We start from the raw sequence: 72,089 nt of genomic DNA, 5'->3' as shown, positions 1-72,089 counted from the left end.
CCATTCAAGAACAAAACAGGCTACTTAGACAATCACAAAGTTCTGAGTAAAAAATCAAAGGCTAGGGCAAGGTTGCATAAGATTCATCTCTTACTCAAAGCATTCCTTTAGGACTGAGAGAGAAAGCTATTTTGCCTAACACATAAAAACAAACAGAGTCAAGCAAAATGAGGAGCCAGAAAAATGTGCTTCAAATGAAAGAACAGAATAAAACCTCAGAAAAAGAACTTAATGAAATGGAGGTAAGTAATCTACCTGATGAAGAATTCAAAGTAATGGTCATAAAGTTGCTCACTGAACTTGAGAGGAGAATGAATGAACATGTGAGAATTTCAACACTGAGAAACAATAGAGAGCTGAATAATACAATAACTGAACTGAAAAAAAAATACTAGACAGTTTCAACAGCAGACTAGATGAAATAGAAGAATGGATCAGTGACCTGGAAGACAGGGCAGTGGAACTGACCCAATCAGTATAGCAAATAAACAAATGAAAGAATTTTTCTAAAAAGGTGGTGCTAGCTTGAGAGACCTGTGAGACATTAAGCAGAATAACATTTGCACCATAGGCCTCCCATAAGGAGACAGAAAAAGGTAGAACTTATTTGAAAAAATAATGGCTGGAATTTTCCCTAACCTGGGTAGAGAAACAGATGTCCAGCTCTGGATATACAGAGATTTCTAAATAAGATGAACCCAAATAAGATGGAACCAAAGATATCCACGCTAAGACTTATTATAATTAAAATATCAAAAGTTAAAGATAGAAACTGTTAAAAACAGCAAGGTAAAAACAACATATTGCATACAAGGGAACCCCCATAAGACTGTCAGCTGACTTTTCAACAGAAACCTTATAGGCAGGAAGAGAATGGCATGATATATTCAAAGTGATGAAAGCAGAAAACCAAGTATACTCTTGGTGAGGTTATTATTCAGAATTGATGGAGAAATAAAGAGTTTTCCAGACCAAAAAAAAAAAAAAAAAAACTAAAGGAGTTTTTCACCACTAACCCAGCCTTATAAGAAATATTAAAGGGATTTTGTAAAGAAGAGAAAAGAAAAGAAAAGAAAAATACTAACTAGTATTTTTAAAACTAGTGAAACAAATAAAAACAACTGAAAGTAAAAATCTCACTGGTAAATGCAACTATATAGTAAAATAGTGGATTAATCACTTATAAAACCAAAGTGAAATTTAAACCCAAAATATTCAGCATAATACCCTCCAGTTCCATCCACGTTGAAGCAAATGGTGGGTATTTGTCATTTCTAATAGCTGAGTAATATTCCATTGTATACATAAACCACATCTTCTTTATCCATTCATCTTTCGTTGGACACCGAGGCTCCTTCCACAGTTTGGCTATCGTGGCCATTGCTGCTAGAAACATCGGGGTGCAGGTGTCCCGGCGTTTCATTGCATTTGTATCTTTGGGGTAAATCCCCAACAGTGCAATTGCTGGGTCGTAGGGCAGGTCTATTTTTAACTGTTTGAGGAACCTCCACACAGTTTTCCAGAGTGGCTGCACCAGTTCACATTCCCACCAACAGTGTAAGAGGGTTCCCTTTTCTCCGCATCCTCTCCAACATTTGTTGTTTCCTGCCTTGTTAATTTTCCCCATTCTCACTGGTGTGAGGTGGTATCTCATTGTGGTTTTGATTTGTATTTCCCTGATGGCAAGTGATGCAGAACATTTTCTCATATGCATGTTGGCTGGGTGACGGGCACTGGGTGTTATTCTGTATGTTAGTAAATTGAACACCAATTAAAAAAAAATAAAAATAAAAAAAGAAAAAAAGGAAAAAAAATAAAATAAAAATAAAAATAAAAATAAAAATGAAAAAAAAAAAAAAAAAAAAAAAAAAAATAAACCCAAAATATTAAAACTAACTATAACTATAATAATCAGTTAAGAGATACAGAAAATGAAAACATGTAAAATAGTACATCAAAAACAGAACATGGGATGGGGATTAAAATGTAGAGATTTTATTTTATTTTATTATTTTTTTAAATGTAGAGATTTTAGAATGCATTATAGGTTAAGATGCTGTCAACCTAAAATAGACTGTTTTATATATATACATAGGATGTTGCACATGAACCACATGGTAACCACAAAGAAAAAGTCTATAGTAATCACACAAAAGACAATGAGAAAGGAATTTAAATATAACACTAAAGAAAATAACAAAACCACAAAAAAGGAAAGAGAAGAAGAAAGAGTATTACAAAAACAGCCAGGAAATAATAACAAAATGACAATAAGCACATGCTTATCAATAATAACTTTAAATGTAAATGAGCCAAATTCTCCAACCAAAAAACACAGAGTAGCTGAATGTATTAAAAAAACAAGACCCATTAATATTTTCCCTACAAAAGACTCATTTTAGATCTGAGGACACATACAGACTAAAAGTGAAGAGATGGAAAAAAGATATTTTGTGCAAATGGGAGCCAAAAGAAATCTTGTGTAGCAATACTTCTATCAGTATCAGTCAAACAGACTTTAAAAGAAACTGCAATAAAAGACAAACAAGGGCGTTACATAATGGTACAGGGGGTCAATCCAACAAAAGGATAAAACATTTGTAAGTGCTTATGCACCCAACATAGGAACTACTAAATATGTAAACCAAATGTTAACAGACCAACCTACAGGAAGAAACTGACAGCAATATAATAATAGTAGTAGATTTTAATAGCCCACTTACATCAATGGATAGATTATCCAGACAGGAAAAACAGTAAGAAAACTCCAGACTTAACACATTAGACCAGATGGACTTAATATATATATATATAGAACATTCCATCCAAAGCAGCAGAATAAAAATTCTTGCCTAGTGCACATGGAACATTCTCCAGAATATATCATATGTTAGGCCACAAGTCTCCATAAATGTAAGAAGACTGATCAAGTATCTTTCTGACTACATTGTATGAAATTATGGGAAGAAAACTGAAAAATCACAAATATATGGAGAATAAACAACATTAACAACCAATAGGCCAACAAAGAAATCAAAGAAGAAATAAAAAATACCGGGAGACAAATGGAAATATAAGTACAACAGTGCCAAATCTATGCGATAAAGCAAAAGTGGTTTTAAGAGGAAAGTATATAGCAATATATACTTACCACAAGAAAAAAGAAAAATATCAAATACTCTAACTTGACAAAGGAGTTAGAAAAACAATAAATGAAGCCCAAAGTTAGAAGTAAGGAAATAATAAAGATCAGAGTAGAAATAAATGAATAGAGACTAAAAAATCAATAGAAAAAATTAATTAAGAACTGGTTCTTTGAAAAAATAAACTAAATTGACAAATGTTTAGCAGACTGACTCATTAAGAAAAAAAGAGAAGACTCAAATAAAGAAGTTACAACTGATATCACAAAAATACAAAGGATCATAAGAGACTACTGCAAACAATTACAGGCCAGCAAATTGTACAACCTAAAAAAAATGGATAAATTCCTAGAAACGTACTGTCTTCCAAGACTGAATCAAGAAGAAACAGAAAATCTGAAAAGGCTGATTACTAGCAAGAATATTGACTCAGTAATCAAAAACCTCCCCCCAAAAACAAAGTCCAGGACCAGACAGCTTCACTAGTGAATTCTACAAAACATTCAAAGAGTATTTAATACTTATTCTTCTCAAATTCTTTCAAAACAATTGAAGAGGAAGGAATGCTTCCAAATTCATTTTCCTAGGCCAGCATAACCTGATATCAAAACCAGACAAGACCACACAAAAAAAGAAAATTACATGCCAATATTCTTAATAAACATAAATGCAAAAATCCTCAGCAAAATATTAGCAAACTGAATTCAATAGTACATTGAAAAGATCTTATATCACGAACAAGTGGGATTTGTTCCAGAGATGCAAAAATGGTTCAACATCTGCAAATCAATGTGATACACTACTTTAACAAAATGAAAGATCAAAATCATATGATCATCTCAATAAATGCAGAAAAAGCATTTGACAAAACTCAACACTCATTTATGATAAGAATTCCCAACAAACTGACTATAGAAGGAACACACCTCAGCATAATAAAGACCGGATATGACAAACCCACAGCTAACATCATACTCAATGGTGAAAACAATAAATGTATTCAATAAAGTTGCAGGATAAAAATTAATACATAAATCTGTTGCATTTATATACACTAATGATGAGCTATCAAAAAGAAATTAAGAAAACAATCCACTTGCATCAAAAAGAATAAAACACCTATGAATAAATTTAACCTTGGGGGTAAATTCGAATGTTCGTACTATCCAAAGCAATCTACAGATTCAGTGCAATCCTTATCAAAATCCCACTAGCATTTTTAACTGCAAACAATTATGGTACTAGAACAAATAATTATAAAATTTGGATGGAACCACGCACACACACAAAAAAACCCAATAGCCAAAGTGATCTTAAGAAAGAAGAACAAAGCTAGAGGTATCATGCTCCCTGATTTCAAACTATAGTGCAAAGCTATAGTAATCAAAACATTATAGTATTGGAATAAAAACAGACACATAGATCAATGGACTAGAAAAGGGAGTCCAGAAATAAACCCACACATATTTGGTTAGTTGATTTATGACAAAGGAGAATATACAATAGGGAAAGGATAGTCTCTTCAATAAATGATGCTGGGAAACTGGGTAGCTGCATGCAAAAGAATTGAAACTGGACCACTGTCTTACACTCTATACAAAAATTAACTCAAAATGTTTTATAGACTTGCATGTAATAACTGAAACCATTAAACTCCTAAAAGAAAACAGAGGTGATAAGCTCCTTGACATTCTTATTGATTTTGGAGGGATCTGACTCGAAAGGCAAGGGAAATAAAAATAAACAAATTAGAGTATATCAAACTAAAAAGCTTCTGCACAGAAAAAAAAATCAACAAAATGAAAAGGCAACCTGTAAGAGGATATTTGCAAACCATATATCTGGTAAATGGTTAATATCCAAAATACATAAGGAACTCATACAACTTAACAATAACAAAAACACCCAACTAAAAAGAAGGCAGAGGATCTGAATAAACAATTTTCAAAAAAAGACATACAAATGACCAACAGGCACATGAAAAGATGTTAAACATCATTAATTATCAGGGAAATGCAAATCAAAACCATCGTGAGGTATCACCTCATACCTGTTAGAATGGCTATTATCAAAAAGACCGGAAATAGTAAGTATTGGAGAGGACATGGAAAAAAGACAACCCTTGCACGCTGCTACTAGGTATGTAACTTGGTGCAGCCATTATGGAAAACAACGTGGAGATTCCTCAATAAATTAACCATAGAACTACCCTATGATCCATCTACTCCACTTCTGGATATTTATGTATAGAATACACACAAAAGCTGTAATTCAAAAAGATATGTGCGCCCCTATGTTCTTTGTAGCATGTTTACAATAGTCAAGATATGAAATCAAAGTAAATGCCCAGCAATAGATAAATGGAAAAGAAGATGTGGTATATTATATATAATATAGTGGAATATTACTCAGCCATAAAAAAGAAAGAAATCTTGCCATTTGCAATAACATGGATGGAACTTGAGGTAATTATGGTGAGTGAAAGAAGTCAGACCCAGAAAAGCAAATACCACATGATTTCATTGGTATGTATAATATAAAAAGCCATAAAAACAAAACAAAACAATAGTAAACTTGCAGGTATAGAAAACAGATTGGTGGGTTATCAGAGGGGAGGGGGGGTTAGGAAGTGGATGAAATCAGCGAGTGGCTCGAGTGCATGGTAGTGGGCAATAACTAGACTTACAGTGGTGACCATTTTGTAATAAATGACCACTTTTCAATGTAACACATATATTGAATTATAATGTTATGCACCTAAAACTTATATAATGTATATATACCATTTTTACCTCCATTAAAAAAAAAGACACAGAAACAAGTTTGGCAGAAACCATACTTGTTCCTACCTTGTTCTAAGGCAGCCCTAGGAATCTGGGGGAGACTTTGGCTGTTCCCACCCAGCATTCAGTTCCTTTCTTATGATTACAGAGCTTTTGTCCTATTAAGAGACTCACTCCTCCTACACTCCTCTGCATGTGGTCCCAAAAGCTGAGATGGACTCCTCCCTAGGATCTAGGGTGGAGCTTGGACAGTAAGCTAAGCTAACCAGTGCATTCCATCTCTCAGTCACTGGGGTGGGCTCAGGGATGGCCCATCACCTAAAGTAGGAGGACCAAGATGATGAATTTCACAATGATTATTTGAGTAGTTGGGAAAGTGGATTCCATATTTCTAGTTGGACCTGAAACCCAAAAAGATATAAAGAGTGAATCTACTGCCACCATCTTATTAGCAGGTGTACCCAGTGTCCAAATTCAACATGGAGGAAGATAAAGTTGTAAAATGAAGGGAAGGAGAAAAAGTAAATCATAATGACATTGTGTGGGTCTTGAATCTAGATGAATCTGAAGTCCTAAGGTCTACTGTTAGATTTTCTCACTATGTGGATCAGTAAATCCCTTTTTCATCTAAGTTGGATTGGTTTAGATCTTCTATCTTTTGTAACCAGATGGGTCATTTGCCTGATATGGGATTTCACAGAGTCTGTCTCATTATCAAATTTTCTATCCATGTACTGCTTTTGAAAGAGCGTATTTCAGGCTCCATAAGAATGTTGTAGTTGTACTTTTTTTTTTTCTCAAGTAAGTACATGAAGGTCATGCTTTCTGGTTAAGAGTCACAGGTAAACACAGGACTAGGTTGATGGTATGAACATGAGAATGATACAGGAAGCCCTTAAAAGCCAGACACCTTCGAAGGTGCCTGGGTAGCCCAGTAGGTTAAGCGTCGGACTCTTTGATTTTAGCTCAGGTTGTATTCTCTTGGTCTGGAGATCCAGCCCTGTGTCCAGCTGTGTACTCAGTGCAGAGTCTGCTTGAGGTTCTCTCTCTCCTTCTCTCTCTGCCCCCACTCACACACATACTCTGTCTCTCAAATAAATAAATATTAAGATAAAAAACCAGACACCCTTTATTAATCATGACACATTTTATTATTTTTTTTAAAGATTTTATTTGTTTATTCATGAGGGACACAGAGAGGAAGAGAAAGAGAGAGAGAGGCAGAAACACAGGAGAGGGAGAAGCAGGCTCCATGCAGGGAGCCTGACATGGGACTCGATCCCGGGTCTTCAGGATCACACCCTGGGCTGAAGATGGTGCTAAATCGCTGAGCCACCCGGGCTGCCCGGAAGTTTTTAAATTAAGATTGTCTAAGAGATGCTTCCAGGTGGACAGTTTTGGTATGGGTGCCCTCAGTAGTCCTGAAGAATGGCTCAGCATTCAAACTTGGAGTTAAGATCATCAAGCAATGGTGTATTCCTAGACACAGGATTCCAAGGACTATGAAAAAAAAAGGTGGAGAGGGTTGATTAAAGCTCTTGAAGGAGCTGCCAACCAATCAATGAGAACATTGATTTCTAGTGGTCGCTGAAAACATCTAGGACTCTTGTGTCCTAAGCATCCTTCAGTCTAGTGCCAGTACCACCATATGGTTCAATTTTTACTCCTAAGATGTGTGTGTGTGTGTGTGTGTGGGGGGGGTTAATGAAGTACCCCTGAATGAAGTCCTCTGGACTTTCCAGATTATCTCATAACCTCAGTCTGTAGTGTTTTCTGACCTGTTTTTTTTCCTGCTGTCGCTGATTCAGAGCACATAAGGATGTGGCCTACTGGCAGCCCTGCCCAGTTAGCTGGCTTATATGAAAGTTCATTCTGTACGGAGGAAAGACATGTCTTGTCCACAAGCTCCATGAAAACTTCAGCTTGAGCTAGGAAATGAGCTGAACATTGCTATGTCCTATTGCATTTGACTCAGGCACTCGCAGAAAGGAAAGAGGCTGGGATTCTAAAGTTCCAGCACGATGGTTCTGGAAGCTCTGTTCATGGGTTAGCAGGTGATGGACCTGGTTTGTATCCATGGTCTTCTCTCTTGTATCATGGACAATGTAGGAACTACCATCCCTCTGTGAAGGGCTGGGATAAAGGCGATGTTTCAGCTGTGGTGTCAGACGGCTGAGTCACAGTGGACTGGACCCGACATAAAGCGGTCTTCTGGAGTGACAGTGCACATGTTTATTGGCAGAAATGGAATAATGGCTTGGTGTCAGATCCCCTGTCAGGATATGGACCGGGCTCTATACACAGGATTCAAGGCCAAGGAGCAGATAGCACAGACCAGGCTTGGTCAAAGAGGGAGGCCAGGGTTGGAAAAGCAATAGAAACAAAAACATAATCAGAAACAGAACTGGGGACCAGTCACTGACTTGTTGCTTTGCCAGGACACCATGGACTTTTATTTTCCCTGATCCCCCACCTAGAATTGTTCTACACCGTAGCGTGTCTCAGGCCCTACCTTTCTGAATTTTTTTCTTCTCTCAAGAATCTTGTGTGCAGTTCAGTATTCTCTAGGTGGATGGCTACAGGGCTAACATGGGACATTTGGCTCTTCTGAATGCTGAAGAAGGATCTGGGGCTGATTCTTCCAAGACCTGAAATTTCTAGTAGATTATTCCCATCAACCCCACTTCATATTGCAAGGTGAGTTCCTGAAATCCTGGTGGTTGTTTGAGTTTCAGCTGTTCCTTTCAGAGAAGTCGCTTTTAGAGCTTTGTCTTCTGGGCTAATAGGACTTCCTCAAAAATACAAAATCTAAAAAAAAAAAAAAAAAAAAAAAATTCAAAATCTCTCAAAGTCCATAGCTATTTGGCAATTTTAAGCAATAAAAGAATGTATACAATGCTACCATTTTTTTTTAGGATTTATGACCTTACAAATAGGGTTTGGGGTGATTTGAAATTGAAAAAGAAAATTATGAACTTTGTAGAAGGAGAAAACCAAATGAATTACTTATCTGATACATCTAAATAAACCAGTTCCTTTGGAGATACAATCTTTTTCCTGGTAGTAAAAGGGACATATTGTATGTGTATATGTCCTAACACAAGGAACACAGAACCCTAATTACCGGATAATATCTTCAACAGCAGTTAGGAGACAATCAAATAGTGTTCATGAGCACAAACTCTGATGTCAGGTTGCATAGGCTCAAATCCCAGTTCTGCCGATTTCTACTTGTGTGACCTTGAGCGAGCTTAATCTCTCTAGGTCTTAGTTATCTTACTCATATAATGTGGACAATAATAGACCCATTTTCATTTCATGGTTGTAAAGATTAAATTAGTTGATACATAAGAAATTAGAATAGTATCTGGCACAAGGTGAGTATTAATCAGTAAATCTTCTTGTCATTTCTTACATTAATCCTAAACAGAGACTAAGATCCAACAAAGCACTAGTTCAACAGTGGCCCAAGGGCCTGTACAGATGATTTTAGAAACTCTAGGCTAATTCTGTTTTATTTATTTATTTATTTAGTCCATATTCCTGTTCATCCTCCAACTTTTGGGGGCACTTACTTTCAAATCCCTGTCTTCCCTTTTGCACAGCCAAGTCCCCAGCACCCTATACCCTCGCTACCCCCTTCCTGGCCTTGGATTCCCCTCCCCTGCTGTGTTTGACTTATGGTTGTCAAGAAGTCCTGTCCTGTTGTTCTTTTCTCTCTTCTCCTCCTTTATGCTTTGTCAAAACTAGCCTCTTCCAAGCACCGACCTCCCAGGATGCCGATGAATACAGTGAACTAATTCAAGTCAAGGTATTTGTGATGGTTGATTTTGTGTGTCAACTTGGCTAGACTATGTAGCCCAATAGTTTCACGAAATACTAGCCTAGATGTTTCTGTGAAAGTATTTTTAAAATGTGACTAACATTTAAATCAGTAGACTCTGAGTAAGGCAGATTTCTCTCCGTAATGTGAGTGGGCCTCATCCAATCAGTCAAAGACCTTAAGGAAACAAGACTTTTCCCAAAGAAGAAGGAATTCGACCTCCAGATTACTTTTGGACTCAAGACTATAACATTGACCCCCGTCAGAATTTCCAGCCTGCTGGCCTGCCCTGCAAATTTCAGACCTGCCATTCCCCTATAATTACCTTAGCCAATTCCTTAAAATAAAGCCCCCTCCCTAAATACATACATTCTATTAGTTCTGTATCTCTGAAGAACCCCAATTAATACAGAATTTATAAGTATAATGGCCAAATATTTTAGCTTCCTCACTATGTTAAATGTTCCTCAATTAATATTTGCATTTCAACAAGAACTCAACTGTTAAAAGTGAGCAATGTGAACACTTTTAAATACCATCAGAAATCCAGTTGAGGGTAGATAGTTATTTCCTAGAGACTTTGAAATCACTTCAACAGGCAGCTGCCTATTCATGAGAAGGGCCCTGGGCTTATACGTATTTGGATTTATTTCCTTCTCCCCTGAAGCCATACAAGGTACGCGTGGAAATGCCTTTAGCTACTGGCCCATACCACACACATTTCTTTTAGTCTGGGTTAACATTTGGAAATCACATATAAATAAAAAACGTCTTTATATCACTCTGTGCACCTGCTGTGAATGTCAAATGTTGGTGTAAGTCACCTATTCATCATAATCATCAGAACAGCAAGGTAAACATGAATCATTGTTTCCTTAAGAATCTGTAAGGCAACAAAATAAAATATTTCTCTGAAACTTCCTGGAGGAAAGGCAATCTTCTACCTATTACATTAGGGCAGAAAAATCAATCAGTCCCAAATCAAAGACTTTTTCTTTTTTAGCTTTTCATGCAGAAGTCTGTCATCAATAAATCTTCCAGAGTCATCATGGTTCTTTTTTTTTTTTTTTTATTGGTGTTCAATTTACTAACATACAGAATAACCCCCAGTGCCCGTCACCCATTCACTCCCACCTCCCACCCTCCTCCCCTTCTACCACCCCTAGTTCGTTTCCCAGAGTTAGCAGTCTTTACGTTCTGTCTCCTTTTCTGATATTTCCCACACATTTCTTCTCCCTTCCCTTATATTCCCTTTCGCTATTATTTATATTCCCCAAATGAATGAGAACATATAATGTTTGTCCTTCTCCGACTGACTTACTTCACTCAGCATAAGTCATATCACATCCTTTCAGAAATTGTAGAACAATGATAATGTAGGATCAAGGTGGACTTGGGAAGAGAAATGAACCCTACCTGGGATGTGATAAAATATCAAACAGTTTTGGTTTCTACAAAGCAGACTATTGTTATGATAATGTGTTTTCTCTGCATGAAAATGTGGAAAATTTGTATTCACTGATAGAACATAGTTACTACATTTCTTTTTTATTGTTAGTGTTTTGACAATCAGTTATCTTCATTCATTCTTGCTTGTTCACCTGCTCTTTTCTCCAGTTTTTGTTCTGTCTTGTGAGATCCTGTATATTGTATGCTGCAAGAAGCAGAGGTTGTAATTCCACACCTTGAAGCAGACACAGGTGAGCCAGGCAATCCACTCTGTGAGAGTGAGGAAGGAAGTCTATACAAGAGGAAGAACAGGCAGAGAAATTTTAAGAAAGGTTTACCGCTTGGGACCATGACTCACCTTTTGGGAGAAGGCTTAACCAACCCTCTATGAGAGCTGTTTGGGGAGTTAACTTTTCTGGGAGCTGAGAGAAGGTACGTGTTGGCTGATGGACAGGTGGAAGGGGAGCAAAAGGGAGGCAGGCCAAAGAACCAGAATTTGGGGTCTGGTCCTCAGCCTGATTTTTTTAAAGATTTATTTATTTATTTATTTATGATAGACAGAGAGAGAGAGAGAGAGAGGCAGAGACACAGGCAGAGAGAGAAGCAGGCTCCATGCCGGGAGCCTGACGTGGGAGTCGATCCTGGGACTCCAGGATCGCGCCCTGGGCCAAAGGCAGGCGCTAAACCACTGAGCCACCCAGGGATCCCCCCTCAGCCTGATTTTAAAGATTAGTGTAAGCTTTGCCAAGTTATTTACTTGCCAGTAAAAAAAGATGGACTACTTATTAGGAGCAATATATTGGGATAATTATGCAAAATACTAATTAGTAAGTTTTTCATTACTCTGAGCTTCAGAAATCCCTTTGCTGATATTCTGAAGGCCCCCTTTTCCCCAAGTTTGAAGGTATCTGACTGTGGCCCCAGAAACAAAGGCAATTGACAAACACTGGACAGGGTCTAATTGAGACACAAACTTCTGGAAGCAGAGTAGGCAAGTCTTCCTAGCTCTCATAAACTTTGGGACAGATATATAGAACTAGCAAGGGGAGGAGGGGAGAGAGGATAGTTCAGAATGCCCCCATCTGTAACCAGGAGCTTCCCTTGCCCAAACTGGGAGCTCAGTGGGTGCCAGGTAGCCACTGAGTGATCCTTCTTGCTGCTTTCCTGTGGATAATGCCCACCTATGAGTTGGTTTACTCATCTTGGTGACATGAGGATGAGGATCTGTCTACTTTCAGTGGAGTTGACAAGAAACAAGGTGGATCTAGACCAGAGTTTTGAAACTTTGGCACTATTGGTATTTTGGATTCCATAATCCTTGCTATAGGATAAGTGCTTTGTAGGATGTTTAGCCGCATCCTTGGACCCTACTTGCTAAATGTCAGTAGCACCACCTTCTTCCCCTGGTTGTAATACCCCAAGTATTTCCAGATATTATCCAGTGTTCCCTGGGCAGTTGGGGGTGGGGTGGGGTTGCAATTGCTAGTCTAAACTGAATCTGTTTGAAATCTCCCACTGAGCCGGTACTTCTCACTCTTCTCCCCACCCCGACTTCCCAAATCTGTTCTCTCCTCTCAACTTCCAATACTTTAGTCTAAGTCATAGGCTTATCTAGCCTGCAAAACTGCTGTGGCTTCTATCTTAGCTATTCTCATATATCCTCTTTTATACCCCAAAGTCACTTCTCCACCCTGAAGCCACAGTGAACTTTTAAAGAAATGTCTATCCTATGTTTAAAATCCCTTGGTCCTTCCCATTTCTTTAGGATGAAGACAAAATCTTTTGCCATCTAGCCTGCCCCTGTGTGCTCAAGCTGCTCTGTAGATTACTCCACTCACTCCCTTGTCCCCTGGGTTCTGACCACCCTGTTCTTTCATTCACAGGTGGGCTGTGATTCATCCAGCCACATGGCCTTTGCACATGCTGTTCCTCTGCCTGAGACACTCTCCCCTATTCTCCTGGTTAAAGCACCTGATCAGTGCAAGCATCACTTTCTCAGGCAAGACTTCTCCAACTGCTCAGAATGAATCAGGCTCCTGCTGCCAAATGCGGTAATACCAGTATGGAGGATGCCTTTGTAGCACTTATTACTCGTGGTTTTATACTAGTGGGTTATTGATTAATGCCGATCTCCTTTCTCCCTCCCTGCCTCTCTTCTCTCCTTCTCTCTTCCTTGCTCTCCCTTCACTTTTTGTGGACATAGGTCCACATGAATCTGCGGAGCCTAGTCTCCCTACCCCCAGCTCGGGATCTCTAGACTACATCTTATCTTCCAGTTATTTATCTTCCAACTCATCTCCCTTTCTAGCAACCTACCATTAACCCTTCCACCCTTTCTGTGGGTTCTCAAAAGAATACCAAGATGCTGAAAAGATATCACCCAAAGCTCTCTTTGTGGGACCCCTCCAAGATGATGAAAATATCCCAGTCTTTTGTTCAAACCAAAGGAGTTCTGAGCTTTCCAATCACATCTCAGCCACAGGGTCACCCAGGGCTCTAGCCTGTGTAGCTGATGATAATTTTTTTTTTTTATTTAAAAGTCAAACAATAACAAAAAAGAAAATCTAACTCATTGTAGGAGTTTTCAGGCAAACTCCACTTTAGCAGGGCTTTTGGCAGTAAGCAAGAGAAAGTGTAGTTAATGATAAGGGCTGATAGCCCTATGACTGATGGGTCGTGAACTTGTCTGACTCCTCTGTTTCTGGTTTGTGGTTCTATCCCAAGTCTGTAATGACATATAAAATAATAGACCGCTTATCCTGGTCCTTCCTTCTCATTGCAAATCACATTTCTTAAGACAATCCATGGAATTTGCAGGATGTGAACATGTCAGTAAACCTGTGCATCACTCAATAGATTGCTCCTGATGCGAGACCTCACACCTCACGTTTAACTTAAACCTCCCTCTCCACATGGTTCCATTTTAAGTTTGTGTTTCCATTTTGTTTTTTTCCATTTTAGTCCCTAGGCTGTTGAAATTACCCATTTATGTACAGACGAGAGCTACAGAAGGTGTGCTATGTCAAAGAATAATGAAGTCATGAACTCTTCCAGTCTTGACAAAACTGTGCTAGGGATATAGATAATTATCATAAAGTAGGGATAGCAATGGGAATTGCAACAGATTTTGATTGGTTATAGGCACTTTTTAGATCCATAATTGCATCACAGTGACACTTGCAGGATGCTACGAGAAAGCTCTAGGCCCCAGGCAGAGAATAGACACGTTCTTCTCCACTGGAAATTCCATTTCACTAAGACTTCTATTGTAAACATCAGGGGCCACATTCTTGTTTGCTTTACAAACTCAAGGAGAAATGCTCACTGAGAAGATTCACAGAGGAGCTAGATGAGGGAATTAGGTTGCTGTCCTGGCAATTGGTTTAAGCTGCACAGTTGCAAAGACTGTGTCTATTTTCTTCAGCACCTTATCCCTAGAGCCCAGCACAGCGCTTAACATTGGATGTTCCCAGTGAATATCTGTTGATCTGTGCGTGTGGCAAATAGCATAATACGGAAATGGGTGGAAAGCCTCCTCCACAGATGGGAAATAAGTAGGAGAAAATGCAAAAAATGAAGAAAAGTGGCAACAAATGAATGTACATTATTTTCTTTTAAAATAGTTCTTATTCAATGATACTGACCTTCTTAGGCTGGCATTAAGATGTCTTCTTAAATTGTTACTGTTATTTTGAGTAGCAAGAGAAAGAACACGAAGCATGGATTCCCTTGGGTCATATAGTGAATCTATTTATCCTTTCTCCCTTTTAAAACACATTTGTTTCCTTTTCGATCTTAAATAGATTTGTGTCCAGGGCACCTGGGTGGCTCAGTGGTTGAGTGTCTGCCTTCAGCTTAGGTAGTGATCCTGGGGTCCTGGGATCCAGTTCCGTATCAGGCTCCCTATGGGAGCCCCTGTCTATGCCTATGTCTCTGCCTCTCTCTGTGTGTCTCTGATGAATAAATTAATACAACCTTAAAAAAATAGATTTGTGTCTGTCTTACATTGGTAGAGATTTAAGAAGGATCAAGAGTCACTCATTTAAAAGAAGCAGCAATACGTACAGGACTGGTCATTTTTCAATTTCTGTGAACAAATTAAAATTTTTTCTTTGAACTTCCATGATGCTGGATTCCTTAGTTCTGCTGGGATAATTTTTCTGGAGCTTAGGGATGAAAATTTATCCATCTTCCTTTTCCTTCTCCACCAGCATATGGTAGACAGCATAACAGGAATATGTTATAAAGTTTTTCTTAAGAGATGTTAAGCACTAATAGATGTCCAGCTCTTCAGGATGTAAGGAATGGAAAATGGGTGGTCCCTTTCATGGAGTTGAATTCTGGGTATGAAGCTAACAATCTAGTTGGCTAGATTTTGCATAATATTTTGCATAATAAAGAGGTGGGAGTCTGTCTCTGCTTTAAAGTATTTGCATATATTTTGCATAATAAAGTATTTTGCATAATAAAGAGGTGGGAGTCTGTCTCTGCTTTAAAGCTTCCCAGCCTCAACAACTGTCTCCCCTGCCCAGGTTGCTTATACCTCAGACTTCCTGCTCATATCGCTTCAGCTTCCTTCTCTTTTACAATCCCCAGGCTATGTTGTGGCGCTCCAGATACAAACTCATGCATACCCAACACACGCACACACACACACACACACACACACACACACGCACAGGAGCAACTCAATGGTTACTCTTTTACAATCTCACATTCCTTTTCTACTTGATATAACAGAGCCATTCCACTGTCCTTGAGTCTAAGTTACTGGCTCCAGATTTGTAGTGTGATATCACTTAGATCACTAATCTCTCTGGGTCCGGGCTGGGAGCGATTTTTACATTTGCAACTTGAGGATGTTCTTATGCCACAATATAGGTCAAGAAGGAGAAATACAGGAAGATGGAAGGAGGATGAAGTAAGTCATATTGCTATTCCCAAAGGAAACTCAAATAAGGTTATAATCACTACCACATTTCTTTGATTTTGTGTCACCATCAATTGTTAGACCAGCACTATTTACATAGCACTAAGAAATAAAAAAGTGCTGCCCATTGAACGATGACGCTGTGTTTTCTTATCGCATCAATTGTAAGATACATACCAATTTCAGAAATGTGAAAATATGAAAAAGCATTTGACAAAGCATATATGTGCATCTAACCTATCAATAAAATCAGTGGTGCACCAGGCCCCAGTACATCATGAAAATTATAAAGTGGGCATTATCAATTATATGAATTGTTATTTTAGAAGCATTCTGTTTTACTACAATAATTTTCATGTGAATCCAGGAAGGACTGAGAGCAGAGAACTTGGAATAGCTATTTTCATGAGTAGTAGATAAACATGGTCTAATGCTCAGCATTTGACTTACATTACAGTTTTATTCAGCTTCCATGAGCGCATTTATTTATTTTAAATCCAACATTCTTTCTATGAGAATTTCTTTTAAAATAATAGCCACTCTTCGTGCCTCCCACAAATAACCATCCTTGCACGCTTGCTGCTGACTCGGCACTGGCAGAGAAACACAGTCTGTTTCCCAGGGCTGCCCTGGCTCTCCCCTCCAGCAGCACGGATGCTCAGGCAGCGTGGGCCACAACGTTGCAACTCTGATTGGCCTTGGCTGTAGAAGCTCATCAATCAGACTCATGTCAGTCTGAGCTTAAAAGTGCAGTGAGGTTTATATTTTCCAGGGGAGAGATATAAAAAGTATTTCCCACTTCCTCTTCTCATTTGATAATAGGAAATTTTGCTCAGTGAAGAATGTAGCATTCAAAATGGACTTAAGAGTCACTGTGACCACCTTCATGATGAAGTGTCATGGGATTTTGATGGCTTGCTTACACATCCATCGGTCTAGCTTCACCTTGGGAACAAGGAAAGAGCCAGCAGGACAGAGGACCAGGGACAAAGGACATTCAGCATCCTGTTGATGATTTGTGTGAGAGTAGCTATAATTTACGGGGCACTTACTTTGTGCCACTCACTGTTACAAGCTGGAGCCACGTATTTCTCATAACACATACAATAGGTAATATTACTAGAGTCATTTCACAATTGAGGAAACCAAGTGCTAGGTGTTTGTGTCCCTCCCAAATTCATGTGTTAATGTCCCAACCCCAGTATCTCAGAATGTGACTGCATGTGGAAATAGGGTCTTTATGTTAAAGTTAAAATAAGCCCAATAGGGTGCAACATAATCCAACAAACCAATGTCCTTATAAGAAGGGGAAATCTGGACTCTGGATTCAGGGACAGGCATACAGGGAAAAAGCCGTGTGAACATGAGGACAGCTGTCTATAAGCCAATGAGAGGGGCCTGGAGCGGATTCTTTCCTCACAGCCCTCAGAAAAAACCCAGCCCTGCTGAGACTTTGATCAGGAACTTCTAGAACTGTGAGACAATACATTTCTGTGTCTAAGCTGCCCAGTCTGTGGTACTTTGTTATCATAGTCCTAGCAGATGAATTCACTAAAGGTATGTAGCTTGCCAAGGATCATCCAGAGAATGGGGTCCACGGCTTGCCCAAGAATGTTGGTGTCTGAGTCGGGATATGGGCTCTGTTTAACCCTGTGCTCTACAGTCCCTAATGAGTGGTAATAGAATCTTTTCCCGGGCTTCTTGCTCCATGAAATTGGATGAGTCCATCACATGGGGTTAGTGGTTTCTAGACAATTTTAATAGTATCACACAATAACTACTTGTCTGCCATGTCATACTATTGGTGAAATATTTTTTAAGAGTTTCTCTTTTTAGAGAGAGAGAGAGAGAGAGAGAGAGAAAGGAGGGAGGGTGGGGATGGGCAAAGGAAGAGGGAAAGAGAATCCTAAGCAGGCTCCATACCCAGAGTGGAGCCCCGACACAGGACTCGATCTCACCACCCTAAGATCATGACCTGAGCCAAAATCGAGAGTTGGACACTTAACCCACTGAGCCGCCCAGGTGCCCCTTGGTGAAATACTGAATATATTATTATTTCCCAGGGAGAAACCAGGGCTAAATTGACCCTGTCCTGCAGTCTGTAGGTTCACACTGGGGCCAAAAACAGTTTGCAAGGACACTTTTGCCGGAATCATCCTCTGAGTCTATGCTTAGGGTCACCATGACTGTCAATGGGGTGCACTTCCTAAAGACATTTCAATTCTTCTTAAAGTCCTGATTGAGTCATTCCACTGCTCAAAAATTTGGATGGCAATCCCAGCCACCATCTTGACGTACAGAAGAAAGTTGTTAATGCGTAACTTCGCCCGACACATTGTCCTGGCCTGTGTTTTCAGGCCTCACTAGGGCCCCAAACCTTTTCTCCCCACATGCAGGCATGCATGCTCACACAGATGACTCTCAGGCTCACACCTTCTCCAGCCCGGTTTCACTGAGTACTCCTTCACACCTGGGCCTTTCCTCCAGTTGTTTCCCTGACCTGAAACTACCTTCTTTTCCCTTGTTTGTCTACTAACATCCTACTCACTTGCAAAGTCCACTTCAGACCTCACATTCCCCAAGGGCTTGTCTCCTATCCCTCCAAGTAGAACATGACTGCCCCTCTCACTCAAAATCCCAGGGCCTATTTCCCAGTCTCCCTTCAAATAAAGGTAATTATGACTTATCCTCATGGGCTCTTGGGAGACCAGGGTTTTGTCTTTTCTTTTCTTTCTTTTTTTTTTTTTTTTTTTTTGGTTTTGTCTTTTCAATTTGTATGTGTCCTCCAACAACATCTAGAATGATCTTTAGATAGCAGGTTCTCACTAAGTTTTTGCTAGATTCTAATGCAGTCTCCAAGTCACCTTAATGAAGGCTCCCAAACAAGCTCAAAAAAAAAAAAAAAAAAAAATCTACCAAACTTCAGGAATAAGAAGCAAAGGAGAGGAGCTTGGTCCTTAGCTTTCATTTTGAACAGAGCCAGCTCATAAAGGCAGAGAAACTCTTTCTTATGTTTTTCCTGGAAGACAGAGCGTAGGCCTATGATCACTAAGTGTGCTTTGTGGTCTCCGTTTCATTGTCTACTAACTTATAAGGTTTTATTTTGTTTCTAGACTGAACAACTTTGAACTCCAGGAGTTGATAATATAGCTTACCCCAACAACAATTCTTCCACTTGGTGTCAGGTAATGGAATGACACCTCAGATAACATGGTGGCCCCAAGCAGAAGCAACACGCAATGTTAGATTGGAAGCTGCCTATGGTCAAAGTCTGTTTCACTTCTCTAAGCTGATTTTTCTTAAGAAATGTGAAGGCAGCACAAAAGAAATATGCTTCCCAACTCATGGGTCTCACTGAGAGTGATTGTCCAGTTTAACACCAGTCCTGATCCTTGTAACTTAGTCTTGACAGCAACAAATTCTTTAACAACATGATCAAAAATTTATGTCCCTTTTCCCTGGGATAAATTTCTTTTGAACTTGATGGAAATTATTGAGCTCTACATGGCAACTGGGTGAATTGTTAAGTACGTGGAACCATCTGGCTGGGGACAAATCCTTACACCTTATTAGGTGTTAGGGATTTTAGATGTGACTTAACTTTCTGGGCCTCAGTTTTAGTGTCTATAAAATGAGGACAAAGGATTATTTTGAAAGACTGTTATGATAAATTAACTGAGTCAATACATAGAAAGCGCATTGGCTAGGAACCAGGACATAGTCGGTGTTGGATTTAATGTGAACTGTTACTATTTCAAAGTGTTCTCTTCATCAAAGGGAAGAAACAGCAGAGAAGATTACTGGCTTCTATTATGGATTCCATCTCAAACTCCTTTTCCTCTGTTGTTTTTTCTTTTCAGAGTATGTTGGAAATCATAAGTCAACATGCAAGTGATGCACATATATTTAGTTTCACATACAACCTCATTGTTACTTTCTGGCGCCTTTCCAAGATATCTTACAAGTTATCAATCTCGCCAGGACAGAGTGTGTTTTCTGACCACTTCCCCTTTGCAATTAAGACTGTGACCACTCGCTTACGCACAGACTGAGACCAGCAGCCTTAACCCCAAAGGAGGTCAGAAACTCCCAGCTCTTCCCGCCGAGGGGGCTAGCTGAGAACCCGATACCGTGTGTTTTAAGGCTGTGGCTACGACTGTGACCATAGGAACTGCGAACACCCACCAACACCCTGCTTCCCCCCGCCCCACTTCCTTCACTTCGATGCCATTAGCATGGTTGCAGTGCATTTGTGAATGTTTTGAGTGGAGTTAGGTTTCTGATGTTTATTGTTGAATTGCTAAAGATTTGGAGTGAAGACAAATAAGCAGACAAACAGACAAGCATAGAAATATACAGAAAACACCCTTGGACAGACCAGCACTGTGAGCAGATGTGCTCAGGATAACTGGGGTCCATGAAGGTCTGGGTTCTCCCCAGGGCCCCCAGGAGTTGGTCAGTTGCTCTGCAAAGAAAACCTGCCCTAGACACAAGGGGCAAGGAGGGTTTATTTGCATAGGAAACCTGCCAGGCTGGCCTTGCAGATAGTAGGTCAGGGTGGTAAGGAGTTTTCCTGTTTACCATCTACCTCCATGGAAGCATTGAATGCAAGGCTGAAAGGGGCTAGGGAGGGCCATCGCCTCTCCTCTTTCCAGATAGTGTCTCCAGCTAAATCCAGGGCTTTGCCTCTCCGATTGTTCTCCGTAGCATGCAGAGTATAGAGAAGTAAGATAAACTCACAAAGACTTCTGAATGTGTGTGGGAGGGCTTGGGAGTGAGGCCGGTCGGGCTGGCAATAGAAGGTCAAGTTGCATGTGTTATCCGCAGGCTTCCCCATCTGACTTCATCATGGTGCTTCTTACACACACACTTATCCACATAAACTAAACTCCACGTGGCTAGAAGCTGTGTCTCTGCCGCTTGCCACTGTGTGCCCAACATCTACCACAATGCTTGACACATGACAGACTCTTGGTGCAGATTTGTTGAATACGGAATAAATGTCTATTAATAGGTGTAAATACATAGGAGTTCGTATGGTCTGGATTTGAAATATTCAGTCCCATTGTCTTCATATGTATACTTGTTAACATGCACAATCATGCTAGTTTTTTGTTTAGTCAATGGTTATGTTCTGTTCTTCCTTCCTTTCTCCCTCCCTCCCCTCTCTTTCTTTTTCTTTCTTTCCTTCTTGTTAAAATAGGGACGGAAGCCTTCCAAGGTTTGGAGAGAGAATATATTTGAGATCAGCCTATGAAGGCTGTGTGTGATTTCCTTGGAGAATAGACTCCAGAGGCTCTTCTATCATATTTGAAGAGGCTTATAGTTGCAAGCTTCTCCATCCAAGACAGATTATACATTCCTTCCGAGTCTCAGATTTTATCACTCCTTGGAGAGGAGCTTAAAGTTTAAAGAAACTGAAGTTACTGACTCTGGTGAGGAGGAAGTTGAATGGCACACTTTAAGATTATGAAAGGTTATGTTCTTTGAAGATGATGTTGGCTGAAGGGGTATAAATTATAGTTTAAATTATGAATCAAGAGCCTAAAATTTTACCTTTTCATCTAGTAATTCTTCTAGGAATATAGCCTAAAGCTATAACACAGAAATTAGCAAAAGTTCCACAGCCAGTAAAATTCATCGTATCATTGCCAAAACTTGGAAACAATTTTAATGTCCAGCAATGGGCAATGGCTAAGTAAATTATGGGGTACATTCATTAAAGTGGAAAGCAGGACACTTTGCTGTGGCTATTTTGATACTGTGGATATTTTATGTCCCTAAATAACAAACCAGTGAATTCATAAGTTAAAGGAAAAAAGTGATATATTTAACACACGCCTCATCCCTGGAACCCTACTTCTTCCTATCTTTGACCCTCACCCCAGGAATTTAGCACTTGACTGGATTTTAAGGATAAGATAAAGCAATCTGATGTACAAATAATTTGTAATTTAAAATCAAAGTTTAATTATTTCTTTTCAGTGTAACCAAATAGCTGTGTGTGTTAAAATAAACATGACAACTAAAAAAATAGGGCCAAACCTTTACATATGAGGATGATATTTATAAAAAATATTTATTGATGAAGAGGAATATTAGAATAATATCAAGTAAAAAAAGGATACAAATGTGCATGTATAGTGTGATCTAAGTAATATAAACATATTTATATAAATATATACAGGGATTTATGTGCTAAATTATTTACATTGATCTTCACCATATAATACTATTTTAATATATAAAATTTAATATTTATATTTTATATTTTAATATATTTTACATAGATACATATTGCTTTTGTGTCAAATTAAAATATTGTAATAAAAATATAGAAAAGTAATTAAAATTACAATGTAATGGATTGGGTTAACTATTAAAAAGAACTTTCTTGTAAATAGATTTTATTCTTTTAGTGATTAAAAGTTTATTATATTTCATTATATTGTACACCTGAAACTAATATAATACTATATGTTAATTATACTTTAATAGAAAATTAAAATGAAAGAAATAGAAAATAATAATAATAAAATAATAAAATATTACATTCCTAAGCTAAAAAGGAAATGATTATGTTTATAGGATCCTTAGAAAATCTTGAATAACCAGAATTCTATTATACAAAACTTTAGTAAGTCTATATATGTATGTATTTATTTTGTTTTTGTTTTTGTTTTTTTTCTTGTTTGTTTCAAGTTTTTATTTAAATTCTAGTCAGTTAGCATCCAGTGTAATATTGGTTTCAGGAGTAGAATTTAGTGATTCATCATTTACATATAACACTCAGTGCTCATCACAGCAAGTGCCCTCCTTAATACCCATCCCCCATCTAGCCTATCCCCCACCCACCTCCCTCCATCAACCTTCAGTTTGTTCTCTATTGTTGAGTCTGTTTCTAGTTTGCCCATCGTTTTCCTTTTTTCCACTATGTTCCCCTATGTTCATCTGTTTTGTTTCTTAAATTCCATGTATGAGTGAAATCATATGATATTTGTCTTTTTCTAACTGACTTATTTTGCTTTGCATGATAATGGCAATGATATATATACATCTATATATGTACGTTCCATTCATTAGTCGATGGACATTTGGACTTTTTCCAGAATTCAGTGACATAGATAACAAAGCTGGAAATAACCTACACTGAGTGTTTTCTTACCTTGCACTTGACTCTGATCCCTACTCTCAATTCGTGAGGCCCAGCTCTCTCAGGCTTATAGATCCAGACTAGGATAGGCCTCAAGAAAGGGCAGGAGTGGTCTGTAGTGGCCTTTAGGGCTTTCAGTATATGGCGAACTCTTTAATAATATGGCAATAATGAATAGCAAAAGGGATCACATACTTGTGATGGAAAAGAAAATAAAGACATCTTATCTTCTGAGTAAATTAAAAGTAATACCATTCATTTCATTAGTAATTTTGGTTATTTGTATGCGGTATATGGAAGAGGGTCTTTATAGGGAAGGTGTTTTATTCCCATGGATCCCAACAAAATACTATTTGGATGAAGAGCATCTGATAACTTTCTATGGCAGCTGGATTTTCCTAAGGCCAGCTTTGTGAGAATTGGCCTGTACTTTGGGAACGAACCCCTCAGAGGTTTTCTGTCCTCCCTGAGGGCAGACTAGATCCTGGAAACGGTATCTATGGCTCTAAAGACTAATTCATTCTGGACAATGGGAAAAGAAGGAACAGGAGAGAGAGAGAGAGAGAGAGAGAGAGAGAGAGATCAATGAATTGCTGTAACTTATTTGCTACATTTTGTAAAAGTATCTAGTGGTAGAAAAATGGCTCCAACCAGGGTGGGAAGAGTGCCCTGGTGTTTCTTCCCATTCTATGTTCAAGTTAGTAAAAGAAGATACCTGGCAAAGAGATCATACCCCTTCTAAGGAGTAAATGGCCCTACAGAGAAGGAGCTGGGAAAAGCTTGTATTAGTTTGCTAGGGCTGCCATACTAAAGTACCATAGACTAACTTAAAACACAGAAATTTTTTTTCTCACAGTTTTGGAGGCGATAAGCTCAAGATCAAGATGTTGGGAAGGTTGGTTCCTTCTGGAGGCCCAAAGGGAAGAATCTTTTCCGGGCTTCTTTCCTTGTCTTATAGATGGTGGTCTTCCTCCTGTGTCTTCACATTGTCTTCTTTTTATGTGTTTGTGTCCAAATTTCCTTTTGTAAGGACCCCACTCATATCAGACCTCATTCTAACTTAATTACCTCTGTAAAGACCCTATCTCCAAATGTAGTCACATTCTGAGATTCTGGAGGTTGGGACTTCAAAAAATATGAGTTTTGGGGGGGTACACAATTCAACCATAACAAAGCCTGTTTATTTCGGACTATGGCATCGTCTGGCATAGGTATATTCTCCAAACTTTCCTGTCTGTAGGTCTGGGGTCCCCAACTCTTTACACCAGTGAGAGAGGGTAAAGACAATCAACGAGCAAACATTGCGTACAAGACTCCTCTCTTACAGAAGGTACTGGATGAGCCATCTACTCAATCCCAGCCTAGATTGGACCTTGTTCACTTTCTAAATGGAGCAGCTGCCGAAAAAGCAAAATTTTATGGTGAATCCAAAATAGTCTGAAACTATGAAGCTGGGCAGCTTGGCTGTGTGGTGGAGCCCATTAATTATAGTGTGTCCTGATCATGTTTATTTGTCTAAACTTTTCTTGGTATTGCAGAGCTGCCCCCCCCCCGGACATTAAACAACAAAAAAAGTGAGAGCCCATGGAGCTATAGTCATCTCCCCTGTGGCTCAGGTCTATGGTGGGACAGCACAAGGAGACATGCTGTGTCTCCCTGGGAGGAACTCTGCATGATGTGGACTCACCTGGGTCCCATTAGAGAGAGATTTTCCTGAGTGCAGTTGTGGGTCTCTGGGACCAGTTGCCATCTCACTTATCATTAGCCAAATGCTTTGCACCTTAAACTAATGGTTGGGAATGAGGGGCATGGGTGATAAGGCCAGAGAAACACTCACAAGTCCTCTCCTAAATGTCTTTTGTCCCTGCCCCAGACTGTGGTAAAATAGAGCAGGGACCAGCTGGTCAGCCTTGTTTGTTTAAGCTGTTGACTAATCTCTGAGTTCATGTGCTGAGCTGGTTCATGAAGTTCTTGAACTTTTATTATCCTTGGACTTTTGGCACAGTGAACATAAAATAAGAAACTGGCACTGTTTTTAAAAGAAGCCTATGAGATTGAATGAAGTGAATGTTTGACTTCAAATTAAGAAGTTCAAGGGATTCAAATAAATTTGCACAGTATTTGTTGATGGCTACCGTGCCAGGCACTGCACTAGGCTCTGGGATCGGAGTTGAAACTGAATTTTCTTCTCAGCTCTATCAAGAGCTCTACTCATTGAAGCTGCTTCTGGAATCATTGGGCAGCATTGATCCTGTTTCTTTGAAACAATGTTTTAAGTGCAAAATACTAAGAAGCAGATAGAAATCGGGAAAAAATGAGAAGTGCATATAGATCTGTACTGTCCAATATGGTAGCCACCAGCCTCAGTGACTGATGAGGAACTGAGGAAATCCAGTCTGCTAGCTGCACTATCCATATTTAAAGTGTCCCATATCTATATGTGCCTAGTGGCTACCATATTGCACAGCACCAGTATAGAAGATTCTGCTGATGAGAATGTTCTATAGGATGGTGCTGATGTAGATAATGAACAAATACATATGGTTTCATGTTGAATATTTTTCATTTGAAAGCATTTTTGCAAACTTCTGCATATGAACCCTGGGAAGGCCCATTAAGGTTGCTAATTTGTATCTCGGAACTGGAAACAATCTTAAAGATTACCTAGATTAATTAATCCACTTTACAAAATCTCCACCAAGCCTCTGTCTATGTTGGGCTTGAAAATGGCAACAACGGACATTTGCCTTGAAGGCAGTGGATTTTCTCAATGAATTCCCCCCTAGTTCAAAATGGTTGGTATAATTTAGTACAAGATTCTTTGCAAATATTAAGGAATTTCTATTCTTACAAATGCCTTTGCAGATGAGTCACAAAATTTCCATTAGAATCATGTATAGAAAGAGTAAATGTCAAATGCAAATGTAAATGTCAAAAATACAATGAAGCTAGGATGTCATCTGCCCACTTGTCCTGCAGTATGCTAATAATAATTTAAAAATTAAGTGTGGATGTATTAATACAGCCAGATAGATGACTTCTTTCCTGAGAGTGATCTTAAACATTTCCAAATGATTTTCTTTCTCCAAAATATTTCAACCATCGAAAAGTGAGCAAATTATCCAGATAAATAATTAAGTTTACCTTTTATAACACCCACCTCTTGAGAATTATCATCAATCATGACAGGAAAACTTTTGTAAAGTATCTCTGCTTGAGTAAGCAGGGCATACTGATGCACTCCAACCTTTTCCAAAAGTCTTGGCATTGCTAACACTATGGTACTGAGCTGGGTCATTGCACCACAGAGATGCACAGGCTGGGTGACCTTGCAGCCACCCATGGTGTGACCTTGCAGTCACTCTACTGTGTCTTCCTTCCTTGTTTGGTAATTCTTCTGACTGCTCTTGCTGAGACTCTAGCTGCAATTGGATGTTCTTTACTGGAGGGGAGATTTCATTGCTTCACTTCTATCTCTTTTCATGCACACTGGATTTATTTAAAGATAAGAATCTGAAATGACTATCCTTCTAAGATTTCTAATTATTATTAAGTAAAGTGCGCAGATGCTGACAGCAATCTGAATGGCCGATAAGTATTGCTGTGTAGTAGTCATAGTAATAACAAGGACAAAAAAGAAGAATGAAAAGAATGTAACATGCATATATTCAGCACCATCCTAAGGCTTTGTATATGATGACTCAAATTGTATTCATAACAATCCATAAGCTAGAAGACGCTTTCTTGATTTTTTAAATGACCTAAGGCATAAGAAGCATGGGTCACCCAGCCAGTTTGGTGGAAAAGCCTGTATTTAATCCCAGGGCATGTGGTCCCAGAGACTCTCTTTTTAACCATTTTGTTTTAGGACAGAGTTCTAGTTTTCACTTTGTAATAGAGCATGAATGTATGCATGTTAAACAATCACTTATTTCTATCCTCTATTTTTGCATGGGGACCTTTGACAAAAGCCATATACTGTTTTACAAGAGTCATTTTGGGGGCAGCCTGGGTGGCTCAGCGGTTTAGTGCTGCCTGCAGCCCAGAATGTGATCCTGGAGACCCAAGACCATGTCCCATGTCCTCCCTGCCTGGAACCTGCTTCTCCCTCTGCCTGTGTCTCTGCCTCTCTCTCTCTCTGTGTCTCTCATGAATAAATAAATAAAATCTTTAAAAAGTCAGTTTGGTAAAACAACATAAGATCTGTAGTCAGAATGGATATGACTGTTGTTCAAGCATTCAATACATACTACTTTCAACAGAGTCTCATTTGAGTATCTTTAGTTTTTAGTCTTTTTTTCTACCTTTCCCGAAGGCTAATAATGCCTCATTTGCATATGAGTACCTATACACCTTTATCAGGGTGGTGGCAATGATGGTATCTGCCATCCTGGTCATTTCTGAAATGTATTCACTCAGAAATATCTCAGATGTATTTTTTGCATCTGTGTTGCTGTTTCAATGTTTTAAGATTAAAAGAGCCATTTTATTCAATAACACTGATTAGGTGCCTGATGTGTGCCAGGCATTTTGCTAGATATAATAATGAATACAATAATGTCTTCAAGGCTCTTCAAGATCTGCTGGGAAGACACTCATTTATAAACAGATGAAATCCCTGAAGAAACGAAGTAATGAAGAAAGTGACAGGTTAAAGGTGAGTGAGGGATATGAGAGGAAGGGCTCTTATAAAAATCCAGGGATTTGGGAAAAGCCAGGAGGTGATATCACCTGGACTGAAACTTGATGGCTGAGCAAGAGTCAAGAAAATAAATGGAAGTGGCAGAGAGAACTTCATAGGTGCACTCAGACCTGGGGTGTGACATGGAGCGCATCCAATCTGCTCCAGCTCCAGGGTTTCTTCTCTCAGTGAAGGGTGCCTCTTTGTTGCACAAAATGAAAACCTGTAGGGCATCGTGGACTCCTCCCTCATCCTCTCCCTCCACAGCCAGTCAGCCACCACACCCAGTGCACTCCAGCTCCTAAATGGTTCTGGGGCCCATCACTTCTCTCCAGTACTTCCACCACCACCCTGGGTGTTTCTTGCCTCTCTTTGGCAATGGTCTGATAGCTGGTTCCCGGCCTCCAGGCCAGCTCTGTCCATCTCTTTCCACCACTCTCCTCCAAACTCATTCACCACATTGCAGCCAAAGCCTCTAAATTGCAAATCAGAATAGACCATATCTCTGAGAGGGGGAAAAGACTTTCAATGACTCTCCTTTGCTTTCAGAATAAAATTTAAATTTTTATCATGACTGGCAAAAGCTTGGTGTTTTAATCTCTGCTTATTTTTCCAGTCTCGTCTTTACCCATTCCTTCCTCACACTCTGATCAAACTATACCGAACTTCTTGTAGTTCCTTGAATGCATCCTGTTTTGCTTCTGGGCCTTTATATGTGTGTTTTCACTAGTTTGGGGTAACTATTACTCATCCCACAAGTCTCATCTTAAATACGGCTTCTCCAAAAAAGTCTTTCCTGAACTGCCTCGTCTGGGTTCAGAACTTCTCTTCTGTGCTCCCAGAGCACATTTTACTAATTACACTATATGGTAAGTGGCTGTTTCCTTGAGCAACAGCACGTTAAAGTGGAACCAAAATACTAGGTGGCAAAAACTCCCATGGTTCAGAGAAGATACTTGTAGAGAAGGAATCTGGAAACCAGATTATGGATATAAATAATTGAGGATGAAGTAACCAAGGACTGGTTTGTTTAGAGAATTTATGAGAAAGGTGTTGAGAGAGACCTGTTGGACAGCTTGATCTTCGTTCTGAAGTTTGAGATGACAGAGACTGAGATTTCTCCGATGTCTAAAAAGACTAAAAGTAAATGGTTGTGGCTGGAGCTGCCTGTCTAGTGGCAGGGCTAAGATGAAGCTGGACTGGGAGCAAAATATGTTTTCATTGACAACAAGGCAGAAGTGTGTACTGGGGACAAGATGTGGGCAGCCAAAGAGGAGACAGTCTGAGGATAATATTTTAAGAGATTTCATACAAAAGGGCTTCCAGCCAGAGACAGGCTGTGGCCAGAAGAAAGAAAAAGGGATATACTATTAGCTGAAGAAACTGGGGGTGTAGTTATCTAAAATAACTTAAAAATAAGTAGTTATCTATCTGACTGAAGACGTTTTGGGTGGGAATTTTTTCAAGGAAACATGAAAATGCCCCATGAAATAATTACCTCTGAATATTCACTCACCAAGCCCAAAGAATGCCAGCCCAGGTTATAATTGTGCCAGTTGAATAAAACCTTTCCCATCCTTTGCCACTCCTGCTTCCATCCTCCCCCCCTCCCCCAACACACACACAGCAGCCCCTCGAGCCCAGGGTCATTTTTCCAGACTAGTAATCCTAAACTGTGGGAGGGAAGAAGATTCAACTCTAAATGGAATCAGAATTTTTCTTATTTAACTATTTCCTTTAAATAAAGGAAATTAGCAGACTGAGTTCTCAGAACTAACGTGACCAGAGAACTGTGTATTATGTAAGTATTAACAAAGAAATTATGAAACTCGTCTGAGACTTCCAGGGAAAAGGAAAAGAAAAATACAGATTACTGAGTGGTTTTAAGGTTTTTTTTTCTTTTTTCTTTGTCTTTTGGTTTCAGCAGTTTAATTGTGGTGTGCCTAAATGTGGATCACTTTATATATATCTTGTTTGGGATTTTCCAACTTTTTCAATCCAGGAGCTGATGTCTTTATTCAGTTTGTAAAATTCTCAACATAATCTCCTCATATGTTGTTTCTTGCCTATTCTTTCCTTTTCTTCTAGAACTCCAATTACACATATGTTAGACCATTTGATGATATACCACATATTTCTAATGACATATTGTTTTATTTTCTAATTAGTTTTCCTTTATGTGCTTGAGTTTGGAAATCTATTTAACAGCCTTTGAATTCACAGGCTTTTTTTTTTTTTTTTTTTTTTTAATGTCTGGTCTGCTAGTAAGCTCATCCAACAAATTCTTAATTTAAGATATCTTATTTTTATTTTCTACTATATTAATTCAATTATTTTTTAAGATTTTATTTATTTACTCATGAGAGAAACAGAGAGAAAGGCAGAGACATAGGCAGAGAGAGAGAGGCAGGCTCCCTGTGGGAAGCCCAATACAGGACTTGATCCCCAGGTCCCAGGATCATGCCCTGAGCCAAAGGCAGAGGCTCAACCACCGAGCCAACTAGGCATCCTTCATTTGATTATTTTTAAGCCATTCCATTTATCTGCTGAAATTCTCTATTTTCTTTACACTTTACCCCACTTTCTTTATCATAATTATTATAGTTATTAAAAATCTTGCCTACTATTTCCAGTATTTGGGTCATCTCTAGGTCCACATCTATTGAATGTTCTAGCTTCCTGTCATGTCATGTAATTTTAAAAATTGCATGATAGGCATCATGTATAAAAGAGCTAATGTAGATATTAACATGCAGCCAAGTTGAAGAGGACTTCAAACAAAAATCAAGCTGGGCTGTAGTTTAATTTCAGTTCAACTCTTGTTTCAATATCTTGAAGGCTATATTTGCTTTGTGCTTATTATAAATCTTTCTCTCCAGCAATATTTTGAAAAACTCCTAACTGCCACTGTGAACTTAATGGCTTTTCAATACTAAAAACTGTCCTAATGACATCAGTGATGATTTTAATTGAATGTGATTTTGGGGTATTATATAATGAAATATGTACACACTGGGAAGATCTGTAAAATTCAGTGAATGAATATTTCCCAAATGACCATGCCTGATACTACAAAGTTATTTCTGGGGAAGAGATGCATTCAATAAAAAAGATAGACCAATGGATATGATTGTAATGGAAGAGGAAAACTTCGCTGAAGGTTTTAGATGCCATGGTGCAAATAATGGCTAAAAAATGACCACTTGTTGAGTTTTGGTATAGTAGAAAGGGAGAACACTACAATTATCAGGAAAGGCAATTAAAATATTCCTCTCTTTGGGATGCCTGGGTGGCTCAGTGGTTGAGCATCTGCCTTCAGCTCAGAGCATGATTCCGGTCTGGGGATCGAGTCCCTCTGCCTACGTCTCTGCCTCTCTCTCTCTGTGTCCCTTATGAATAAAATAAATAAAATCTTTAAAAAAATAATAATTTTTTAAAAATTATTTTTATAATTATTTTTATAATTATTTTTAATTTTATAATTATTTTTATTTTTTATAATTATTTTTCATAAAATATGTTAGATATTGTCACTACAAAGAGTAAAAGGTCTCTGTTTGAATATCTAATCTGTAAATATTAATAGCTATAACCCACATTTAAAAATTCAGCTCTTGGAGGCACCTGAGTGGCTCAGATGGTTAAGTGTCTGACTCTTGATTTCTGATCAGGTCATGATCTCAGAGTTGTGAGACTGAGCCCTTTGTGGCGCTCAGTGCTGAACACTGAGCATGGAGCCTGTTTAAGATTCTCTCTCCCTCTCCCTTTGCTTCCCATCCCCCCTTCTGTATGCATTCTCTCTCTAAAAAACAAAACAAAAAAACAAAAACAAAAACAAAAACAAAAAACAAAACAAAACACTTCAGCTCTTGGGGGTCTCTGATTTTTAAGGGAATAAAAAGGTCCTGAGACTAAAATGTTTGAGAACTGCTGCTATATAATTAAGTTCTATAAACTTGATATTAAAATTTTATAGAATTAGCACCAAAAAATACATTCCTCATTATTGCACAGGCATATCATGCAAGTAAGTTTGCTGTGTAAGTTTTCCTAGGCTATCAATGCATTTAGAGAGATTTAGAGAGTGACATCATTTGGGTACTTTCCTCTTCAACATGCAGTCTTCTCCCCAGTCCAGCCCTCTGTTATTAGAATACCAGAATCGTTTGCACATTTTTTTCTTTTTAATTTATTTAATTAATTAATTTTTTAAAAGATTTTATTTCTTTATTCATGAGAGACACAGAGAGAGGGGCAGAGACATAGGAGAGGGAGAAGCAAGCTCCCCATTTGGAGCCTGATGTAGGACTTGATCCTGGGACCTCAGGATCACGCCCTGAGCCGAAGGTAGAGGCTCAACCACTGAGACACCCAGGCATCCCTTATTAATTTATTTTTTTATTATGATTTTAAAATTTCAGTATAATTAACATACAGTGTTATATTAGTTTCAGGTGTACAACATAGTGATTCAACAATTCTACACATTACTCAGTGCTCATCATCCCCTTCACCTATTTCACCGGTCCTCTGCACCCACCTCCCCTCTGGGAATCACCAGTTTGTTCTCTATAGTTAAGAGTCTGAGTTTTCTTGTTTGTCTCTTTTTTATTTTATTCATTTGTTCTGTTCCTTAAATTCCACATATGAGTGAAATCATATGGTATTTGTCTTGCATATTCTTTTCTTTATTTCTTCATTAGTTTTACAAACATTCTTTATGCACTGTGTTAAGGCAGTAGGAATACAAAGATAACTTCCCTCAGGAGCTAACAGTCTAGTAAGTTAGAGAAGTATATTAAAGATTATAAAAAGGGTTTCAGAAATATGATAACATATACACATAGTGTAACAAAGAACATAGAGAAGTGGTGCCCGGCCTTTGGAAAGGTATCAAGAAAAGCTTCGTAAGGACAAGAAGCCTTAACTGTATGTTTAAAGATGAACTAGTAATCAGATGAAAGACTCAGGGAAGGTCAAATCTGGCAGTAAAGACCGAATGACCCAAGGTATAGAAGAAAGAAGTGGGAGGGTGCAAGCAATCCTGTGTTGCTGGGGCATAAGGTGAAAGGCTGGATGGTGAAAAGAGGCAATGAGGGAGATAGAACCAGAAGATGCTAAAAAGATGGTAAGGAGCTTGAGAGCCATCTGATTGGCCAGTGCAGTTTAAGGGGGCTCCACAAAGCCCTGGCAAGGCCTGAAATCTGCAAGTCTGTGGGAATGCTTTGTATGGCCAGCACATGGCTTGAAAATGGATAGGAACACTTTTCTCCAACTTGCCAGTCTTCCGCATTCTCCATGGTCTTGTGTCTCCTTTTCCTGTTTCATCAATGCCTATACATTCCCCTGCCTACTGACCATTTTACTTACACTTAGGCCATTTGTGTTGTATTGACCATTTGTGTTGTATTGACCATTTGACCACAGGTGTCTTTCACCGAGTTTTTACCAAATCTTGTTCATTAGACCCTTGATATATGAAGCACTGCACCACCCCCATCCTCCCCCGCCCCCCAAATTAGAAAATTTGAAAAATCAATGTATATCAAATCCCTTTTCCAGAGATTTACAATATACTTTTGCACATTACTGTCACTGATGAGATGTACATTAGACAAAAACCAACTGATTTTATTTCCAAGCTAATCTGACCTTGGGCCCCCTTCTTTATTTAAGTGAATGCGAAGTAACATCTAGAGAAGCCATTTGAGAATGTAATTCCAGAATGCCTGAGTCTCTGAGATTCTCTCAGGGGTTCTGCGAGGTCAGAAGTATTTCCTAATAATACTACAGCATTATTGTCCTTTTTCCTTCTCATTCTCCCAAGAGTGTGCAGTGGAGTTTTCTAGAGGTTGTATGATGTTCAGTATTATAACAGATTAAATACAGAAATGCTTATGAGGATAGATTAAGCCAGATAGTAATGAGATTTGAAAAAAAGGTAAAACAGAGTCACTTTTCTCCCTACTTAAAAAAATACAAATGGTTATTTCTATAAAACTCTACTGTGCTAACATGCTAATAGGTTAAAAAAAAATCTCAGTTTAGATTTCTAATGTGCCAAATATTCACAAATATAATTCACATGAACAAAAGCCCTTTGGGGTCCTCACTAACTCTTAGGAATAGGAAGAAGTCCTGAAACCAAAGAGTGTGTTTTTGCCTGCCCAGCAGCACAGCATCAATTCCTCGTATTTGATATCTGCACTTTAATTTTCCTTTGGGAGTTCTCTCTCCTCTCCTCTCGGCCCATAGGTTCAGATTGGGTTAACTCAATCCCCTGGCTCCAGGGAAAGGCTTTTGATGAAGGCCTGTGCACAACCATGCCCAGATCTAGAGACCTAATGCTAATTTCCCAATTACATGCACCAATAAATTGTCCCTTGACTCCAAAGAACTTTCACCTTAATACACCAGGGTACCAGGAAATGCAACTTGAGAAATGTTGATCTCATCATCATCATGTTGTTTGTAGCTGAGTATAGACATAAACTTGAATATTCAATTTTGGTTTTGGTCTTGACATCTCTTAATACCTTAGCTCACTGGGGCTTTGACTTAATTATTTTGCGGTTTTGGAAACAAAGTAACTGGTTCATTTATTGAGATAAAAATAAATATATTTATGAATTCATAGTAAGTAAGACAGACGTGTTTAATTGGAAAGATATATTAAACCAATAATTATAACAGAATCATTGTCTGCCTAAAATAGGCCCCTGGTCACTCTCTCCCGGGTACCTACTATTCAGGGATTAGTTTTAATCATTATCTTTGCCCAGGAAGTCTGTTCTGACACTCCAGAATAGTTAGGCCCCCCCCATCACTAAAACATTCTCATCATTCTTGCACTTTGGCTTTGGAATACTCATCATGGTTTTAGTTAATTATTTGATGATTTGTTTGATAGCTTCCTTTCTCACCAGACCGTAAGCTCCATGCTTATCTTGACCACTCTGTCGTTGGGATCCAGCTTAGTGCATGGTGTACGGTGGGCTTCCACAGATAATATCTGTGAATGAGTACGTGAGTGTCATGACAGGAGAAGTTAAAGGTGTTGTAGGGGCATAAGACGGAGGGAGCCCACCCAGGTCAGGGGGACAGAGGAGCACTGCTGGAGAAATGACACTGGAGTGGAAAGAGGTAGTATGAGTAGGAGAGTCATCCAGCTTGGAGGAAAGGGAGAGAAGCACACTACAGCTAAGGGGTGGATTCGAAATGCATGCAGAAGAAGAGTCTGGAGCCAGATTGTGAAGGACCATTTGGGGTTTTATCTCAAGAGCTTAGATTTCATACCAACAACACTGAGAAGCCATTAGAGGGTTGGAAGTAGGGAAATGATTTATCTTTTTGTTTTAAAAGGACATCTTGATCAGTGTGTGCAGAGAACTGTTGAGGGGATGGCAAGTCTGGAGGTAGGTGGGGCCAGTTAGGCGACAAGATTAATTAGGTAAGCGACAAGGTGGCTTGGCCTGGGATAGTGGAAGAGTGTCCTTCAATCATATTTTGATTCAACTCCTACTTGCTGTGCACCTGCTATCTGCAAGGCAACACTCTAGGAAATGGGATATAGAATAATCCAGATAAAGTTGAATCCAGATAAAGGTGAATAAGACAGATAAAGTTCTTGAACCTGTGGAGTTTATATATTGATTAAGGAATGAAACACATATTTTATTTATTTATATTGATCCAGGGGACGAATGAATTAGCAAATGAATAAGCTGGAAAGGTTCACTGTCTTCGAAAAAGCAACAAGCAGACTGAGAGTGGAGCTTCCAATCCAGCCTATGCAGAAGGAGGTGGAATCTTAGGGTACTAGGGGAACCTAAGAGCCAAGCAGTAGGAATGTCACACAAATAATTCGGTATGAATATAACATATGGTCTAATGTATAAAGCTACTGAGTCAACCATACCTGAACACGATTCAGAGATTTGGGGGACCCTCTTGTAATCTGAAGATCGTGGTGGCAAGGAATAAAAACACGTGTAAAACACCGAAAAAAAATGGAAAGGATTACAGAGGGGTCATTGTGGGTTTAGTTGTTAGTAGTATTATTTTGTGAGAGAGCACATGGGTGCAAGTGTGCCTAAGGTAGGGGGAGGGGCAGAGAGAGAGAGAGGGAGAAAATTCTAAGCAGGCTCCACACTTAGCACAGAGCCAGACACAAGGCTCAATCTCATGACCCTGAAATCATGACCTGAACCGAAATCAAGAGTCTTCCGTTTAACTGACTGAGGCACCCAGATGCCCCAAGGTTTAGTTGTTATGATGTTTTTTAAACTTCTTTGACCCTAATAAAGATTTGCAAAAGAGATGAAATATAGAATTGTTCTCCAAAAGAAGAACAAAAAGGGAAAAAGAGGAGGAAAACAACATCTTGTCCCCAAAGTTAAGAAACTTTGCCCCGGGTCTGCATATAGTAGAAGATTAATGCTCATTATTTCTATACTGGGGTTTGAAAACTGTTTTTTTTCCCTCTTTTCCCATCAAACTTGTTATACATTCACATATAAACGCTAAAAACGTTTTTTAATGTGAACAAATCATTCCATTTGTACAGATGCTTTCCTAAAGCCAACCTGGTTGCTTTTCTTCAACATGTGCTGGGGTCTAAGTGTTCACCTGGGAGCACGAGCTTCACTAACTTAGAGATGCGTCACTGGTGAGAACTCTTGCCTCCGGGAAGTGCCCACTAGAGAATGATGCAGAATGAGGACACAAAGTTTTAAAGGATCCATGGAATCAGAACATCCACAAATGTGGAATTTTTGTAGGCATCTCAATTGTCCTGCACTGACTTCTCTTACGTCCTGCTGAAGATGTATCCGAATTTGTGAGCCTGGTCCATATTTTCATTTCCTCACCAAGGGGGAACAATTCTGAATAGGGGTTTAAAAAAAAAAAAAAAAAGAACAACAAACAAAACCCTGGGAAGTTTTCTTGAGCAAGGAAACGAACATTTAACTTACACTTTCAACCTCGTGTAACATTCATCTTCCTCCTTCCACAGCTGGAGGAGCTCTCCTGGGGCTCCCTACATCTCAGTGTATACCCCCTCTTATCTTTAGGACACGGAAGGAAACGAACTGCCCAGCAGGAGGAATGGCATGAATGTGATATATGGTCCCGTATAGGAAGCTACTGGATTCTATGCTCCTCTCCGTACCTTTCTTTTCCTGGGTCAGGACTGGTGCCCATAGGCTCTCTGCTCCCGCACTCAAAGCCTGCCTTAGTCAAAGCCACACTGAGGGTTGCAGACACAGGGATTTGGGACGGGGTCCTGGGTTTCTAAGGCTGCACAGAGGATTCGGAACCTCCACTTGGGACCATGATAGAGGCTGCCCCCCTCGGTGGGGAGGGGTGTCCCCCGAGGGTAATCCTTGCGGAATTTCTTTGGGGCGGTGAAGGGAGGGGGGAAGGGGGCTTCGGAGGTCGCCAGGTGCAGCTCTCCTGCGGGGGAAAGTGCAGCTCGCGGCCGCCGGGCGCCCGGGCCCCGAGGGTGGGCGAGCCCCTCTGTGCCGACCCCGGGCACCTCCGCCCGCGCACCCCCCGGCAGCCGAGCCCGGCGCCCGCCCCGCGAGCGCCGTGGGGAGGGGAGGGGAGGGGAGGGGAGGGGAGGGCGGGGGCGCGGGGAGGCCGGTCGGCGAGGGCGACGGAGTTCGAGAGCGAGGGAGGAGAGAGGAAGGAAGGGGCGCCGGCGGGGGGAGTGGAGGAGCAGCCGCGCCCGGGGCTGATTGGCTCCCGGGCCCGGCCCTCGGCCGCGGTGTATAAGAGTTGGGGTGTCCGGGCGCCCTGCCCGCCCGCCCCCGAGCAGCGCCCCGGCTCCGAGGCCCCAGGTCGAGGCCGCCCGGCCGCGCGCCGCCTTCCGAGTCGCTCGCGGGCAGAGGACGAGGCGGGCACCGCCCGCGGCCCGAGCGCCATGCGCCGCGCCAGCCGAGACTACAGCAAGTACCTGCGCGGCCCCGAGGAGGCGGGCGGCGGCCCGGGCGCCCCCCACGACGGCCCCCCGCCCGCGCCGCCCGCGCCGCCCGCGCCCCCGCCCGCCTCCCGCTCCGTGGCCGTGGCCTTCCTGGGGCTGGGGCTGGGCCAGGTGGTCTGCAGCGTCGCCCTGTTCCTCTACTTCAGGGCTCAGGTGAGTGCCCGCCTCCCCAAGGTCCCGGCTGCACGGGAGGGAACCGGAGTCCGGCTGCCCGGACCCTCGGGAGGGCTCCCCGCGGGGCTCCCCTCGGGGCTCCTCCCCCGCCCCCGGCCTCGCTGCGCGCTCAGCCCTGGGCTCGCCCGGCTGGTGGGTTTGAATTTCCCCCGCGACGCAGCATTGGCCGCTCACCTCCACCGAAAGCGCTTCCCCGGCCCAGTGCGGAGCCGGGAGCGAACTCGCGGCCACGCAGGGCCGGCCCGGAGCCCCCCGCCACCCCCCCACCCCCCACCCGCGCTGGCGGCGGGGCAGGTGCGCTCCGGGAGGGGCCGCGGGGCACGGGGGCGCGCGGGGCTCCGCCCTGCAGGAGGCCCCCCCGCAGCACGCGGCGGAGGTGCCCGGGGCGCCGGAGAGGCCCGGGGACGGGGACCCCTGCGCTCCGCTCGCCCCCCGGGGTGCAAGGACCACGGGCCTTCCCTCGCAGGTGGGCGGAGGGAGGGAGAAGCTATAGGTGTGTGTGGTCGCGGTGGAGCCCTCGGCCCCGGCGCAGCCTCGCTACAGCCCAGCAAATAACCGAACTTCTAAAAGACGAGAAGGAGGGCTGGGAACTGCAGAGAAAGATAGTAGAAAGGAAGGGGTAAATCTGTAATATTATGCTTTCTGGTGGTTTATGCTCTTGTGTTTTCTTGGAAATTGCAGTGCAGTTGGTTGGATTCATTCAAATGTTCTTGTCTGGTGCTGTGAACTCTTTCTCAGAGGAAGTGGAGGGCTGACTGTGCACTTTTTTTTTTTTTATGGGAAAAGAGAGTTGGGTTTGGACTTTATGGGTTTTCAGATTCAAAGGTGATTACTAAACCGAGTTGGATGCATCAAAACATGGCATTGCTTGCGCTGTATGGGTTTTTGACGCGTGCCAGAGTCTTAAACTTCGTTGCTTGCAATCGCAGGCCTTTTGTTAAATATTCGTTGTCTACTGTTTTGTGTTTTATAGAGCAAGTTTGATTATCTACTATAAAAAAAAAGGTCTAAATATTATGAGTGATACTTTAGGACACTCGTATTTGCATATTAATAAAAATAATCTTTACCTGTTGAGATAACTTTTTCTTAAAAAAGCAACTTTGCAACAAGGATTACTCACATCAATATGAAAGTGATGAAATGTTTTTCTTTCATCACAGTATGCTGCCGTCAAGAATGAGTGGTCCACCCATTTCCCCATCCAGTTTTCTCCCTCCCCTCCCCGCATGTAAAGTCTGTATATATTGAGTGTCTACACTGCAGATGAGACTATGAAGCGCTATGGAATGTGAATTAAGAATCACTAATTCAACATATAATGTCCACCTACTGTGTGCATCACATGGTGCCATGTAAATCATTAATTCAACATATAATGTCCACCTGCTATGTGCATCATATGGTGCCACGTAATGGAGGGACCTATAACAAAAGACTTAAAATTCTTGGCCAAACAAGAGAGCAGCATTCAGAAAAAGGACAGAAGATACAGTAGTTCTCTACTATTTATCTTTTCTAACACCTTAGGGATGTGGCATTTTTGTAGCAGTAGTAGCGAAGTGAATGTTCAGCAACGAAAGAGCAGTGGGGAATGAATGAGCTCAAGGGATGATGCCTAGCTCAGGCTGGTGGGAGCCATGGAGATGGGTGTGGCCACGTAGAAAGTGGCATGCTGGGCTCTTAGGACAGTTGTTCTGCTGTTTCACAGAAATATTAATGGTCTGGTAGGCTTGGGGGTCGGATGATCCCTTATCACAATTTAGTAGTCTTGATGTTACATGGGTAATAGTGAAGCTCTTAGCACTTTCTTCCAAAGTAAATGTGCAAACTAGTCAGCGTAGCTAGAAAATTTTCATTTGGAGATTTAATAGCATCAGATTTTATAGGTACAGTTTTCCTAAATGCCATGAAGGACAGGTTTCTCTAAGACTTACGCAGAATGTATTAACCATTACTCCTGAACCCCATTTTGTACTGCATTTTTAAAGGGGCATCTTCTTTAGGAAAGAAGTAATATAAGGAGTAATGTGTTCATAGGAAGACACCACTATCTTTGCTTGCATTTTACTGAGGATAGTATCTACCTTTTTTTATATATATAATAAATTTATTTTTTATTGGTGTTCAATTTACCAACATACAGAATAAGACCCAGTGCTCATCTCGTCACGTGCCCTCCTCAGTGCCCGTCACCCATTCACCCCCACCCCCCGCCCTCCTCCCCTTCCACCACCCCTAGTTCGTTTCCCAGAGTTAGGAGTCTTTATGTATCTACCTTTGTTACCTAAAGGAGTCCTAATCATTTAGAGATGCTTACCGAAGTAGTTACAAGTGAATGCTATGATGTCCGGAATTTATTTCAAAACAATAGGTTCATCTTATAGATGAAACGAGATTGGTCATGGCTTGATAATTGTTGAAGCTTGGTGATGGGTTTGTGGGAGTTCATTCTGCAATTCTTTCCACTTTTATGTATGCCAAAGGCCTTCTTTCAAAGTTCTACTAGCTAAGAGAATAGACTTGATTTGACCCATCACTAATGCAACATTTTTAGTCATATCAATTCTTTAGATTAGAACTTGGTACCAAGTAAGAGATTATTTTTTTTTGATTCCACTAAAGTTGTGAGTGTCAACTACTTGGGGTTTCTGAATGCATCTGAATCAGAATGAAATCATTTAGTATCAAGTGACGTGTTTACAGTTTATAGTAAGCAAATGAGAAAAAGGAGCCAGTTTTATTGATTTTGTTTAAAGGAGAGGTAGCTATGTAATTCTTCAAGAAAAAAACAAAACCAGTTAATTTAGTTTTTAATGCAGTTAGAAGAATGCTTAGAATAGTGTAAAAATTACAGTAACTTTTAAAAAATTGTTTCCCCTTCTCATGTTTGAATAGTTAAAAATGAATCAGCCTCCCAAATGTTTGCAGATTGCATGTACCCAGATTGAAAAGAAAAAAAAAAAAGTACTAGATCTAAAGTAGATTGACTTTTCCTCCACCAACCTTGCCAAAGAAAAAATAGCATGTGGTTTGTGCTATATATTTACCACATAGTATTCATACTTTGGTTTGCAAAGAAGAAGAAAAAAACCTTCCAAAAAGTTGCTTGTAGAATTTATGTGTGTGTGTTTTCTTTCTTTCTTTCTTTCTTTTTTTTTTTTTTTAAACATCCATATAACCATATTCAAAGTTTGGAGTTTAGCTACAAGATAAACTTTTTCAGAAAACCATCTCTGTTGCCCTTTTAACTTCTTCCCCCAAACCCCCAGTATACACACCAACCTCCCTGGCTGTTTGCTACCCAAACAGGAGAGCCGTCCCTGCTGCAGCTGTGATGTAGAGGTGTGCAGGCTGCCTGTTTGAAAAAAGATAAAGAAGTAGCACAAATGTCAAGCATCCTGCCTCATTTAACCCTACAAATGATTACATTTCAAAGAAGCTTTTTTGTAAAGACTTTCATAGGAACTACATCATCTGATAAACGCATTTTTAAAGTCTTTTAAATCAGATGTTCAAGGTTTATAGAATATGTGTAGACACTTCTAGCGACGATGAATTCTTGTAACTCGGTTTGCTGTGATTTTTCTGATGAGTTTCTGCGTTCCTCTGTTGAGTGGAGTAAGTTCAAGAAGGCAAGGGCTGCCTGTTTTGCTCACTTACCTCATTGGCAGCATCTAGCCCTGTGCCTGGCATGTTCAACTCACTGAAGAAGCTTTTCAAATGATTCACAACACTAGAAATTTGCAATATGGAAGTTATCTACTGAGGAGCTAAACTAAGATGAAAAAGCAGCATTTTTTCAGTCGTGCAAATTCTCTATCGGGACTCTGGCATCTGGAGAGAGGGTGTGGGATAGGAGAGTCCTTGGTTCAGCCCCTGGACTTGACCTGGGGTCTTCCCTCCATGGAGACTCCCAGAGGAGAGGCCCCCACTAGGGGCTCCCCACTGGTCTGCCCACCCCCACTCCTCAACTCCTCTCTTGTCTCCTGGTCTCCATTTTTGGGAAGGGAATGCCACAAGGCACTGGAACAAGAAAGACGTTTGATTGCAGCTTCACTAGACATTTCTAACGTATGGCCTCTAAGAGAACAAAATAAATGACTATATTGAAATTAATTTTGCCACGCTTTCATGATTTCTTTTGGGGAAACGATTGATGATTTTTATATATGTCTTAGTTCTAGAATTACCTTCCTAAACACTGGATCTCAAGTGCACATTTGAAGCCCTTCGGGAGAGAGTCAGTTGGCCCCCATCCTTAGGGATGTGCATTCAGTTGGCTGGGGGTGGCATCTGGGCATGGAGACTTTTTAACAGAGAGAGAGGGGACAAGGTCCTTGCGTTACATTTCTTTGCCTTGGCTCATTAGCCATTATTATTGTCACGAGATGTTTGTACTAACTGCCATTACTTGTGAAAAAAAATTTAAAATTGGTGTCCAAGGAAATGTCGAGACATTTGAATAGCAGAAAGTCTACATCTGCACAACTGATATTGGAAAGCATTTCTTCTTAAACTGTAATGTACATGGGGAGGACCTGGGATCTAGTTAGGTTGCAGATTCCCAGGCGGTGCACCAGGGACCTGAGAGTCCACCTTCCCTAAGGAGCTCCCAGGGAGTCTGTGAAGCCACAGGTGCTTGGACTGTCCTTTCAGTAGTGACAGCCTGGCGGGCTGCTGCTCTGTGGATGGCGCTTGGTCTGTCAGCAAGCCTGGAGCTCAACCAATTTTAGGGTCCCCAGGCATTTCCCCTGCTAACACCACACTGTTCCTGTAGATCAGCAGTTTTCTGGTGGTGAGCCAACTGAGGCCTTGGCATGATCATCTTTCTTGAGGTCTGAACCCAGTGACCCTTCATATCAGCTGCCCAGGCTTCTCTGATTTTGTGGGAAACCTATTGGCATAACTGAGCTTTTTCCAAAAAAAAAAAAAAATTGTGATCAAAAAGCTTTCCTTATATAAACACTCACATATTCTGACTTTGTACTGATTATTTTAAAGAAAATATGGAAAATAAGTATGGATCACAAATAACTTTGCTTCTTGAACAATACCTCTGCCATATGCAAGCCTGAAATAATAAAATTTGTATTAGTGGGTGCACATGTGATGAAAGGTTATCATTCATTTTGAGAATCTCAGATATGGGTAATAGAGTTTATTTCTGATGGTTGGTTAATAGACCTGCACATCTTTCTAATTACTTTTAAAAAGATAAACCAGGCACAGAGAGACCTGCTGTTAATTCACTGAGCTTATAACCTTGTATAATTGTTCCTTTCTTCATCCAGTCTGTACCTACTAATGAGCAAATGCACACGAGGTACCTTGAATTTTTGGAAGAAGAGGACAATAAATTAGACAATTGTTATTAAAACAATTGATAGCTAATTATCTTTACCCTTTACTTGGCAGTCGAAACTGCTACAAGGGCTTGTCACAGCCCCAGAAGGAAGGGACAGATGATTTCAAGAAAAGAGTAATACTTAAAGAAATGTTTATGCAGACGATCAGCTGACAACTCAGTGGGGATATTTTGGGTGAGACAGTCCCTTCCATTATAGGAATTTTAGCATCTCCCCTCCATGTATCCATACAGCCTGCTCACCACATGCAGTCCTCTTCACGCCATGTGACACTATCACCCCCTGGCAGACGTACCACTCCAGGTTAAGAAACACTGATAAGGATTTCAACAAAAAGGGAAATTATGCTTCTGGCTTTAGGGTTTTTTTTTGGGGGGGGGGGGCCCTAGGAAATGGATTTCTCCCTCCTTTCTTTGGCTGGTTAAAATACACATTGATTAAGGAAAAAAGCCAAACATGGTGGTTAAAGATGGTGTTAATTTCACCTGGTTTTTGTAGGTTTCATGCTTTGAATATCCAAGTGAGCTCCATCATCCCATCTAGCATGCTGGGTATGACTGAAAGACAAAAAGTTTTCTCTACCTGCACCGATCACAAGCGATTTTTGCTTGGCGTTCCTCCCCTCTATGAGGACTTACACCTTGGCAGGCGACTTTGATAATTTCCCCCACGATTCACACGTGTATGCTTGTGTTGTGAATCATAGCTACTCATAAAAATGAATTAGAAGTCAATGTTTCAACAACTTGAGGGTAATTGTGCTAACTACTAATTGTTGGAGATATAAAGACTCGTGAAAGAATGAATTTTTTGCCTTATGTCAGTCACACTTTATTAAATAGCAGAATGATCAATGATAATTACTCTACACCTTGACTTTTTTTTTCCCCTCAGATGGATCCTAATAGAATATCAGAAGATGACACTCACTGCATTAATAGAATTTTCAAACTCCATGAAAATGCAGATTTGCAAGACACAACTCTGGAGAATCAAGACACAAAATTAATACCTGATTCGTGTAAGAGCATTAAGCAGGCCTTCCGAGCCGCTGTACAAAAGGTGAGCCCACATGAGGATATTAAGTCAAGGGCCCGCATTGACCCTGCTAATACTGAAAATTAATACTGGCTAAGTGCAGTTGACTTTGTTCTTTTTCATTTTAATAATTTGTAAAAAGAGCTAGAGAATTTTTTTTTAAGAGATTGGCAAAATTCTTTTGAAGTTAGTAGTGGCTTATTAGGATGACCAGAGACGTTCATGCACATATTCTTCGCTTTCTTTTCTTTTCTTTTTTTGTTTAAGAAGAGACACTTAAATTCATACATTGAAGGAGGACAAAGATAGTTTGTGGTAGTCAGCGGGTCAGTTTGCTAGTATGAATCCCCTGCCCTAGAAACCATTCCCTCAGTTTCTAAGACTCACTGCTATTTCTATTTCCTTTACGTTTGGTTTTGTAATGGTGGGATCTCCTATTCCACAACTGTTGATCCAGGACTTGGTTAAGAATAACTGTGACTGGGGCACTTGGACGGCTCAGTCCGTTAAGCATCTGCCTTCAGCTCAGGTCATGATCCCAGGGTCCTGGGATCGAGCCCCATCCCATGTCTGGCTCCCTGCTCAACTGGGAGCCTGCTTCTCCCTCTCCCTCTGTTCCTCCCTCTGTTCATGTGCTCATTCTTTTTCATAAATAAATAAAATCTTTTTTTTTTTTTAAAGAATAATTGTAACTGATTCATTGTTGACATCCGTGGTGAGGAGGTAAGCAAGCAGAGCATGAAAGTGATGTGGTGGGCAAGGTGGGAGCTCTGTGTCCATTTTTCTCATTTTCCAGATCTGGGTGAAAAGGAAGGAGATGGGGTCAGGGGAGACCAGTGACTTCTCTTACACCAACAACTCTAAGTGAGAAACACTGCATTTAATAACTGTGTGTTCTACTTTCCTGAATAAAATCACTTGAGAATTCTGCAGTCGTGGGATTAATTTACTTACTGATTCCACCGAAAACTGGGTCGAATCCAGCAGCTCTGGTGCATGACTGCTTGCACACATTGCATACTAGCTTGCACATCTGTGTGGGCTCTTGCATGTACCCATTTATCCCAACCTCTAATTTGCAACTCCTTGGGCTATCTCTGATCATCTTAGAGTAAATCCTAAAGTTGCCAAACTCCTTAAATCTAAATTGAATTTTAATTTAGTCTATTTTTTAAAAAAAAATCTACATATAGTAATAGTATTTTTAAAAAAAGACAGTATGTGTCGGAGGGGTGGAGGTAGGGAGATGAAGCTGTTTTGTATAACCCATAAAGTTGATTTTTGCTGTATTTTGTCAAATCTACGATACCACCAGTTTTCAACTTACATCATTATTTCATGCATCACAAAGAAACAAATGTTGACACAAATATTAAACGTGATCACCATAGAATCTCTGCATCTTAATTTCAGAGTTACTAAAATGTAAGAAAAATGCGTCATAGAATCAATGAAGTACATATTGCTCTAATATCTGTAAGAGCATACTGGTTATAAATATTACATTTTGTTATTACTTTGTGTACAGGTCCTTAGCTTTATGCAGTGGATACATATTTTAAAGTATGTAGGCTTAAATTTGATCTTTTTATCTTATATCATAATTTTTGAGCAATGGAAATAGCAATTATGCCAGTCTATTCTTTTTTATTGTTTGGTTTTATGTTTCATTTTTGTTGGTCTGCTTTTTTATTGCCTCTCCCTAATGTTGAGTAATCTGTCTATAAACAATGATTTGCATGTACTAGAGATAATCTATTAGTTGGAAACTGATCTCGTAATTAAGGTAATTCTGGTTAGGTAAATGATTGTCTCTTAACTTTCTGTGTGAATTGACCCATATTGTACCTCCTTACAATGAAGAGATAAGCTTTTAATTTCACAGGTGTAACCTGTTCTTAAAAATTACTCTTCGAGCTTTTTTTCTGGAAGAATATGATCAGCCAAGATAATTTTGAAAATAAAAAATACTAAGAAGAACAGATACCATTAGCATTTTTTAGGAGAATGCAAAAGTGGTTCATCTTAATAGGTCAAGAGAGAAAAACATTGGCATCTCATAGATACTAAGAAGTGATGGACAAAAATTCGTATTTATTTCTGTTGTTTAAAATCCATTAGATCCTAGAAAAAAATCCATTAGAAAACAGAACCAGATGGATTCTTGATGTTTTTCTAAAATACTTCAATCTGAAAGTTAGCTAATGATGAAAAATAGAAACATTCTCTTAAAGCCAGGGATACAACGAAGATGCCTGGTGTGCCCACATTATTTAACATTGTTCAGAATATACTAGCTAATGTAATTATACGAGAGGATAAAATATGAAAACATACGTATATATACATACACAGATATGGAGAGGGCAAATTTGCATGTGCTATGAGTGTATACTTGGGAAAATTCAAAAGAGTTAGAAGGCTGCAAGCAAAATAAACCAGTTGGTAAAAATTAATAAGTAATAATCACTAGCTGTCAAACAAGAATTAGAAATTCTTTGAAATTAGAATTTCAAACAAGAATTAGAAAACGCAAATGAAAGATTCCATTCATATGTTTTAAACAGCCCTAAAAATAAACTTAACAAAGCACGGACAAAGCTTATGGAGAAAAAAACTACAAAACTCTACAAAGGCATTTGCAAGGTAAAGACTTAACTATGCAAAGTCCTGATCCGTGCGAGACCAGACACCTTAAAGCAGACTTTATTGAATGTGTGTGTGTGTGTGTATGTATGTCTTTAGTATAATATAACATTATTTTAAATAAGTGGGTATAGTTTGAATTATTCAAAAATGGTACTGGGAGGATTTGTTTACTTTTTTTTTTAATTAATTAATTTATTTATGATAGAGATAGACACAGAGAGAGAGAGGCAGAGACACAGGAGGAGGGAGAAGCAGGCTCCATGCCGGGAGCCCGATGTGGGAATCCATCCAGGGACTCCAGGATCACGCCCTGGGCCAAAGGCAAGCGCTAAACCGCTGAGCCACCCAGGGATCCCTGTTTACTATTTTTAAGAAGTGATAGCCTTACCTCATGTCCTAAGTGGAAACGAATCCCAGCTGAAGAGAGTATTGGTGGCCAGTCACTGCTCCCTGCCAGTCCCACACCTTCTGTTGCCTCAGTGGACTTTTCTGCCCCTACCTGCCTGTTCATTGTTCCATTTCCTCTGAGCTTTCAGTGGCTGTCTAGATAGTATGACAAACCAGTGTGTACTTAAAATCAGCAACAATGGCAGAATTTTCATTCTTTTAGGGGCATGTTGCAGACTTGGTGCCTCGTTCCAAATAAGTAACACTCCTTATAAGAGATTCGGTACCTGGCAAGCCAAAGGAGGATGATTTGTGGGCAGACAAGAAACCATCAACTCTTCTTATTAAGGCACACAGTTTTAATTATATTTACAGATTAGGATGACTCACGGAATGAGGAGAACTTTATTTTGTTAATAGCACATTTTTTTGTTATGGGGCCACAAGATTTTACCCATTATTCATGGTTAATAACATCACACACAGGCAATCCTTTGTAAAGAGTAAGGAGCTGTCATAATACATACCAATGTGTGTTCAGACGTAGAAGATGCCATTTCTTCCTCCAGACAAGAACCAGACAAGAAGTTCTTTAAGAAGGAGACGAGCGTTATCCATACCTTTTCATTAGAATCAAGCCATGTTTATTAAGCACACGTACCGTGCTAGGCACCTTGCCATAACTTCTCCTGTACCCAAGGACTTATTCTTCTCTTACTGTCGCCAAATAGTGATTTGCCAGCTGTGTTATCCTTTGATGAGAATTATTGGTTAATATGACATTCTCTACATCTTGCCAAAATAATTAGATTTCTCATTTCTCTTGCCAGTGCTGAAAATAGAATGGGTGTATCAGGCATTTGTAAGTAGGTTTGTATCTTAGTCTTAATTCTAATATAGATATTGAGTGAACCCGTAAAAGAAAATTACATGTGAGGTTTCAATCATTATTGAAAGATCAAACCCATCCAGTGGTAACAAATGCTAGACATAAGCACAATATTACATTATATGTGTGCAAAAAGTGGTGTTTACCCAGCCCGTCTTTGGTCAGACAAGTAATGCTGTTTTCCCCCTTTTTTGTTTGTGGCTGGGCTTTCTTGGCTTTTTTTCCCCTTTAGCACAGAACTCTGAAAGCCTCTTAGTGATCCAGCCCTACCAACCACAATTTACAAAGTCTATCATAACAGTCTATGACAATAAAGAAAACACTAGTACAAATATGGTGTCCAATTTATAAAGAAATTCTTGTTTCCAGCTTTGGCAGCCTCTCTGGCCTCTGCTAGCCCGAGGAGTGGAGTGGTGAGCTCAGGCCTGGGCAGGGGAACTTGGCCCTTAGATCTCTCGGCCAGTCTCAGTAGAAAACCATGTATTTATGCACTAAATATACGTTCTGAGCACTCAAGGCTGTGACTCGGCATGATTTTAGTATGCTCAGTTGTTGATTTCACATTGAATATCCGTTTGTGAAAAACTTCACTGAAACCTACTATGAAAAATATTTAAAAGAGTGATATGGAAGAGAGAGATTAATGGGGATGTTCAGTGAATTCAAGAAGACACCCCCCCCACCCCAGGATGTGGGAAGGCAGCATGGAGATTTACATGTACATGGATTTTTTTAATATTGGCTTTTAAAATGCTTTTTGTGACTATTCTATAATGTTCTTAATATAAGGGAATGTTTTATTTAATACTTAAGTTAATACATATGTATGTTTGGTAGCAATAAAACTTTTTCCCCTGAAAGAGTTGTACGATCAGAAGTGTTTAGCAGTCTCAGAATGAATCTGGAAACTCCCGTCAGGATGAGGTCTTGCTCACACTTGAATATGTCACACATAATGTAGTCTTAAGAATGAAAGAAAAGAACAAATAAATGATTGATGACTTATGGAACTCTGTGAACTAATATTTTTAACTAAACATGGGTCCTCGACCGACTCCTAAAACCAGAGTGTTAGTAGCCTGGTTCTCATTTATCTGATATCTTAACCAACGTTATATTTGATCATTATTAATATTATAGCCGGAGGGAGTAAGGCCTGGGTACAGATACAGAAGTACAGATAATCTTTGTTGAAAGTTATCTCCATCCAGACTTCTCCCTTTAGGCATGTTTTCCTTGAGTCTCTGCAATTTCACTGCAGATATGAAAAGCCAAAGATGATAATGACTACCAATAACTATCTTCTGTTGGCATATTCGTGACTAACCATTTCCTGAAGTCAGGAAGCCTCTGAGCCTCCAAAGGCTTACTGGAAAATAGGGAGTAAAACCAGAGCCATCATTATTGAACAATTAATTTGTACCTGGAATTCTTATTTTATTCTTTGAGATCAGTACATATTTGGTCTCCTCTCCTACAGGATTCAGAGCATAAATAAAAACTATCTCCTCATATTAAGAATGCTATACCCAAAGATTTTCAATATTTTGATCCGTAAGGAAATATTCACTATTATTTGGCAGTCTATGCTGCTGTAACAAAGAGAACCATCATTCATGAACTAAGTAAGACAGAGGTTTTTATTTTTTTATTTTATTTTTTTCCTCTTATGCAATAATCTAGGGTTGAGCAGTCCAGGATTAGCAGGGAGACTCCTCCATCCTCAACTGGAACCTTCCAGACCTTCTGTTGATTCAAGTTGGCTTTTCCATTTGTTACCATTTCCAGACAGAGGGAAGGGAGAGAAAAGGCCAAGAGTGGTAGCTGGGAGCTGAGATACCATTGCTTCTATTTTTTTTTCTATTTTTATTTTTATTTTTTATTGGAGTTTGATTTGCCAACATATAGTGTAACACCCAGGGCTCATCCTGTCAAGTGCTACCCTCAGTGCCTGTCACCCAGTCACCCCATCCCCCCGTCCACCCCCCCTTCCACTACCCCTTGTTCATTTCCCAGAGTTAGGAGTCTCTCACATTGATACCATTGCTTCTAGTAGTATCTTGTTGGCTGGAACTTACACATAAGACCACACCTGGCTGCAAGGGAGGCTGCACAATATTATTTCTAGCTGAGGAGCCATTTGCACCAAGGCTTGAGGAAGGGAATTGCCCATAACTCACCAGGAAGAGGACGGGCTGCATTCTAGGGACAGTGACCAGTCTCTAATACTCACTAAACCCTATTTAGGCAGGAAAGTAGGCTCACCATATGAGCAGAGTTTACTCCATGAATACATGTCTATGAAAAATTTGAATGACTAAGATTTTAGTTTCTAAAAGTTAAAGGATTTTAGGATTATTTGGATTCCACGAGAGAAAGAAATTTAAAAGTGGATTTAACAGAATGCATCTTACTAAAGAGCTTTCAGAGATTTGTTTAGGCATATACATCTCCACATCTGTGATCTTTGAATGAACTTTGATTGTCACCTGCACAGTTTTTAGTAGGTTTTTTGGATTCAAGAATATTAATTTAAAGCCAAAAAATTTATCAGATTAAGTGGTTGTGTTCTCCAATAGACAGCTGATCCTTTAGAATTCTGATGTCAGTTATTACAAGAAGACTACTCCCATTTTTAAAACTAAAGTACATAAAAAATCAACTAAAATTTGAGTAGATATTAACTGCTTATGAAATTGTAATCATTAGAGTTGTTACATAGCCATTATTTCTCACTAGCTTTTTAGTTAAATGTGCACGTAACAAAAGGGGAAAAAATAAACCCCATTCATTATCACTTTGCCTTTGTATATGAGCATGTGTTCCAAGAAAGTTTCTTGTAAACCCACAAGGGAACTTAGGGTTTGGGGGCACTAGCGTTCCCAAATCAAGATGTTAGTCATGTAGTGGTTTTCCAATGGGATTTCATCTGCGCCATAACAGTTTTGGGAACTGCAATTCAATCAACCCCAATCATATGTAGCATTTATGAAAGCTGTCTTTATGGGAAAGCTGAAGTAAGACCCACAGAATTTTCCTACAAAACCAAGGCCATCCACTGCCTTTTGCCTAACAATCGGCCATTGGCTATGATGTGCTCTATCTCAGGGACACCTAGAGCAAAAGTTAGGAGGGTTTGTAAGAGGGAAATAACAGTGAGTGGCATCATGAAAGATGGTCTGATCAATGTGCTAGAAGTATCCCAGGATGGATGAAAATATATTTTTAGATTGATTTTCTTAAAGAAACAGAGGTAAGGAAAAGACATGCCTAGAAGAGAGCGTCTAATTATATGGCTTGAGATCTTGACTTACAATTTTAGAAGTGAATGAAATCCAGGGTCCTTGGCTGGAAGGGAAGGGGGCAAAGGATAGATTGGATTGCTTCCACACAAAGTGGCTCTTCCTAGGGGAAATAGAAAGAATTATGCTCCCTAGAACAGTGTTTCCAAGCCCTGCTTGGCCTTAAGAATCACTTTGGGGCCTTGCTTAAGAAATAAAAGGCTCCCAGATTGGTCACAAAGATTTGGTAGCTCAGGAGTAGACATTGCAATTTCAGAAATCTTCTCTAAGATGGGCTGTCTTTAAAGAAAGGCTTCAGGGTGGGAACAGAGATAGCACCTGGGACCAAGGAGGCGTTCTAAACATTCTAAGAAGATGTGAGAGCCCTTTGGTGAATTTAAGTGACTATATGTGAGAAGTGGGAGCAAGCCTGTGGTATGGAAATGTGGGTTTTGAAAGTTGCAGAGAGCAGTGGTGCAGCTAAGATGATTAGGCAGATGTTTGTTTGAACCTTTTGAAATTCAGGGTCTGAGAGAGTTCTGTTCTCCCATAGCTTCCTCATCATGGGGGTGCTGCCCTGACCTCCAATCTTTGCCCTTCAAAGACACTAGGTAGTATTAGCAGTGATGGTGGAGGTAAATACGATAATGATAAGTATATATTGGGGTGCTTACATTCATCAGAAAGTTTTGGTGAACTCAGAACCTCTTCCTCCGAGTGTCTATACCTGCGTCTTATCTGATGGAACCCTTTCACGGTTAAAGACCATCATCTCCCTCACCCCACCCAGAAGCCAGAAGATGGTTTCACACTCTCCGTCACTAACTCTTCACCTTGCCCCCATACTATGGATTCAAAGCCTTCCACTACTTCTCTCTACCTAGTGCCTACTGTTGTCACCTTAATGAAGGTGTCACCATTATCGTTTCTTGCCCAAGTCACTGCAGGTGGCCACCCCATGTGTGGTCTCACTGCTACTGGTTCCTCCGCTCCACAGCTGAGTGGCTTCTAAAATGTAAATCTGAACACGTCTCTTACTTTCCTGCTTAAATAATTGTTCGGTGGACCCCTGTAACCCACAGTAAAGTCTGAACTGCTGAACGCACAACACAGACTCTTTTGTGCTCTGGAAACCCTCATTCTAACCCCGGCCTCTCCAGGTTCATTACCTTGTACACTATCCCATCACCCCTCCCAGCTTGTGCTCAGTGGCCCTAGCACAGTAAAATGTTAGAAGTTCCCTGACCTGGCTGTGCTCTTCCCCCCTCTGCTTCCTTGCTGGGATCCAAAGCAGAGTGAGGGCAATGATGATATCCCTCCTGGAAACACAGCACCCTCAGCACTCCCTGGGAGTCCTGACCCCCCAGAAGCCATCAGTAAACTTTGTGGAATGGATGGATGGGTGAATGAAAGACGGGCATTTGTGTGTGGTCCTTTAGGTTATTCTAGGCCTTTCCTGCACAGTCGGGTCTCAACTGTCTTTCAAAATTCAGCTCAGGCATTACTTCTCAAAGGAGGCCCCCACTGATGCCTGCCTGCCCCCCTCTGGGTTGGAAGCTTCTCTCATGCATGCCCAGAGCTTCTTTATTCACCCCTGTCATTCAGTGCATCCATTGCAGGAGCCTGGGGTGGGTCTGTCTCCTTCAAATGTGGGCTTTCCAGGACAGAGACTGCATGATGTTTAGTTACTCTCCTCAGCGACAGGCACATAGTAGGTGCTCAGCGAAAGTTTGAAGAACCCGTTTCATGAGTGAGTGAGTGAGCTCTGCTCATCCCTGCTCTTGGTGTCATGGGATGGCCACTTGTTTGATGTTGCCAGAGCTAGCCACATTATGCGTGCTCAGAAAGATTCACAAAGGGCTGGAAGTCACTCCCAAGGGTGATTCTTGCCCTGCTTCTTAGAGGGGGCAGTTTCTGTCTTTGGAGCATGAACATGTTAAAAGGATCTTGAAGCTGGAGGACCCTGGCTGGCCACCCTACCCCTTCCTCCCTGGCCTCATTTGTCCACAGAGGTTGGCCTAGTGCCTCTGATCCTCTTGGAGTGGTATTCCTAGCCGTCCGATACTTTGGGGAGGGTCTGTGAGGGTATAAGCCTTCTTCGGAGGCACAAGGCTCTGTGAATGTCAAAGCTCTGCCAGTGTAAGGTGGCGTTATTGTTTCAAGTGGCAGCAGAAAGCAGAGACCGTGTGGATAGCACAGCTAGCCCAAGAGGCCAGGCTGCAGTTACTCTGTAAAGCTCTTAGATTAAACTTCGTAAATGGGTACTATAGTGCAAGACGTTTTGAGATTGGTCTCTTTATGAAGACAAATATTGCTGTCATAAGGCTACTTTATGAAAACTCTAGGGGACCCTTAACTGTGGCAGAAGGTTCCTCATTTAAACCATGAAGGTTAAACAATAAAAACTAATTTTCTATTCCCAGCGTAGCCAGCACACTGCCAGGAAAGCATCACTCTGTTTTAGGAAAACAAGGGCACGCTCTTCTTCAGCCCTTGAGTGGGGAGGCTACATTTTCTGTTTGTGAAGACATGTCTTTTCCAATCAGCAGACTTGGGAGACTTTTGGGAGAAAGGACCCCCCCCCCCCCCACACACACACACATGAGTGTGCTTGGGTGGGAAGAGGAAGAGACCAATGTACAGCTTGGTGAAGTTCTTCAACTGAGAAATTTCCAAAAGTAGTCATGGGATGCTGGTGGCTGATTGAGTTAGGGGGCAAACAAATTAGATGTTTAAGAGGTGGGATGCCCTAGCCACTGGCCTGCCTCCCCTGCCGCTAGCTGGACCATTGGACCCTGCCCTTCTCCCTTGCCCCAGGTGGGGATGATCAGAAGCTTCCCTTCACCCTTGCCATGCTCCTCTCCTGGCCTGGTACCCTAGAGGACTCTGCTTCAGGACACCTGGGCTGGGAAGCACAGGCCCTGCTCTACCCTTCAAAACCTGTAGGTAGGTGATAGAGTGCTCAATGGACCCCACTCTTAAATTTCTTTCCCTGAGGCTATTTTGAACTATTACCTAACAGTTCATAAGGAACTATGGCGTCCCCATCTTCATCCAAGTGCATATAAAGTTCCCCCCATATCCTGTGGATTAGGAGGTTAGTATGAGCTTTAGGGGAGTGAGGAAAGCAAGACGCTGAGACACCTATATTAATTCTGTCTGTTTAATTGCTCCACAACACCTGGGCCTTCTTCCTGTGGGTGGGCATTCTTTCTGTGCCTTGTAAACCAAGAATACCAGGAAAGTAAAACTTTTACAAAAAAAGACAAGGTGCTGATAAGATGGTAAGACTTCTGAGAGCGCTTGGAGACAAAGTTGGTATGAACCAGAGGGCGGGATACTGGCAGTGAGGGCTGACTCTAAGTAGCTCTGTGTGGCTGGCACCTGTGGTGTCCCACAGTGACCTCGGCGGTGGGGTTTGAGAGCTCAGGGGAGGAAGAGCAAAAGAGCCTGAAGCAGTAACCAGGACATCTTGCAGGGCCTTATGAGCCCAGGTAAAGAAATGTGGGCTTGCTCCTGAAGTCTGTGGGCAGCTCCTGGAGGATTTGGAGAGAAGAAGCATGCTCCTCTGTGTGCTTTAGGATGCTCCAGCAGCCATGGATCTGTTTGAGGACAGCAGGAGACTGGGAGAGGAGGCAGGAGGCTATTACCTTAATCCCAATGAGAAATGATGAACTCTTGAAGGAAGGCAGTTGTACTTGGTGGAGAGGAAGGGGATGGATCTCTGAGCTGTTTACGTGGTGGATGTCTGCAGGACTTCTCTGCAGGAATAGGAAACTGGCTATTCATTTTCAGAAACAACCCATGTGTGGCATTCATGTGCTAACTCGGCTGATAAATACACTATTCTTGTAACTTGGTTGGAGAAGAATTACATGAAGGGTATCATTAAGATGTTAAAATGAATGCATTACATATGTTAACAAGTGTATGAACCCGGTATTATATCTGGCAAACGGGGTGTTAAATCCTTGTTCTACCAGCCAGATGTCCCTGCAGCTGCTACTGGTACTGCAGAGGGAGGCAGCCACCTGAGACCCCAGCTATGAGCTGGTGCCAGTGGTTTCTGAAGCATCTGGCTGTACAAATTGCTTCTTCTGTGCTCTGACTGACAGGCACTACGTGGATCACACAATTCACATCACAATGCACAGGTGGGATTTTCAGTCTGATAACCCCAACCTCCAGCAACTTGACCTTTTCAGGAAATTTCTATAGCTAGGCATGTCCTCCATAGGAGCTTAAATCGACTTCTATCATTTCGTAAGATAACAAAGCACTGCGATCAAGCAAATAAGACCATTTTAATAAACCTTCACTCTTGAATTGGAATGCTATCAAAGTCCTGTTTGGGGCAGTTGTCCAACTGAATTTGCAAAAGCAGGCTTACCATTTGCCTGCTTAAATGTTTAAATTACCTGGAGCAAAATTTTCACAACTACCCAAAGGAACTGAAAATACTTATAGGTGTTTGTATTTATTCTTATGGAGTACAATCTCTCCCAAGCGGCTTTGATTTATCAAGATTGAGCCAGTTCTGAGATGTCTCTCACCTCCCTACTTTTGGTGAAAGACCAAAATATTTCAAATATTTGGTGAAATGTTTTAGGAAATATTTTAGACGATATTTGAAAGAGCCCGTGCCAACAGACTGAAGACCCCAGTTTGCTCTCTTCAAATTGACCCTACCACACTCTGGGTATTGTGCTTCTTGGGATGTTGCATTTGGGAGAAGCCAAAAAGAAGCAATCCTGGAGACCACAGTTACACAATCACATCGATCTTTTGTGTGCTTTCTTTCCTGGAGGAGAAATTGTGAAATCACATTTTTCTATGCATGAAATACAAGTCAAAATTATTTAAAAAAAAAAAAAGAAGAATTGGTTGTTTTCTTGTCTTTTTAGATGTACTCTGACAGCAAAGATGAAAGGTTAGTGCAGTCCAAATAGGAAACTACCACAATGAGAAGATGAAAAAATGTGAAATGTCCTCATCCCTATTGTTTTTAGACTTTGGAGAGGGGGTGACAGCAGTTTCAAACTGGTAAGGCCTGGCTGGGGCATCGTAGGCTTGTCAATGGGGACAGCGTCCGCTAGGTGGCAGTACGTCCGAGGGTTTCTTGCATCCTGGATTTGGCAGCAATTTCTTTGGCTGCCTCCCAGTCCTTCGCTTTTCCTTTTTGTTTGGAAGGGTTAAAGGAAGCTATCATAATTGAGGCCCATAATTATGCATAAAAATGCATAATTTTGCTGAAAAGCCCACGTGTTACAGTGTGGCCATAAAATAAATTCATTCATTCATCTGAGTTTTCTTAGTCACTTACAGGTAATGATCCCAGTTGTCATGGGTAGTTTATGGAAACCAGGGGGGCAATTCTTCTTGTCCTTTGCACGTAACAGATGCTAAGCCTGCTGTATTCTGAGGAAGCAGATCACTACTGGTCCTCCTGTGGAGCAGACATTGGGTTGTCTTCTGTGGCTCTTGGTGGAGAGGTGAGGGGAAATTGCAGGGAAGACTGTGCCGGCCTTCCTCACCTTGAAAACTGTCCCTGGCTCGTGCCAAAGGCTGTTTGCTGCGAGGCATGTCAAAGGCCTATCACCTTTGGTGCGAGGCACCTATCCTTTATGATAGTGTAGACCACATATGCACTGGATGGTTATCCAGAGAGTTAAATTCTTTTTTCTTTAACTTACAGCTGGATTTACAATAAGATAAACACATAATATTCTAAGAAAGATCTCTTTCATCTGAATAATTTGTTCAGAGGAAAGGAGTTGGGATATTCTTTGTAGTGTTTTCCCCAGATTAGATGATCAGATCGTTTTGAATTCAAGGAAACCAGAAGCAATGTCTGAAGGATAAGATTTGGGAATAAAGAACTGTAAATTTTAAGACACTCTAATTAGCGTGACAGATGTAGAGGACTAGAGTGGATGAAAATAAATGTAAATGCACAGCTTAGAAAATAAATGGAATTGTCAGTTGGGGTGAAGTTTCAGTACTCCTTTTGAAGGGTTTCCTATCAGCTTGAAAATTAAAAATATTAGGGAGGGGGGGCATTCAAGACAGATCCGTGCTTGGTATATACATACAAAGTACCCAATCTTTGAGAAAAATGACATAACAGAGTAGCTCCTGCTGTGTGGAGTGGACTCGACAGTCATGTTTGGAGGTGGGTGCAGGCCACCCTCACACCCAAGGTCTGCAGGCCATAGTTTGGGCGATTCACCAACCAAGCCCTGAACATGGCTCAGCTAATTCTGAGCCAGTTGTTTTCTGAAGACCCTGGGAGTTCTGAGACCATTTATCCTGATGTCAAGGCTCCTTTTTGTCCGATTTTCCGGGCAACCTGCAGGTACTCGGCCGCTAGACCCCAGTGAAGAAAAGCCTCCTTTCAGACTTAGGTTCTCCAGTTGGAGCTTTATAAATTAGACTGATGAAGATTAATAAAAGAAAAGCTTACACATTTATCGAATATAAGTTCCCATGAAATGAAGACCAGAAGAAACTGTTACCTAACTGGCTTTTATACTAGGTTTGTGGGAAAATGTGATAGGACAAAAGGATCTGAGGTCAGGGCATGAAACAGGAAATCTTAACAAGGCCTGTTCCTTCCTGTTATTCCTGGTGTCCTTACATCTCAGAGATAAAGATGCTCCCTCCTTTCTATCAGGTAGGAGGAAAGCACCTCTCACAGAGGGTCCTATGATCTGCTTCAGAGGAGATGGACCAGGTCAGAGGGTCCTTCCTGCACCTGCCATGTCTCAGATTCCTTCAGCTTAAAATATTGAATATGCCAAGGCCTTGTATTTTGGGGTAGCATGTTCTGAACTCCATGATGGACCATTGAGACTCTTCTGTGAGCTTTCAGGCATGTACTTGAGGACTACCTCTTGCAAAGGGAGAAGGGTATACAGCTCTGAAAGAGGAGCCAGAGGCAGAGGTTCAAGTCCCTGCTTTACCAGGAGAGTCCTTATTTTCTCAGGCTCCATTTCCCAGTCTCAAAAATGAGGTTAGTGATAGCTACCCAGCCTCTGATTCTAACAAGAATCAATATGACAATACAAGGGAAAATCCTTCGTTAGCTACACATACTTTAATTTTCAGTATGAATATATGAGATAGATGGAGGTTGTGAGAATAGAATAAATCTATGGCCAAATAGAGACATGACCAAACAACCATTCTTGGGAGCACTCAATTAGTAATAATGTTTGTCAATGCCTGCCTCATATTAGAATCACCTGGAGAGATTCTTTAAAAAAAATACCAAGTGGATATCAGACTAATTACATTAGACTGGCTGGAGCTGGGGCCTGCGTACCCTGGATGTAGTCCTAGAAGAATGTTCTATTTATGGTTGACATCAATACACATAAATAACACTGAGCTTGGAGTCAAAAGTTGGGAGTGAGGTAGGGATACAAGAATAGTTCATGAGAATACATTTTTTTGTAGCCTTGGGTTATAGACACATCCTGTACACCCCTTTCACATGGAAACTTCCCTATAGGGTTTCTGAGAGGAATTGAAATTTTGGGGGGTGCCTAAGAACAGGTATACCATGAAAGCAGCATTACATGATGGGTCTCTAGCTAGAGTTCTAATCCATCCTGGGTGAGGACACATTAGGGTTTTTTGTTTTGTTTTGTTTTTTTGATATTTAGGTGGGCTTTCTTTCTTTCCTTTTTTCCTTTTTTATTTTTTTTTTATTTTAGAAGTCACTGAAAGTGCTTCGGGGTGCTGATTATTGAATTTTCTCGTAATGAAAAGTTCTGTGATAGCTCTGACCTAGAAGCCACTGATTAAGTGGGCAGGAGAAGTTTATTCCCAGGTAGGAAAGAACAAACCTTCCCTGCCCATTTAATCAGTGACTTGAGTCTGCTTGCTTCGTTTGCCTGGGTCTCAACCTTCAAAAAAAATTTTAGATCTGCCCATCTCTGAAATCTTTTGGGATGTCAAAGGGATTGCTGTTCTCAAATTGAGGCCCGAGGCCAGCAGCTCTAGCTCACCTGATGGAAATGCAAATTCTCAGGCCCTACCCAAGATCTACTGGGTCAGAAACTGTGTTTCAGCGTGCCCTCTGGGAGATGGTGATGCATGCTCAAGTCTGAGAACTACCGAGCTAGCACATAAACTCTTCTCTTGTTTTTCTCAGTAAAAGGTGTGTTTTTCTTCATAGAAAAGCACAAAGCAGACATTGGTTGTCATATGCCACGCTTAGCTTTGCTTCCTGTCCCCCTCTCCCCTCTCCCCTCTGAGGAGTAGTCAGATTAGGAGAGGGAAAATGAAGGGTAGCTTTAAATTTCTGAATTACTGTGTCATCAAGGATTCTATTCCAATCTTTTAAGAGGTAGTAGTCAGGTGAAGAAATATTGCATATATTAGTGTATAAAGATATGCACTATGTATAAAGACATATTATATTGTAAGTGTATAAATATATATACAATGCATAAGTATATCTCTATTATAAATGCATATATATAATGAATAAAGGTGCCGTGTGTGTGTGTGTGTGTATAAAGCTATGAAAATATGCACGTGTATAAGATACACACAATGTATGGTGATACAATGTGTGTATATAAATCTCTATTCTAAATACAGGAGAGGCTAACCCAGGAAATTCCAGAAATCTGAGTACTATCGGGAATCCAGAGACCTAGGGGATTGGAGGTCAGCAGGGGAGAAAAATCTTGGCGGGGAGGGAAGAATAAGGCCTGCTAAGGAGCAGTGCACTGCACGATGCAGAGGGGGCTGCTACAGTTTGCCCAGAATTTCCCACATGCAGTGCTCCCAGATTCTGCGGTGCGGTACCCTGGGCCAAGGCCAAAGCAGAGATAGCCCTGGTGGAGTCCAAGGCTTCTTTGTGAAAGTCAGTCACACTGTGACTTCTTTATGTAACAGAAAACAGTTATACTATCTCCTACAAGGGTCTTTAAACGTAGAATAGATTCTTTTCTCTCCTGGGAGCCCTGAAGGCAGAGAGAAAAATCAATGTTATCTCTAGAATTCCAAATGTTAATAGTTGAAGTTGTGTTAGCCTCTCTCTCTCTCTCTCATCATCATCATCATCATCTATCATCATCTATCAATCATCTATCATCATCTATCATCTATCATCTATCGTCTATTATCATCATCTTCTATCATCTGTCATCTATCAATCATCATCTATCATCTATCTATCTATCTATCTATCTATCTATCTATCTATCTATCTATCATCTATCTCAAATCCCTTCTCTCTAGACACTCAAAGAACTTAAGTTTATGACTTAACCTTTTAAACAACACAGGATGGGGCCAGGGGAGTGGGGGAAATGGGTAGCATGGACAGTCAATCCCAGTAATAGAGAAATTAGGAATCTCTCCAAGAGTGTTTCTAGTATCTAGGTATTTGAATTACCAGACACTCTGCTAAGTGCCTACGTGCATTACCTCATTTAACCTTATGATAGAGGTACTATTAATATCTTTTAGTACAGGTTGATAAAGGATTTGAACTGAAGTTAAACTTGATGTTTCACCCACTCCATCTTAGTATTTAATGATAGCTAAGGTCTTGATTCCGATGGGCCTGCAGTTATTTACCTACTGGATCCTTTATTCTCAGCTCTCAAATTGAGATATGCAATTACCTGTGCTCTTTACGTACTTGTGTTCTTTGTTTTTCAGCTTTGAATTTCTTTTTTTTTCTTTTTTAAGATTTTATATATTTATTTGAGAGAGAGAGAGTGGGAGCAGGGGGTAGAGGAGAGGAGCACAGGAAGAGGGAGAAGCAGCCTCCCCACTGAGCAGGGAGCCCAATGCCGGACTCAATCTCAGGATCCTGGAATCATGACCTAAGCCGAAGGCAGATGCTTAACTGACTGAGCCACCCAGGCTCCCCATTCTGGTTTGAGTTTCTAAACCTCTATTTGTGACGTATTTTAACTTAATTATTGATACTCTAAAAGTTCTTAGACTTCCATATAGTACTTTAAATACACTGTTTTTTTTTTTTTATTAAAAAATTGACCATTGGGAGCTAGGCATTACTCGCTTTCCTATGGGTTGAACTTTAGTGCAGTAACAGGAATTCACTAATGAAATAAACATAAAAAGAGCCTCCCTAAAGATTCGAGAGGGTCATATATTTTGTGGTAATTATTATTTTCCTAGTTAACTTCATCTTCATTTGTATATCTGCTACAAATTCTTAATTATGTTTAATTATTCCAGGTTTTATAATTTACATTGTCTCTTATTTCCTCTTATCGTCCAAAGTATTTTGTTAGATGGTATGTGTGTGGTCTACTTTTTTAAGCATATCAACATAATTCTTTGGGATGAACTTCTCTTTTAAAAAAAAAAGATTTATTTATTTATTGTAGAGAGACAGAAAGCACAAGAGTGGGAGGAGGGGCAGAGGGAAGGAATCTCAAGCAGACTTCCCATTGAGCATGGAACCTGACGAAGGGCTTCTCATCACCCTGAGACCATGACCTGAGCCAAAAACCAAGAGTTGGACACTCAACCAACCGAGCCACCAGGTGCCCCTGGTTGAACTTCTCTTAGATAGCTACCTAGAACACCAATGAATTTCACTACCTATGTATGTCTGGCCTATTTTGAAGGAAAGAAGATTAATTTATCATATGTCCAACAGTCCTAAACTCTTATGGCTTGACTGGAAGAGTAAATATATAAATAAGATTTTTGTCTTTTTATTTCAGGAATTACAACATATTGTTAGATCACAACACATCAGAGCAGAAAAAGGTAAGCCTGGACCTGCATGAATATGTGAAATCATACAGGGTCCATACTCTTTGGGCTAACAGGGTTTTTCTCATCTCCAGCTATGATGGAAGGTTCATGGTTGGAAATGGCCAGGAGGGGCAAGACTCATACTCAACCTTTTGCTCATCTCACTATCAATGCCACTGACATCCCATCTGGTAAGTTCCATTTACATCCAGCCTGAAAAAAGATTTCAAGAGTCCTTTACCAGTCCATCTGAATACTCAATACTATTATTAGCCGGTTGCTAACATTTTGAGAGCCCTTAACTTCTAGAGCAGAAGAAAGATCATTTGGTGTTCAGTTGATAATCTATATTATGGAAACAGTTATTCTTTTTTTTTTTGGTATATGAAAATTTATTGTCATGTTTTCACCACCAAAACTTACGATCTTGGTCTTTCCTTCCTTGGTCTTTTCCTCCTCTCTTTGTACAAGGCCAAAAGAGAGAGAACGCTTCACGAATTTGCGTGTCATCCTTGCACAGTGGCCATGCTAATCTTCTCCATATTGTTCCAATTTTAGTATATGTGCTGCCGAAGTGAGCATGGAAACAGTTATTCTCAGCTCTGTCAGAATGGGCGTCATCACTCTTCATTTTCAGATCATCAGAATGGGTGTTTATTTTTAATGACTGCCAGTTGAGGTTGCATAAGTGGGGAGGACAGTCTCTTGTTATGTTCATCTGTATTTACCCAAACTAAAGTTGGTACATTCCCACTGCCAACCTATGAAGTGCATGGATTTAACTTCTCCAGAGTTCTAGGCAGAGGCTTAATAGAGTTATGTTTAAGAGGCAGTCACCCTCTAGAAAAGGAGACCTACTCCTTCTCCAAGGGCTTATTACTTTCTCTGGATAAGAATTTAGCTCAATGCACTGGAGAGCTGATTATCTTTTAGTAATGAGGAAACCCAGAGCTCTGTGCCACATCTAACCAATGCCCCAGCTATTCCACCCTGTAATCCCCACTGGTCACCCTACCTTGGGATAGATGAACATCAAAAAGGTTAAAAGAAGGGATGCCTGGGTGGCTCAGCGGTTGAGCCTCTGCCTTTGGCTCAGGCCATGATCCCAGATTCCTGGGTTTCAAGCCCCACATCGGGCTCCTTGCATGGAGCCTGCTTCTCCCTCTGCCTGTGTCTCTGCCTCTTTCTCTCTCTGTGTTGCTCATGAATAAATAACTGAATAAAATCTTTTTTAAAAAAGGTTAAAAGAACATTATAATAGAGTGTCAGTTGACATTATTGTCATTGCATTTGTTCAACATAAACTATGTATCAGGCATTTCATTATATTCATTACCTCTACTCCTTACCACAACCCTGCAAGTAAGTGATTATCATTCAGATTCGCAGACAAGGAAACTGAGGTCCACATAGCTTATCTGCTCAAGGTCACAGTGGTAGTAGTATTAGAAGCTGAGTTCCACTCTAGAATCACTCTAGTTGATTCCCATGTCCATGGTTTTTACACTATGGGCCATCATATTAGCACCCTATTAGTACCCTGTGGCCTGTTGGCTTTGTCAGAAGAAAATAAATTCAGAGTTCTTATGTTCTTATTTTCCCATAAGAAGTAGATTAATGTGGTTTTAATAGCAGGGGCTCGTGGTCTGACTGCCTGGGTATGAAGCGCCACTGTACTAAGTATTGTCTGTATGATCTCTTGCAAATTATTGGAATGATTTGTCAGTTTTTTTATGGGGATGAAGATCATATCTATCTCACGAGGTGGCCATGGAGATTTAACAAGGCAATGTCAGAGCATGCTCATATGGAAGCTGGCATATAGTAAGCACCCTGTGAATGCAACTTGTTACTATTATTTGAGTTTTATTAAATAATTATACATGTTCCATTTTGTTCTAAAAATAATTTTTTTAATTTATTTTTTATTGGTGTTCAATTTACTAACATACAGAATAACCCCCAGTGCCCGTCACCCATTCACTCCCACCCCCCGCCCTCCTCCCCTTCTACCACCCCTAGTTCATTTCCCAGAGTTAGCAGTCTTTACGTTCTGTCTCCCTTTCTGATATTTCCCACACATTTCTTCTCCCTTCCCTTATATTCCCTTTCACTAAAAATAATTTAAGGCTGGTTTTTCTTGGAGTTAAAAACAAACAAACAACAAAAACAACAACAAAAAAAAAACCAACCAAACAAACAAACCAAGTTTTAGTAAATTTTGCAGCCACTATCATAGCATGGGTCACAGATATTTCCTGACTGCAGACATAGAAACTGAGAAATCAATGCTTTGGTGTGTAGCACATTTTCCTGAACTATCTATCCTGTCCCAGATATCTGCTTTATGAACAAATTTTCTCTCTGCTCATGTGTATGTGTGCCTTACATTGAAGCTACACTAATTTTCTGAGTGAAAACTATTTTGCATATTAGCAAATGCAATCAAATTAATACTGATATATCAGCTGTTTGTGCTGTGAATGCACTCTGCATTTATCTTTTCAGTTCATTTTAAATGGCATATGATAAATATTACATTACACTGTGTGCCAAAGTCTGTTTGGCAATACCAAGCGTGTTTTAGTTATAAAGCTCTCTCTTCAGGCACCTAGCATCAAACCATTGCCAAAAAGCAAGGCAAAACTCCTAGTTATTTTCTGACAGCTATTGAGTTTGTGACTGAGTGAAATGAAGTAGTGTATACTTCTGTTTAAGAAAATAGCATTTGCTCCTCTGGCTAAGCCAACAACTCCTTGAGTCCATTTATCTCCCAGTTTTGGCCAGTACTAGGATTCTTCAGAGGGAGATGGCTTTAGTTTTGCATGTTCATTATTGGCTTCTGTTTTATATTTATTTACATATAAGGAAAAAATCAGAATTTGCCTTCTATTGACTGATAGCGTATGGATTTGCAAAGCTTCTTGAATAATATGCATGGGGAAGTGTTTTGTGAGGCTAGACTAAGTGGCTTTCTTAAGGTAGTGGCTCAGGCTAAATATTTGGAGACAGCCTCTTCCCTAGCACCTAGTGGAGACACCCCAGAAGGGATGAGGGGTTTGGGGTAAAAGGTCATCAGCATGCTTTGTTAGTCATGGAAACCCGGGCTTGCCATGTGAGGTCCCTCAACTTGATCACAGGGTATTATTTCTCTTTGTGTCTCCCACTTTTCTCTATTTTTGAGACCTCCCTTTTTTTTTTTTTACAATGATAGCTTTCCTCCTTTTCTCCTCTACATGCTGTGTGTGTTCCATTCTTTGTTCCAACAGTTCCCCTCACTAACAATACTCTCTTCCTTTTCTCAGCCCATCCATATTTGATTGAAGCCTTCCCTGTCCTCTGGCTCCAGTGTCCCCTCATTGGGCTGAGTGCTCCTGATTGCCATTAATTTCTGCAGCATTCACTTGGCAGTTGCTTGGCTGAAATTCAGCTAAGTGCTGTGTGACATACAGCAATGAAATATTGTATTTTCCATTTTATAAGCTTATTTCTTATTTTCTCCCCTATTACTGCTAAGTGCCTTGAAGCTATACTGCTTGATAAAATTCTTAATTATGGGCAGAGTGAATCCAAATAGAAAACCTCACACAGATATTTATTGAATGATTGATCAACCAAATGAATCCATGAATGGATGAGTTTAATGAATAAAAATAGAGATATGTTTAGTAGTGAATATGGACACTCCTTCCAATTGACTAGCTAACAGTGGGGGTGATATGTGGTCAAGGTTCTTGTCTTTTCTCCCCTCTCTGTATCATATTCCTTTCTTCCCTCTCCAGGCTGTATCTACGAGCCCTTGGACTAATACTAACTCATCCATTCCACTGAGAGTAGACTTTACCTTAGTCATTCTCTTTCTCTCTGTTAAGAGTCATCATAGGACATAAACTATAAGACAAGACATTAATTGAGAGAAGAACTAAATATAAGAGTAGGGTAAGAACAGAGAAACATGGAATAATTTTAGATGGGAAACATCTTGAATTTTGTTTGCTCTGTCAATGGGTTAGGTGACTGTTTATTATCAGCCTGGAGGATTTACTTTTCTCGTGTTTGTGGGGCTGTGATGAACAGTCTTGTAGTCTCATCCTGAATCACTTGGGACCATGGGTTGATATTTACATTTGGAATGATATTTACATTTGGGGTGATATTTATGCTCTGGATGCTTCAATCTGGGATAATCTGGGGTAGAACCTCCAACGAAAAAGAAAGAAGTGTGCAAAAGTGGGTCCTGGAGGCCTCAGTGCCTGTAATGGCTTCTCAGGCTCGCTTTAGCACTCTCCTATGGAGTTCAGGAAATATACTGTCCTTGGACAGGAATTGGAACCATTGGAATCAAGCAAAGTCTGGAAGTTCTCTTCCTATACTTGTCTGTTGCTTTTCTGTATCAACTGCCTTTGGCTTATTCTCTGTCTTCAACCTTAAATGATCTTCCTGATTCTGTTGTCTGAATCCTGTACCTATTTTAAGTTCTCAGGCTCAGTAACAATTCAACAAAGTCATTCTTGATTCTTTTGTAAAGAACTAAGCTCTCTTCCTTTGAATTCCCACAGCAATTATCTACACCTTTGCTCTCAGGGTTCATGCCTTGCTTCTTAACTGAGGACATACCATACCTATTGGTTGTGTACTATAGGCTCCTTGAGGGAAGGAAAACTGAGTTTTTATCTTTGTCCTCTCTCAGGCTCCTAGTAGGGAGCTCTAGGGACATCTTCATGTATTTCTGCCCTTTTAGAAAATAACTTCTGAAAAAGTACTCTCCCTTTGGAACAATAACGGTTATGCTATGTTTTTCTCCAACCTTATGGAATCATGAAGATGTCCTTATTGAAGGGGTGCATTTTAAATCATGTACTTTTTCACTCCTCAGGTTCCCACAAAGTGAGTCTGTCCTCCTGGTACCATGACCGAGGTTGGGCCAAGATCTCCAACATGACTTTCAGCAATGGGAAACTAATAGTTAACCAAGATGGCTTTTATTTCCTGTACGCCAACATTTGCTTTAGACATCATGAAACTTCAGGAGACCTCGCCACAGAGTATCTTCAGCTGATGGTGTATGTCACTAAAACCAGCATCAAAATCCCGAGTTCTCATACACTGATGAAAGGAGGTAGCACCAAATACTGGTCAGGGAATTCTGAATTCCATTTTTATTCCATAAACGTTGGAGGATTTTTTAAGCTACGATCTGGTGAGGAAATAAGCATCGAGGTATCCAACCCATCACTACTGGACCCAGATCAAGATGCAACATACTTTGGGGCTTTTAAGGTTCTAGATATAGATTGAGTCCCATTTTATGGAGTGTTATTCTGTATTTCCGAGGATGTATGGAAAATTTTTTTAAACAAGGCAAGAAAGATGTATATAGATGTGAGACTACTAAGGGGTATGACCCACAATGATACAAGAAGACTCTTTCCATGCTTTTGACTCTGTAGCGAGCATGTGTATTTACAGCCCATGGGAGAGGTTGGAGTAAACTGTGTTACAGTCTAAAGGCTTTCTTACATAATGGCTTTTAAATTTTGTAATGAATTCCTAAAATTATACCAGATTAGAGCAATTATGGTTGCCTTTATATGAAACTGTATTTGACTATGGGAAGGGTTAATTCTCTGGATCTAGCCTGTGGTTATGTGCCACAGCTTAAGTGGAGAGGGTGTCACCTAATGCCAATGGATGATCATCAGAAGGGTTAAGTTCCTTTGAATTGTTACATCATGCCGGAACCTGCAAATAAATACTTTTTCTAATGAGGAGAGAAAATATATGTATTTTTATATAATATCTAAAGTTATATTTCAGATGTAATGTTTTCTGTGCAAAGTATTGTAAATTATATTTGTGCCATAGTATTTGATTCAAAATATTTAAAAATGTCTTGCTGTTGACATATTTAATGTTTTAAATGTACAGACATATTTAACTGGTGCACTTTGTAAATCCCCTGGGGTAAACTTGCAGCTAAGGGAAAAAAATGTTGTTTGCTAATATCAACTGTATTATACTTCTTTACTCTTTTAACTTAATAGATTTTTCAGACTTGTCAAGTCTGTGCAAAAAAAGTAAAATGGCTGCCTTGAATAATAAGCAGGATGTTGGCCACCAGGTGCCTTTCAAATTTAGAAGCTAATTGACTTTAGAAAGCTGACATTGCCAAAAAGTATACATAATGGGCTACTGGAATCTGTCAAGAGTATTTATATAATTATTGAACAGGTGTTTTTTCTACAAGTGCTGCAAATTGTAAATTTTGTGGGTTTTTTTATGGAAAAGTTATCAGTGGCTTATCAGCAAAAAAATCCAATTTTTAATATAGTAGATGATATTTTATACTGTACAGTAAAAACATTGCCTTTGAATGTTAATTTTTTTGGTACAAAAATAAATTTATAAGAAGACCTGCCTTTGTGATGTTGTGCTTTTCTTTCATGTCTGTCTTACTCTGTGACCCCATTCTCTCCAATATGCTATTTTGGCTTTTATCTTTCCAAAGGTTAGCGGGAGAAATGCAGATTTAATTAAAAATTAGGGACAGATTCAATTAAATTAATGAACCTCAGAATTTGAAAAATAATTTACAAGGGATATGCATGCCAGATAGAAAATAGAGGCTTCTTCACTTAAAAGAGAAAAGTTTATGTTATGCTTTTGTCACGAGAAAAAAAAAATAGTGTTGTGCATGAGTTCATAATGCCCTGCAGAACAACTGACTTGGAGGAGCCCTTGAACATTTTATAGCTTACTATGGTGAGGAAGCATTAGCAATGGACTAGATGCTTGACTTCATGGAAATTTCTGTGGGGGAGCTGTCCCAACCCATGCTGGTTACTCATGTGAGAGAGATAGAAGAAAACAAGCAACTTGGGAAGGCACAGGAAGCCGTAATTTAAGGCACTTGACATTCGTGGATAAATGTTTCTTGATGGTTGTGAAGAATAGAAGGAGAAGAGAAATAGCAGATGTTAAAGAAGAAATTGTATATTTTAAGCAGCAAAGCTATGATTGTAGGACTCAATCACTGCCCAAAATACACCTATTGTTTTAAACCTACCCGTAAATCTGAGGTAGATTGGCACAAAATATGATTGCATATTCCAATTGCTGAGCCTTGGTTGGAGGAAAAATGAATTTTGATAGGCAATCAGAATTTCTCCACTCTCCGTTGACACAAAATCTTGTTATATAAAGAACCTTATTAGCTGCCCTGGCTCCTATAAGGTGATTGTCATTTCCACGGGTGAATGACATTCATTCATTTGTTCCACGTTATTTACTGAGCACCAACTATGTACTAGACACTGTACCAGGCACTGGGGATCCTATGGCATCCTTTCTGACCTTAAAGAGTTTCCATCCTAATAGGGAGGAGCCTCCTAAGAGTGTAGTAGGGGAGCTCCAGGGTATGTAGAGTGTGCTGTGGCATCAGCGAGAGGGCCATTGAACCCAACATTAGGAATCCGAGAAGGTCTAGAAATTAAATTGGGCTGAATACAAGGTGGGCTGAAAGGCTTCAAAAGTAGATTTAGAGTAGAATATCCATTAATATTTTTTTTAAAGATTTTATTTATTTATTCATGAGAGACAGAGAGAAAGAGGCAGACACACAGGCAGAGAGAGAAGCAGGCTCCATGCAGGGAGCCCGATGTGGGACCCGATCCCGGGACTCCAGGACCACACCCTGGGCCGAAGGCAGATGCTTAACTAAACTTGCAATCTCTCAAAGATGAGCTAAAATCCAAAGTCTAGGGATGGCAAGAATCTAGGATCTCATGAGACAGTACATGGTAGCCCCATCCAGACCGGGAACTAACATGGTGGATGGTCTGCAATGCTAAGGGAGACCCTCTGCAGAAAACCTTGAAAATCCAACCTGACTGTAATGTGATTTTGCATATGTTAACAACCTGGCAGGTCAGGGATTTTTAGAGCTTTGCTGGAATGAATCTATGACTTCATGAAATGTTGGTATGAACTGGCCTGTGCCTCAAAGGAGTCAACTGTAACAAGAGGATGTGCCAAGGGTATGGACGCATGAAAAAGCTTTTTCCACTGTTCTAGTGATGCTCAAGGATTTCCAGGATCTGAGGAGGAGGATCTAAAATGCAGGATTCAATACCTGACTTTCCCATTCACACACTACTTTTACTCCTGCTTTTTCTTCTCACTCACTCCCTTTCTCCCTTCCACTCTTCTTATGTGTTTTAATCTTTTTCTTTTTTCTTTTCTCCACACCCCCAATCCCTGGCCCTTGCCTCAGAGGACCATCTCATTTCTCTGGTGGCCTCTGAGGAAGAAGGAGGCTGCTGCATCTGATTGAGATGGAACCAGATCCTATCAACACTCAGCAACAACAAAGTAAATGTGCTGAATGACAAGATCATGTCAGGAAACCAACACATACTAGTTGCTCTGGCAAATGGAATTGTCGGCTCATTGTAAACTTCCCATTTCCATCTTCGTCCCCACACATGCCAAATCTGAAGGAAGGAAAGCATACAAAATCTGAAGTCCTCTGTCTTCGTGAGTCAGCTTTTACAAATATACCAGATTCACGCACGCTTGCATCTTTTCTAAACATTGCATGTGCAGTAATTCCTGTTCAGTGGAGTTGGTTTCCTCCATTTCCTTCTGCTTCCTTTTGTCTCATTCGTTTCATCAGGCCATCATAGAAAAGTACCCAAGAAGATGACCTGTTTCTCCAGTGACTCCAGTGATATCTGAACACCTCGTATTTTGTCCTGTCTCTCAGTGTCTACTTGTTGATTTGGCTAGGGACAGTGGCATGGGGTCTCATGTTACATTTTGGGGACACAGCTCTGACTCAGCTTGCATTTGCACATTTAGCCTGTGGAGCCATTCAGGGCACGTCAAGCATGTGCTAGCTTCACTTTTGGCTTTGTTAATCGATTCTCTAGCTTCTTTGCTATGAAATTGAAATATGTTTCCCAGAAGCTGCATTTATAAATGCTAATTAGTTATTGATTCACATTATTATGATTTAGGCTTGTGTCACTTTTTACAATAAAAAATTTGTACACAGTAAGTATTAGATTTTAGCTATAAAACAGAAATCTATCCTTTTGATTAGTAACACTTTTATGATACCTCTACTCTTCTACTCTTGTAATTGAAAATTTCTATTTCCTAATCATTTTCCCTCACCTCCCCTCTCCTTTGCTGACTGATCCTCTTTTCAGGAGTTTGTCATTACCACATCTTGGCCAGTACTCCAGCTATTTGCAGTGACAATCTCTTTGGTGTATCAGATGTGGACCAGTTGTAACATTCATATTGCTACTGGCTTTCAATGTTTATAGAGAAATCCTGTAGAATCTTCTTTTCTGAAAATTCAAAGAGGTATCTCTTCCTTTTGGCAAAGGAATGAGCTAGTAGCTACTTCATTAGTAACACCCAGAACTAAGAACCTGGGGATCAGGGCTTGCTTCAGAAACAGTTACTTCTCCTAAAAATGTAATAAATATTTTAAAGTTTCTTATGAGGTTCCCTTATGAACATACCTAAAGTCATGGTATATTGTCATCTTGGGCAAAACACATTTTCCCCCTTTTTCTATGGATTCTGCAC

General features: G+C 40.3%; 1 protein-coding gene and 1 non-coding gene across 2 annotated transcripts; one reads left to right on the top strand and one right to left on the bottom strand.

Moving 5' to 3' along the window:
* Positions 1–37,887: 37,887 nt before the first annotated feature.
* Positions 37,888–68,908, top strand: TNFSF11 (TNF superfamily member 11). The gene is made up of 5 exons (XM_025478185.2): positions 37,888–38,100; positions 44,385–44,552; positions 62,456–62,501; positions 62,582–62,680; positions 67,366–68,908. The coding sequence occupies exons 1-5, from the start codon at positions 37,888–37,890 to the stop codon at positions 67,785–67,787; spliced, it is 948 nt and encodes a 315-aa protein (XP_025333970.1). The 3' UTR covers positions 67,788–68,908.
* On the bottom strand, positions 62,965–63,071 carry LOC112678957 (U6 spliceosomal RNA). Its single transcript, XR_003148026.1, has one exon. It is a non-coding gene; the product is annotated as a U6 spliceosomal RNA (small nuclear RNA).
* Positions 68,909–72,089: the final 3,181 nt, after the last annotated feature.

The sequence above is a fragment of the Canis lupus genome, chromosome 22, assembly GCF_003254725.2.
Source record: "Canis lupus dingo isolate Sandy chromosome 22, ASM325472v2, whole genome shotgun sequence".
Lineage (NCBI taxonomy): Eukaryota > Metazoa > Chordata > Mammalia > Carnivora > Canidae > Canis > Canis lupus.
Note: the sequence above shows the minus strand (reverse complement) of the source record. Positions and strands in the feature narration are given on the sequence as shown.

What these genes read in the sequence shown, in the direction of transcription:
- TNFSF11 (XM_025478185.2), top strand. Translation starts at nt 37,888, where the DNA reads ATGCGCCGCGCCAGCCGAGACTACAGCAAGTACCTGCGCGGCCCCGAG. An exon ending in TCCTCTACTTCAGGGCTCAG is followed by an intron (nt 38,101 to 44,384) that starts GTGAGTGCCCGC and finishes TTTTCCCCTCAG; the next exon opens with ATGGATCCTAATAGAATATC. An exon ending in TGCCACTGACATCCCATCTG is followed by an intron (nt 62,681 to 67,365) that starts GTAAGTTCCATT and finishes TTCACTCCTCAG; the next exon opens with GTTCCCACAAAGTGAGTCTG.